At 35.1% G+C, this 72,089-nt stretch overlaps 1 protein-coding gene across 2 annotated transcripts; it reads left to right on the plus strand.

Annotated features, from left to right (window-relative positions):
• Positions 1–22,024: 22,024 nt before the first annotated feature.
• Ttk (TTK protein kinase) lies at positions 22,025–59,453 on the plus strand. 2 transcript variants are annotated; one of them, XM_015498939.2, is made up of 22 exons: positions 22,025–22,106; positions 23,169–23,316; positions 24,421–24,643; positions 25,095–25,201; positions 30,018–30,161; positions 30,640–30,754; positions 30,901–30,973; positions 31,060–31,154; positions 32,747–32,864; positions 33,844–33,964; positions 37,137–37,285; positions 38,415–38,551; positions 39,855–39,996; positions 43,217–43,309; positions 49,829–49,986; positions 50,121–50,272; positions 51,247–51,371; positions 53,106–53,186; positions 55,362–55,538; positions 55,868–55,952; positions 56,494–56,591; positions 59,060–59,453. In XM_015498939.2, the coding sequence occupies exons 2-22, from the start codon at positions 23,187–23,189 to the stop codon at positions 59,141–59,143; spliced, it is 2,607 nt and encodes an 868-aa protein (XP_015354425.1). In that variant the 5' UTR covers positions 22,025–22,106; positions 23,169–23,186; the 3' UTR covers positions 59,144–59,453. The 2 variants fall into 2 exon arrangements, with proteins under 2 accessions (XP_015354425.1, XP_048657418.1); XM_048801461.1 differs by having other exon boundaries at positions 38,418–38,551.
• The last annotated feature ends 12,636 nt before the right edge of the window (positions 59,454–72,089 follow it).

A 72,089-nucleotide genomic window follows, 5' to 3' on the forward strand; every position in this document is an offset into this window, starting at 1 on the left:
AGTTGTTGTATGGGTCAATGAGATAATGGATAGTTAATGCATGGTATTTTTATTACTGAAATAGTTCACTACCAATAAATCCTTAAAAGATATGATTTCTCTTTGTTTCAATTCAATTAAATAACAATATACTATTTTAAATTTACTTAGCACAAAAGGGAAATAGCTATTCGATAACTATTTCTTTTCATGGGGAAAAACAGTCATCTAGGTATTTTACAATACATTCTCATTTTTTAAAAACTTCCCCCAATACCAAGATAATATAAAGGTATTGTATACATTTGGCCACCACAAATCTAACTTAGATATCTAATTTAGAATTGTCTGTTGTTTTTATGGTTCTTCAAAAATCAAGTTGAGCTCTATTACTAATCTTTGATTAGATATTGGCTTAACATTTTTTCCCTTACATAGAGTTATCAAGGAGTACACTGGGAAAGGAGAATATAACTTTGGCTTAGAAATTTAGTCAGTCCCTTAACAACAAATGCTTCTCCCTCTTGTTCCTATATCATGTTTTCTATTCAGACATTTTGGAGCAGGTGAGGAAAATGTATAGTTCCTCCAAGTAGTCTTTTTTAATTTTTTATTTGTTCTTTTTAATTATACATGACAGTAAAATATATTTGGACACATCATACATACATGGAATATAACTTACCATTTTTTGTGGTTGAATATGATGTGGAGTTATACTGGTCATGTATTCATATAAGAACGTAGGAAATTATGTCTGATTCATTCTATTATCTTTCCGATTCCCATCCCCTGCCCTTCCTTTCATTCCCCTTTGTCTCATCCAGTGAATTTATATTCTTCCCTCCCCCAAATCCCTGTTTATTTTGAGATAGCATCGACATATCAGAGAGAAATTCAGCCCTTGGTTTTTTGGAATTGGCCTATTTCATTTGGCATGATAGTCTCCAGTTCTATCTATTTACTGGCAAATGCCATGATTTCATTTTTCTTTAAGGCTGAGTAATATTCCATGTGTATATGTACCACATTTTCTTTATCCATTCTTCTGTCAAAGGGCACCTAGGTTGGTCCATAGCTTAGCTTTGTGAATTGACCTGCTATAAACATTAAAGTGGCTGTTATCCACTATACTATTTTGATTTTAAGTCCTTTGGGTATAGACTGAGGAGTGGTACAAGTGGGTCAAATGGTAGTACCATTACAAGTTTTCTGAGGAATCTCTATACTGCTTTCCAGAGTGGTTGCACCAATTTGCAGTCCCACCAGCAATGTATGTGTCTATCTTTTTCCCCATAGCTTTGTTAACATTTATCATTACTTGTATTCTTGATAATTGCCATTCTGACTGGAGTGAGGTAGAATCTCAGTGTAGTTTTAATTTGCATTTCTCTTGTTGCTAAAGATGTTGAACATTTTTTTCATATATTTGTTGACCAATCATATTCTTTCTTCAGTGAAGTGTCTGTTTGGTTCCTTTGCCCATTTAATAATTGGGTTATTAGTTTTGGGGGGTTAAGGTTTTTGAGTTCTTTATATATCCTGTAGATTAATGTTCTATCTAAAGTGCAGGTGGTAAAGATTTTCTCCCATTCTGTGGGCTCTCGCTTCACATTATTGATTGTTTTCTTTGCTGTAAAGAAGCTTTTTAGTTTGATACCATCATTTATTGATTCTTGATTTTACTTCTTGCACTATAGGAGTCTTGTTGAGGAACACCATCCCTAAGCTAACATGATGGAGAATTGGGCCTACTTTTTCTTCTAGTAGGTGCAGGGTCTCTGGTCTAAAGCCTAGGTCCTTGATCCACATTGAATTGAGTATTGTGCATGTAAAAGCTAGGAGTCTAATTTCATTTTGCTACATATGTATTTCCAGTTTTACCAGCACCATTTGTTGAATAGGCTCTCTTTTCTCCTGTGTATGTTTTGGGTGCCTTTGTCTAGTATGAGAAAACTGTATTTATGTGGGTTTGTCTCTGTGTCTTCTATTCTGTACCATTGGTCTTCATGTCTGTTTTGGTGCCAATACCATGCCGGGTTTTTGTCCTAGAACTCTGTAATATAATTTAAGTTCTGGTATATTGAAATTCTGGCTTCACTTTTCTCACTAAGGATTACTTTGGCTATTCTGGGCCTCTTATTTTTCCAAATGAATTTCATGACTGCTTTTTATATTTATATGAAGAAGGCCATTGGAATTTTTATAGGAATTGCATTAAATCTGAATAGCACTTTTAGTCATATTGTCATTTTGACAATATCCGAGAACATGGGAGATCTTTCTGTCTTCTAAGGTCTTCTTCAATTTCTGTCTTTAGTGTTCTGTGGTTTTCATTGTAGAGGTACTTCACCTCTTTTGTTAGATTGATTCCCAAATATTTTTTTGAGGCTATTGTGAATGAGATAGTTTTCTTTAATTTCTCTTTGAGTTGATTCATCACTGATGTAGGAATGCAATTTGACTTATGGGTATTAATTTTTGCTGAATTCAATTATGAGTTCTAGAAGGTTTCTGGTATAGTTTTATGGGGCCTTCTAGATATCAAATCATGTCTGTGGCAAATAGGGCTAGTTTGAGTTCTTCTTTTCCTATTTGTATCCCTTTAATTTTCTTCTAACTGTTCTGGCTAGAGTTTTAAGTACTATATTAAATAGAAGTGGTGAGAGGGCATCCTTGTCTTGTTAAAATTTTTAGGGGAATGCTTTCAATTTTTCTCCATTTAAAATGATGTTGGCTTTAGATTTAGCATATATAGCTTTTACAATATTGAGATATGTTCCTACTATCCCTAGTTTTTGAGCATGAATGGATGCTGTATTTGAATCCTTTTTCTGCATCTGTTGAGATAACCATGTGATTCTTGTCTCTTAAGTCTATTGATGTGATGAATTATGGTTATTGATTTCCATCTATTGAACCAACCTTGCATCCCTGGGTGAACCCCACTTGCACTATCTTTTTAATATGTTTTTGTATGTGATTTGCCAGTATTTTGTTATGGATTTTTGCATCCATGTTCATTAGGGATATTGGTCTGAAGTTTTCTTTGCTTGATGTGTCTTTGGTTTTGGCATCAGATTGATACTAGCTTCATAGAATGAGTTTGGAAGGGTTTCCTCCTTTTGTATTCCATGGGAAAATTTGAGGAGGATTGGTGTTAGTTCTTCTTTGAAAGTCTGGTATAACTCTGTTGAGAATCCATTTGGTCCTGGGCTTTTCTTTGTTGGTAGGCTTTTGATGGTGTCTTCAATTTCATTGCTTGAATTTGATGTGTTTAAATTTCCTATGTCAGGGGCTGGGGCTGTGGCTCAGTGGTAGAACGCTCACCTAGCATGCACGAGGCACGATCCTCAGCACCACATAAATATAAAATAAGGATATTGTGTCCATCTAAAACTTCTTAAGAATAAATATTTTAAATAAATAAATTTTCTATGTCCTCCTGATTCAATTTGAGTAGGTCATATGTTTCTAGAAATTTGTCAATGTCTTCTAGATTTCCTATTTTATTAGAGTATAAGTTTTCAAAGTATTTTCTGATTATTGTCTGTATTCCAGTAGTGTCAGTTGGGATATTTCCTTTTGCATCACAAATTTTAGTAATTTGAGTTTTCTCTCCCTCTTTCTCTTTGTTACCTTGGCTAAGTGTTTATTGACTTTATTTATTTTTTCAAAGAATGACAAGAAGTAGTCTTAAAAGGAAAGCCCAAGAGGGCACAACAATTTTCAGCTCCCAGAAAAATTTGACATGGACAACACCTCCACAAAGGATCCGTCTGCACCATCATTAAGAATGACAACACAAACAGGTATTCACATTTTGGAGGAAATTACTAGGTAAGGAAGGAAAATAGGACTTAGAGGAGAATCAGTTCCTATGCAGTAGTAAGAGTTGTTGAAGGGTAGGGATTGTATCCTATTCCTCTTTATATCTGTGGTCCTAAGAACAGTGCCTGCTAATGGTAATGTTCAATATAGAAGACAGATGTTGAATGAATGGGTAGATGGGTGAACACGAGGACACAATAGACTTATGTAGAATCAGAGTTATCTCTGAAAGAATTTTTATCTTATAACTGGATATTTTAACTACTTTGAAAATATTAGGAGATTAGTATGCACTTTCCAAGTCATCAGTGTTTGTTAACTGTGCTGTTATATACTCATGGTCTTAGACCTAGCCTATCCATTTATTTCATTCTTTGTATGTTATTATTCCTCCTGAAGATTCACAGTCCAGCCCATCTATACTTATCCAGCATAATCCTGAGAGGCCTGCCCATCTTGAACCCTTCCTGTTCTAATGAGCTTCTAGAAAATCAGTCTAGACTTGGGTCTGCCCTTGGACCTCCCTCATACCTGGGAAAGTGCAGCCCCTTTTGTAGGCCCTGATTAACAGAAACATACTGACAAATAAATTGCAAACATATCGGCAGTTCTATTACTCATTATCTGGTGCTCAGTACTGCACCATAGTGTGGCCGAAAATTCTTAAATATACTCTATCATGGCTAACTCCATTCAGGCTCCATTGAAATACTTTTCCAAACATCTTTGTGTCCTTTGAAACAAAAACCACCTGCATCTGTGAAGGCTTATGAACTGTACCACTGCTAAATCTAGAGATGGATAGTGCGTCAGAAGATTAGAGTGGCAAGAGTACCAAGGTAAAAGAAAAGACAAATTAACAGGTCTAGCTCTTCCTCTCACTGTCATTCCCAGTAGTATGGAATGTTCATTTTCTTGTTTCTCTTCGTGTGTTAATTTATGGGTCTGAAGATCCTCACCAGTTAATGTGGTGTTTACATCAGTTGCACATGACAACTGAGGAATACTTGCCATATTAAATAATTCACATTGCTGTACAATATATTAACCTTAGCCACATGTGGTAATTGGGTATCTCAGTCCAACTGAGAGGTGTGATGGTGTAAAATACTCTTTTGTGTATTTATTAATTTTGAAGATAGTATAAAATATTATAAAAGCCGTTATTAATTGTTTGCATGTTGAAATAATATTTTAGTCATATTGGAATAAAACAAAAGATTAAAATTAACTTTACCAATATTTGAAATGTTTACTTTATAATTTTTCTAATAGGACTAAACATAGAAATTAAAAGTTATACATGTGGCTTTCACTATATTTGTATTGAACATCACTGATTTAGACATAACAATATATGATGCTGATTTTTATATTGATAGCTAATGGACATTCATTGCTAGAATTATGACAAGTTTTATTTTTATGAATAAACCTAATGATTTATTTAAATTTTTAAAAAATGAATTTAAAAGTTTATTTCAATAATTTTTCATTTTCATTAGAGTTTGTATTTTGATTTTTAATTTTAATAGATAATTTTTAATATTTTAAAAGAAAAAATCACTCAGGAAACATGCATGTAAAACTATTTTGTTTTAATTTTTGCTAAAAATGTGTTCAAATTTTGTGCTCTTTGTATATAATTGGAATTGATTTTTTTTGATTTATTCATTACTGCCAAGAGAGTGTAAATTGTGTTAAAATCTTAGAGCAACAAGTGATCTTTTTCTAATGAAAATGAGAACAGATTTATAGAATAAATCAATTTATAAATAACTTATAATTTATGTACTTTCATGTTTTTATTCATGCAAACATCACTGACTCATTAACAAAACCCAGAAGTGTAAAATAATAATTAATAATGTCTTTTATATTTCACCATATATCAGTAATATAAAACCATAGCTTTAAACGTGTATTTTAATTTTGTTATTTTGGATGCACTCTTGTTTCAGTAAGAGAGGAGAACATATTTTATTTTATCTTACAGCTTGTTAGTCTGACATTTAAACATTGAAACAAATGGTATGTGGGTCTCTATTTATAATCTCACCCTGGATCTCCACAAATATTAGCTCCTGATCATAAAGGAGACCCAGGATAACCAGAAAGTTCTAAGCTAAATAAGAAATTCTTCATGGAGTTGCATTACATTTGAAGCTTCCATGGCTTCTGGGGATACTTCAGAGCTGACAATGTTTGCATGGCCTTTCAAGGTCTATGCAAACCAAACCAGAGTCTCTAGCCTGGATCATCTGCATATTTACTCCTGGGCCTCAGTATAAAGGCATGAATCTAGGAAATAAGTGGGCAAGAGAATAAGCCTGACAATGTCTTTGCATGTTTCCCTCCTTCTGCCCTTTCTAGGATGAACTACATAATCTGTTGGGAAATTGCTGGGGCAGATTTAAAGCAAGCACAAAGCTTCTGCAATATGTGCAATATAACAGCAGTGATGCCAACTGTTGGTAGAAACTGGGTCAAAGGGTGGAGTAGGTGGAAATGATGCTTCTCAAAAGGTACATCTGGCAACTAAACTATGATTAGGGAGTAAGTATTTTGGAGAATCCAAAAGAAAATTGTGAGCTGAGTCATTTATTAGATTGATTCACATATTATTTTAACAGTACATAAAAAAAGGACTGCCATAAAATACATCAATCCAGCATGGATAGTTCTGTGAATGACATCTGTCTATGGACAAGCTTTATTCATCTCTGGAAATTAACAGCTATTTTCAGTGATAGCATCTGAAGAGCTATGGATGATCTTTTTGTCAGAAATAAAAATGGACTGAGAAGCAAAAGTCCGGAACTCTATTCCTCACTATACAATCCAAAGCAAGTCATTAAACTGGTCTAGGTTTCAGTCTCCTACCTGAAAAACGATGGGGGTGCGGGGAGAACTGTACTGCCTATCTCATAAACCTGTATGAGGATAGAATGAAACCATTTACGTGAAAACACTCTGAACACTGTCAAGTGGTTTGGAAATATAAAATATTGTCATTTTTGTTTCAATCTGTAGTATTTCTTTCAGAAATTACTATTATCATTTTGCATTGACATGGGTTTATTTGATGTGATTATATAATGTTAAATTTCTTTTTCAAATGACTACAATTCAGAATTCAGAATCACCAAAATCAAATATCAAAACAATTAAAGTACTATTCCAGAGAACTTACTTTTTAAAGAAATCTCATCAGTTTAACTCATTCATAGGGATGCTGTGTTTTTCTTTTGAAATCCTCTTAACCTTCTCTGTGGGTTGTTTTTTTTTTTTTTTTTTTTTTTTGCATCAGGAATTGAACCCAAGAGTGCTTACCCACTGCCACATATCTCTAACCCTTTTTTATGTTTCATTTAGAGACATAAACTGAATTACTTAAGGCCTCACTAAGTTGCTGAGGCTGGATTTGAACTGGTGATCCTCCTGCCTCAGCCCCCAAGACGCTGGGATTTGATGCATGCACTACTGACCTGGCCCTTCTCTTTTGCTTTTCAAAAATAATGGTTTATTTCTGTAAGAGAACTATGATGTCAAAATAAATGTTAGCATTTTACTGGTGCCTGCTTTTCTTCTGTACACCCCCATCCTGCACTCATCTATTATGTTGGTGGGGAAGGAGCCTCTTGGTTTTTAGAAGCATCTGTGGATTCTGACAGGACTAGTCAGGCTGCTGGACACTCCCTGCACAACCTTGCCCTATCAGATAAAGCAGGGAGTGAGCCTCTGACAGGTGCCTCACTCACTATCCTGGGTCTCTGTGGTGCAAGTGGAGCTCTAATCAGACCCTTGTTGTGCAAGAGGCTGTGTGTGGATAACTTCTGTCCTCCACCCTAGAGGAATGACTTCCTGTAGCTGTGTACTCATAGTGAAGTAAATCCATATGCAACTTTAAAATTAAAAAAAATATGAAAGCATTAGGACAGTTCTCCTATGATTAAAATCTGCATGTTTCAATATATAAAAAGGAAACTTCAGACTCCAATATGTTAGAATAAAAGAATGTAGTTTTTTAATAGCTAAGTGAGGAAAGGCTTTTGGGGCCTTATGTTTTCAAATATCAAGTTAGTTCAGGATGCTCATAGAAGACACAATGAAAGATAATTTTCTTTCTGGGGGCTTTTAGAAGGCCATACCCTCACTCCAGGTACTGATGATTTCAGTGCACTGAATGTAGACAGCAGTAGCAGAGCCCCTGGAGATGTTCTGGCACTTCAACTTAAACCACTGTGAGCAAAGAACTGGTGGCTGGGGCCCTCCCAAATCTTAGTGATCACAAAGTGAAGGAATAGCTTGCATGGGTGGAGTTACTGAATTTCCCAGCAACTTATTAGAATGGGGAGCTGGATTTCAAGTGATTTATAGGTTATAAACAAATGTAATTCTTGTACTTTTGAATTTGTGAACTGTTAATCTGCTATTTCTTTGTTTTTTTGAACAGAGTCTTGCTACATTGACCAGGCTGGCTCTGAACTCCTGGCCTCAAGTGATCCTCCTACTTCTGCCTCCCTCATAGCCACAACTACAGATGCATGCTATAGCACACAAACAAGCCTGCTATTTCTATGTAATGACTTTTAACACACAATTCACTGAGTGAGGTATTAGAATTAATTATTAATTTGTGGTTTGAAGCAGAGAATATTGCTATGCTGATGATCCTAGGACAATTATATCACAAATACTTAACAGCCATTTTCATTGCTTTCCCTTGTCCTTTAACTGTGAATTAAATATATAAATAAATTTTTATTTAGAAAAAGTAACAATCCTATCATCAAAACTTAGCAACTATTTTAATGATGTATATATTCTTCTCATCTATTATCTTTTACATTAATGATTAACCTGTGTTCCCAATTCAAGGAGTATCTTAAATTCAGCAGAATTGATGGAAGTCCAAATTTCTTCCTGATCTTAGTAGAATATCCTGGGGTGATTGGCTTCTGTGGCCTTTAAGTTGCACTTACTCCCACCTCATGGCCTCTGTTGCTACCGGTGTCTTTATTGCTAAGGATGTGGGGAGGCTTTATGTGATTTGAAGCTTGTCACTGCTGAGTTTATTTGAAGATTTTCTTGTGCATCAGGATAGCACAGTTTCAGTTTGAGTCTAGACTAAAGCTCCTGCAGGTAGAGGCCTGTCTCAGCATGTCTGGGGAATTTGTGAAACCAGCATGTTTTTCTGAGGCTTGAAGAGCCCATGGGAAAGAGCTTGAGCTTTGTCTCCTGCTTGGGCTACTAGGCATTTTGCATAAATTGTGAGATAATCTGACCCAAGTTGATTAAAGAGTGTGATGAGAGAGAGCTCATCAAAGACAAAAGGAGGGAGGCATAGGCTCCTCAGTAATACCCTCTAGCCATCAGAGGAAAAAAACAGCTTCTGAGTATAACTTTGTGATGGCCACTCCATCTGTTCCCAGCCTAGCCCATATATTCATGTCTGGGTACCAGGAAAAGTGAGGGCTGCAAGTAAAAATGGAAACAGCATTCACTGAGCACTCTAGAAAACATTAAGACACATGTACATGCATCCTGCATTGTTTTCAAGCCCTCAGATCTAAGATTGCAAAGGGGAGAGAGGTGTTAAAAGAAGAACTCAGACCAGTTCAACTTAACAAAGTATAATTAAGCAAGGAAAATGTTCTAGAACAGTACAACATTCTGGACCAAATATGGTTCAGAATGCCCCACCCTACCACATGTATAGGTCATATTTACACTCAGAGTAAAGGATATGATGTGGAGAAGCAACATAATTGGCTGCATATAATATTTTCCTCCTCTGGACACAGTATGATCTGTTGGCCTGTGATCAGTTGGTGCTCAGTTGACTGAGATTCAGTTATTTCATTTGTGTGCACATTAATCAACATTTCAGTTCCTTGCATGTGGAAGCTGCTATGGGGCAAATTTTATCACCCAAATATGGAGACATGTTTAAATCAAATTTAGTTTAACAGAGGTAACCTCCAATTTACCACAGATCACCAAACTTTGTTACTATGAACCTTTAAGACACACATGAAATGTGGCAAAGTTCTTCATAGACAGTGGAGTGGCAACAGGTTTTGCTAAAGAATGAGATGTTTGGAAGAACCAGACCTAAGGAGCGGTGGTGACCCTTGAGGAGAATGGGATGTCTACAAGGCAGTGGAGACATTAGTAAGGGTAACTCCCTAGGGACTCTCACATATGCCAAATGGGAACATCTCCGGGGCTCAGGGAAGAGAGGAAAAATAAGTCCTGAAACCTGGATAGACTTCACATGACCTTGAACACACCTACAGGTTGGTGAGATCTCAGACAACTTGCATTTTACTAGTGTTTCCTAGGTCCCTCAAAGTTAGATGCAGGTGGGGCTGGGATTCTCTCTCAGCGGTAGAGCGCTCACCTAGCACGTTCGAGGCCCTGGGTTAGATCCTCAGCACCACATTAAAAATAAATAAATAAATAACATAAAATAAAGATATTAAAAAAATGTTCATTAAAAAAAGTTAGATGCAGGCTTATTGAATCCACACATGAACAATGTTGCCATAATTAATTACTATCTGGTCAAAAGGGTCTGATCTTTTTAGTTTTTTACAGTGTCTCTTGCTTTGTAACTTGACTTATTTTTTCCTTAATTTTTACTCACATGTTCATTAAGTACATCCTCCATGTAGTAATGAGCAAATAGAACTTCAGCCAGTTCTTACAGAACTCAGAGCCTGGTGTACAGACATACAAACTAATTCATTCGTTCAACAATTTGTATTAACTACCTACAATATGCTAGGTGCCATTCCATGTCTTAGGCATAACAATGAACAAGTAAGCAAGGATCTCATGGTAAGGGGAGACAAATAACAAATACATAAATAAATAAGTGAACAAAATAACTACTGATAGATACTATGAAGGGAATAAAGCATGGCAATATGATGAAGAACAATAGAAGGAAACTGGAGATTACCTAGGTAAGGTAGTTATGCAAGGCCTCCTTGAAGAGGTGACATTCGAACAGGTTATTAAAAGTGGAAAAAGGACAACCGCTAAAGACTTGGCATTGAGTGTTCCAGGCAGAGATGACAAAATGAAGGGCCCTTAGGCAGGAAAAATTTCATTGTGTTCAAGGAACTGAGTGGAAGCCAGTGAGCTAGAGCTTAGTGAATAAAGAGAAAGTGGAATGAGATGGGCCTAGAGAATTTAAAAGTGCCTGAGTTATCAGGGCCTTAGAGACTTTGGTAGGGCACATGGCTTCCCATCTAAGTTACTAGGAAGGCAACATATGCTTTAAGCAGGGGTCCATGATGGTCTGAGAAATTACATCATGATCAGATTGTTCCTTCTTGTTTTCCAACCACTCTTTCCTCCCCATTCTCAAAAGAACTCAAAATAGTTGTCTTAGATCTGGTCTTGGGAAAAGGTCAAGTAGCACTACTCAGTGATCTACCACAAAGTTCACTTTACACACAGATGAATGACATCTCTGCATTGACTGCATTGTGTAGTTATATACACAATTAAATATCTCAATTCCTGCCTACTAAAGTAACATAAGATGGGACACTTCTAGTTACATTGGGGCTTTTGAGTCCTCCTTTCTCTGGAGGATTTCCTTACTAAGACTAGCAATCCAGCTATTGCCTCTCCCATGAGGTTCTTGGAGGTCAAACTTATGTTGCACTTTCTTTCACACTAGAGCCAACCCTATGTTTATAACTTTACATACCTACAATGTGTGATTTCATAGTCTTAAAAATAGTTATGCAATAGGAAAAATGACAGAGATGTCCTGCAAACCTAACAGAACCCAGAAAAGAACAGTTTAAGCTATGAAAAGAATTATCATACTATTTAGCAGCTGCACGTTCCTGTACAAAATACATCTGAAAAACTGTAAGAACTCCCAGAAATATTGGGGGAATGTGAATTTTTCAAAGAAATGGAAAACTGCATTAGCAGGTAAGATAGAAAGAGTCACAAACAGGCTAAAGTACAAATACCATTTCATCTTCAAAAATGTTTTCTGAATATGTTTGAAATATTTATGGCTTCACAATGGGCTTGCCCATTTGTGCATATTTCACTTTTGTTCATTCACCAACCACTGAAGAAATATATATGTGTGCATGTAATATATATATATATATTGATGTAGTTAGTTACATGTGTAGTTATATACAGAATATTTATATATCCACACACATATGTATGTATATCTGTTCAGGACTATGTCAGTCACACACACACACACACACACACGTATATACAATATAACCACTCGAGATTTTTTAATAGAACAAAGTTTGAGAACTAACATTACCTGATTTTTATAAAGCTACAGTAATCAAAAGATGATGGTCTTAATATAAAGACAGAACAAAAGAAAAAGTACATAAATAAATCCATATGAATCTGGAAGACATATTTAGCAAAGATGCAAAAGCAACGCCATAGGGAAAGAATTTTCAACAAATAGCATTTTATATATATATGTATATATATGTACACACATATACACATATATGTGTATATATATACATACATACACACATACATACATATGTATAGTAGCTTTGTATATATTATAGATATTATATATATATATATATATATATTATGGTGTATGTATGTTATAGTCTGAATATTTGTGTCTCCCTAAAATTCGTATGTTGAAATTAATCGCCAATGTGATGGTGTTAGGGTGGTTTTAGGAGGGGAGGCTTTAGGAAGTGATTGTCATAAGGGTACCACCCTCACAAATGAGATTATTACCCATGAAGGTGTCCCCAGAGATCTGCCTTGCCCCTTCCACCAAGTAAGGACAGAGAGAAGGAACCATCTATGAAGCAGGAAAGGAGTCCTCACCAGACATTGAATCTGCTGGTATCTTAATCTTGGATTTCTCAGTCTCCAGAATGGTGAGAAATAAACTTCTGTTATTTATAAGTCACCCATTTTATGGTATTTTGTTATAGCAGCCTGAATGGACTAAAATAACTATATATATATATACACATATATATGATATATAATTATAATATATGTATATAAATCCTCCTTAAATATTTCCCTTATTCTGCCTTATTCTGAAATCTACTTTAACATAAATATAACTATTTGAGGCTCTTTTTAATAGAACAAAGTTTGAGAACATTACTTGATTTTTATAAAGCTACAGTCATCAAAAGATGATGGTCTTAGTATAAAGATGGAAGAAAAAGAAAAAGTACATAAATAAATCCATATGAACCTGGAAAACATATTTAGCAAAGATGCAAAAGCAATGCCACTGGGAAAGAATTTTCAACAAACAGCATTAGAGAACTGTATTTTCAAATGCAAAAAATAAATTTGAATCCTTACATTATACACTATAAAAATCAGTTAAAATGTATAATCAACTTAATTGTAAATATTGAAACTCTCAACCTTATAGAAGAAAAATAGGAGGAAATTTTTGTAAAGTTGGATTAAGCAAACACTTCTAAGATCCATGAAAGAACCATTCAGACTTAATAAAGACAAAACAAAACAAACAAAAAAACTGCTACTCTTCAAATGATCCTGATAAGAGAATAAAAGCCAGGCACATGCCAGTGGTTCCAGTTATTGGGCAGCCTCAGACAGGAGTTCAGGGCCAAACTGGGGAACTTAGTGCGTCCCTGTCTCAAAATAATAAATTAAAAGAGGGGAGTGGGAATGTAGCTCAGTGACAGAGACCTTGCCTAGAATTGTGAGGTCCTTGGTTCAACCCCCAGCACCAAAAAACAAACAAAAAAATAAATAAATAGAGAATGAAAGACAACCACAGAATGGAGAAAATATTGTCAAATCACATATCTAATAAGTGCTTTGTATCCAGGACATATGAACTATCAAAACTTCACAGTAAAAAAGCAAACAACTCAGTATTTTCAAAGTGCAGAAGTTTTAAAAGATACTTCACCACACACAAAAATGCAGATGAAAAATAAGTACTTGAAAGATACTTAGTATCATTAATCATTAAAATTAATTAAAACTGAGTAAATTAGGATTAATTAAAGCCAAAATGATTTACTATACACATATTAGGATGGCTAAAATTAAAAAGATTTTGGCACACTGAGTATCTGAGAAGATGTAGAGGACTGTAACTCTTATTCAGTGCTGGTGGGTAGATGTTGAATGGTCACAACCACTTTGGAAAACACTGTGTCAACATGTACACCTACCATATGATGTAGCCCAGGCATTTTACTCAAGAGAAAACTAAGTACATTACATACAAAGACTTGTACATGAATTTTCTTAGTAGCTTTATTTGTACTAGCCCCAAACTGATAACAGTCCAAGTATGCCTCATCACAGAAATGAATGAACAGATTATGATATAACTATAAAGAGGAATGAAATACAATAAAAGACTATTGATACATGCAATACTATGAATAAATCTAAAAATAAATGTTCTAAGTTAAAAGGTCACAGAAAAAATGAATACATAGTGTATGATTACTTTATATCAAACTAGAGGAAATGCAAGCTAATGTATACTAAAAGCAGACAGGTGCCTCCCTGGAGGAACAGAGAGGAGAGATGTGCAGCAGGGTGGGAAAACACAAGGGCATAAGGAAACTTTTTTGGGAGCAGCAGATATGTTCACTATTTTATTGTGTTTTAGTTTCATGCCTTTATATTTATGTCAAAACATCAAATTATGTGATTTATGTATGTAAAGTTTATTGTATTTAGTGCCTGAATAAAACTTTTTAAAATCATGTATATTTTTATATTCACTTTTTTCCTCCAAGAAGCTATTACTGAATTTATATACATTCTTAAGGAGCGAGCAGCATTTAAGCAAAAACCTATGGTTTAGCTCAGTCAGTCCTTTATACTCTGCCCTTCTACTCTCCCCACCATGGTACATGTGCACCTCACAAAACTCTGCACTTTCAGCTGAAAATGCTGGAAAAATCTAAAACTCTGATGGTTTCTGGGGGTGACTCAATCCCTGCCCCTTGCATTTTCAGCTGTAGATTTTGTTGGTGTCACCTCTGAAAGTCTGAGGGAGTTAATCTACAAAATGCGTTTCTGGTCTAGTTCAATTTCTTCATACAGTTGATGATACACAGTCCAGGAAAGTAGTGACACGGCCAAAAATTAAGGCTAGAAACTAAGTATCTGACCTTTGGGCCAGAGATCTTTTTTCAAGATGGAGTCAAGTGTGCAAAGATTGTGTAACAAGGGGACCTAGCCTGGTGAAGCTTTGCTAAGGAAAAGACAATAAAGCAAAGACATGTTGAATAAATGAATAATCGGTGGGTGCTGGAGAATGAGAAGGATTATCCCGGGTGGACGGCACAGCATTTGGAAAGGATGCCTGTTGGGGGAAACAGAAATCCAGAAAGGCTAACGGCTGGTGATCGTGATGGGAAGTGGGTGTACGATATGGCTCAAGAGAGAGACAGGAACCAGATTTTATAGAATCTCATAGACTGAATGAAGGATGGCAGGCCGTATTTGAAAAACAATAAGGAAGCCATCAAAGATTGTAAGAATGTGAGTTAAATTTTTAAAGGATTATTTGAAGGACAGTAAGATTAAATGTAAAAAGATAAATTGAGAAAGCACTGTTATATTCCTTGTAAGGAAGAGATTACTGTTGCTTCAAGAAAGTGTGACAGAAGAAAAGGAGAAATGTATATGAAATTAAGAAATGTAAGAAAAGTAAATGAACTGAGCATAAACTTAGGAACAAAATGGGGAGAGAGGTAGGATTGTAGCTCAGTGGTAGAACACTTGCCTAGCATACTTGAGGCTCTGGTTTGATCCCTAGCACAAAAAGAAAAAGAGAAAGAGACATATAGAGAGAAAAGTTTTGAGGACGACATCAAAATCAGGACGAGAGGGTATTTTGCATTGTTTTTTCTGTAATTTGCATGGCTTCATAGCTTTCTGATATATTCTTACACCCTGCACTATAGTGGCACCTCCTTTCTCCATAGAAAAGTCTACACTGGGCTTCTCCAGAAATCTTCACCGTGGCTGATTTTAGGACTGTGAGCAAGAGTCTCTACAAAAGAGTTCAATGTAGATAAACTTCCTATTTTCCTGTTGCCCTGTTTTGCTTGGCCAATGGCCAGGAAGAAATCAACACTCCAGGTGCTGGACACCCCCTTACTAGTTTTTCACAAATATGTATCCGTGTAGTGGTTTGTAGAAATATGTAAATAAGACCTCTGGCCTTGAGCTGGAGATTCACAGAGATGTCTACATTTCTAAGATAAGAGAAGTTACCAATTGGGCTCCATGGTAACAGCTGGCAGGGGGAGGAAGAAAGGGGAGAAGAAGCTCTCCCCTTCTCAGGTGTTGTCCTTGAAGGGTTAACTTACCCAGAACAGTGAAAGAAAAAGTTGATTTTATGTGAACTTCTGCAGACTGTGAACTTCTGAGCCCCTCCCCATGATGCTGAGTATAAAATTCTGAAACTACCTGAACTCAGGGTTCAGGAGATTGAATGATAACAGCAAAAGCTGTGCCCTCTGAACCTGGCTGCAGCCATATACAATTGTTTCCTGCTATCTTCGGTGCCTTGCCTCGTCTGTCCCTACAACAGCACTATATCTGCACAGCATATATCCTCTAGCTAATAAAAAGTACTTAGGGCTAAGATGCAGTTCAGTGGTAGAGCACTTTCTAAGCATGCACCAAGCCCCAGCATCACAAAAAGTTTTTTAAATAAAAAAAAATATTACTTGAAAACTGTCAGCTCACAAACACTAGGCTGATTTCCATTTCTCTCCTTAGACATTTTGTTATAGGCCAAATCATGCACTCCTAAAACTAGGCAATTTACAATGTGAGCATATTTGGAAATAAGACTTTAAGAAAGTGATTAAATGAAGTCATAAGGATGTGGGGATGGGGTCCTTTCCTTATAAGAAGAGAAAGAAGCACCAGAGATTTCTCTTTCTGCCTTTGCAGAAATAAATAAATAGACCAAAATAAATAAATAAATAGATTAATTAATTTTAAAAAGTGGGAAGACAGGAAGCACCATATGCAAGATGAGGAAAGAGATCTCACCAGTAACAACTGTTGTAGAGCCTTGAACTTGGATTTCCAGCCGTCGGAATCAGGAGAAAAGAAATGTGTGCTGTTGAAGCCATATAGTTAATGGTATTATCTCTACACTGAAGACTTTCTTTTCCTCTCTGTTTGATTCATGTGAAATTTTGATCTCTTAAGGTAACAAAGAAGGGATATCATCTTACCTCTTCACAGTATATCATGAAGAGCATGCTATATATTATTTTCTCTTTCTCTTCCTTTTGCTGTTAGGTGGTGTGTGTGTTGCTGGGGATCAAACCCAGGGCCTCCTGCATTCTAGGCAAATGTTCTACCACTGAGCCATATCCTTAACCCTTCTCTTCCTTTTTTAAATTCAGTTCTCTCCAGATCAATGACCTGGAGTCATGTTGAATGTAGTAGAGTACAATGGTGGTACTGTGTGACTAGTACCTGTTTTGATACTGGGGCATATTATTCTAATTAATTCTGATTTTTCCATTCTGAAGTTTTTGGCACAGGAGGGCAAGGCAGAAGGCTCATTCAAGCCTAGGAGTTTGAGACCAGTTTAGGCAACATAGAGGGACGCCATCTCCACACAAAGCAAAACAGAACAAAGCAGAAACCATAAACTGGGTTTCTCATAGGTAGTGGCAGGCTTGCTTTTTATCTAGTCTGAAAATTTCTACCTATGTTCTCCTTAAACTTTTAGAAGAGATCTTTGAGAATAATGATGAGCTGCAGAATCATATTAGTGGTATTGAACGACATGCTCCTCTCTGTTCCAGACAAAAATGTAAGAAAGTTGTTTTTTTTTTTTTTTTTGGTCAAAGTTAAGGTATTCTATTCTTATGATCTTTCCATTTATAAATTTAGCAACAATTAAAATAAAAATTTAATATATCCTATATGACCTGTTCTTAACAAATCCATATTGGTATCTAGAGATCTTTGCTTCCAAACAATTCTTTAATTCATTCCAAAATTGGGTGAAAAAAAATCTATCTCAACATCATATAGACCTGAAGCTTCCAAATTTTCTTTTTAAAAAGTAGTGTTTGTTCATTTCTGGGTTTCTTTCAGTGCTAGAATTTATCATAACTTTTCAGAGATTACCATCAATGTTTCTGGGATTATATCAGTAATTTTTTTATTCTGTTTACTTTCTCCAAAATACAGTAGTCAACAAAGTAAGGTTCTCTTCTGTTCTTCTCTCTCTCTCTCTCTCTCTCTCTCTTTTATTGGAGATGGAACCCAGGGTCACTTAACCATTGAGCCTCATTCTCAACCCTTTTTCGTATTTTACTTAAGACGAGGTCTCACTGAGTTGCTTAAGGCCTGGCTAAGTCTATGAGCCTGGCTTTGAACTCATGATCCTCCTGCCTCGGACTCCTGAGCCACGGGGATTACAGATGTGCACCACCACATCCGACCTTAAGTGCCTTTCTTATACAATCTGTCCTAAGAAGAGTTTGAAACATATTTGTCTTTAAGATTGTCAGGTTCAATGCTAGTCTCCATGATGAAGAAAAAAGAAAAACAGAAGCTAAGAATCCTACTTTTTTTTCTGCTGTTTTTTAATATAATCTGTTGCCTTGAATAATAGTAACTAAGTCCAGGTAGGGGTCCCAACTTGTCAGTGCTGATTTTCTTGGCCAGACCATAATCCAAGCTGTCATTGTGTTTTGCTTTGTTTAATATATTTTTTTTTTTAGTTGTCAATGGACTTTTATTTATGTGCCGTGCTGAGAATGGAACCCCACTGGGTAGGCAAGCCTCTACCACTGAGCTACAGCCCCAGCCCCATCATTGCGTTTTTTCATAATCTGTGAAGTACTTTGTTAGCCTCCTTGGCACTTTTTTTTCCCTCTTTTTAGGTCTGGCTCAGTCCATTCTGTGATATCTGGCTTTCCTGATAATACATATTCATATATGCTCTCACTGTTCTTCATGCACCAGAATCATACACACTCATAACATTTTATGCCAGATTAAACCATCAAAACGTGGTATACAACTGATCATATTTGTAGTAAATGAATCTATTATTTATCAAATTTCACCCCTGTAGATGCACAAAGTAAATTCAAGCATAGGAAACAAATTTTAAGATCAGAGCTTGAGGCTTAGTGAACTCATGTAACAATGACTTCAAGAACTGAATTAAAAAGGCAGCTGTGCTTACAGAAGATAAAGATTAGCAAAAAAAGTGATACATTGACAATGGCAAAGTTATAGAGTCCAAATTTATATTTATGTGACAAAAATATGAAAATTTCCATCTTAAAATAGAAGCATAAAATCTGTTGGTGAATTGTTTTGTGAAGACTTGACTCTGGAAATAAACTAGTTTATTCACTTTCAGATGAAGGTGGCTTTAATTCAAATAACAAATTTTTGTACAACTACAAAAGCATATTAAAGGAAACAGAATTCTCAAATACTCCAGAAGTTGTAAATGTTAGATTTAACTAACATTTCTCAAGTGTCAACAATGTAGCATCACCAATCTAAGCACCACAGATGCTGTGATGAACAAAGTAGATAAAAATTCCTATACCCATAGAGTTTACATTCTAGTGGTGTGGAGAATTAGATAAATAGATCAGATAGATAAAACCATAGGATTTATTTTTTTTTAAAGAGAGAGAGAGAGAGGAGAGAGAATTTTAATATTTATTTTTTAGCTTTTGGCGGACACAACATCGTTGTTTTTTTTTTTTTGTATGTGGTGCTGAGGATCGAACCCAGGCCACATGTATGCCAGGCGAGCGTGCTACCGCTTGAGCCACATCCCCAGCCCAAACCACAGGATTTCTAGATCATCACAGTTCGATGGAAGTATAACATAAACCACACAAGTACTTTTCAATTTTTCCATTAGCCATATCAAAAAATCAAAAGCCATATTAATTTGCATTAAGATCTCACAAAAGTTACAAACCAAAAAGTAAATTTGAAAGTATGCTTAAAAGTTTTTCAATAACTAGGGTCTGGGGCCGTAGCTTGCCTAGCATATGTGAGGAACTGGGTTTCACCCTTAGCACCATATAAAAGTAAATAAAATAGAGACATGCTGTCTACCTATAACTACAAAAGATTTTTGAAAAGTTTTCCAATAACTATAATAAATATCAGTTTTTAATTAAGATTAATTTAAAAATTGATTTTCTCAATGGCAATAGATTCAAACACTCAATAACCATGGGTACCTTATAATAGCATATTGAACAAGCAACTCTAGACCATTATAGGGACTTTAGTTCTTTATTCTGAGCTAGACGGGGGAGTACTGGTTTTGAGCACAGAGGAAATGATCTGATTTAAGAGTGTTCTGTGAAGGATAATAAACTGAGGCAAGGCAAGGGCAGAGGCTGGGAGCTCGGCCATGAGGCCACTGGAGTAATATTGGTAAATGAAGAAGGTACTTTTTACTAGAGTGGTAGCAGTGGAGGTAGGAAGAATGGTAGCATTCCAGAAAATCTTGTGATAAGACTGTGACTAGTCTGCTTATGAATTGGATGTGGGCTAAGGGATGACACAAAGGTTCTGGGTCTTAAAAATTGGAATAATTAAGTTATTTTTTACAGAGGTTTTGTCAGAAGCAGATTTGAGTAAGAAGAATAGGGCCTCAGTTTTGGACATTTTGAGTTTAGGATAATTATGAGATATTTAAGAGAGGATGTTAAGTAGGCAATGAATATTTGAAGATGTAGTTCAGGAGACAGAACTCAGCTGGAGATAAAAATTTTGGAGGCAATATCAAGACGGCATTTTAAAGATATAAGACTGGAGATCACCAAATTAGTGACTAAACATAAGTGTTAGAATGAAGTTATTCACCAGCAGAGCAGTATTTTCAGAAAAAAAAATGTACACTTTGAGATTAGGTCCCAAAGAAAGAAATTAAGAACTGGTGGTATAATAAATTCCTTTCAAATACAGCAAGTGTTAGATGCAAAAAAGTAAAGGCAGTGATTAATGGTTAATGAACCATGCTACAGTAAAACATTTTGTTTTGCTGAAGCAAAAATGTATACCCAACAGATATGGAAAAATATGGTTGAGGGATGAAGACAGCTAGATGCAGTGGCCAGTAATTTGGGAGGCTGAAGCAGGAGGACGCCAATTTCAGTTAAATTGCCTGAACAATTTAACAAATGGATTTTAAAGACGTAGCATTAAAAAAAAGTAAATAAAAAATAAAAATGTTTATTTTAAAATAAAAATGTTTTTGTATTTAAAAATAAAAAGGCCCGGGGATGTAGCTCAGTGGTAGAGCGCCCTTGGGTTCAACTCCCAGTACAGGGGCTGGGGAGTGATGAAGAAAATTCAAGCTGGCTGGGATGGCAGTTAATAAATAACAGCTGCAGTTAAGTTTCCTACACCTACCCCAAATCAACGAACCAATCCTACCACAGAGCACTTGTCATGATTCTTGCACAAAAGAGGCATCTCTCCTTTCAAAGATAAAAGAGATAACCGTTGCCCTGAACCTCAAAGCCATTTAGCAGCAGAGCAGTGAGACCTTAAGTGGAACAGTCTAGAAGGCAGGGGAACTGATAAAGTGAATTTAAGTAGGGTAATTATGTCTGGCATGTAAGTTCCATGCAGAATTTTTACAGAGGGAAGGGTCTTGTCTTGAAGACAGGCAAGCAATAATTTAAGGATAGTGGGAGGGCACAAACGGAAGCTCAAGGATAAAAACGAAAGAGATTCTACAAAACTGTAGGTAGCGCCGTGAAAAATCCTTTGTCCTTACATGCTGTCTATCCGAAGAAAACGGAGGGATGTTGGGGTGAAAGGCAGACCCACCTCGCACCATTTAGATACAGGAGCGGGGACCAGTCGTCCCCGCCCCCGGCCAGCTCCGCCCAGGAGTGGCTACTCCTTGCCAGAAATCCGGCCCGTTTAAGCCAGAAAGTACAGAAAAGGCAGCCGACAGGGCTCCAGGGCACACCTGCCTGGGTAAAGCATTCCGCCACTACAAACGCTGCTCAAGCGGGTCAGCGTAGCAGCAGTTAGGTCCGGGCCAAGGTCCAAATCCCTCCCCGGCGCGGCTAAAGGACGCAGGGTAGAGGCGGGGCGGACGCTCAGGAACCAATCATGTCAGACGCTGCCACGTGAGTAGCCGTGACCAATACGAGGTTACGGCGGTAGCGGCGGGGAGATTCAAATGTGTTTGCGGGGAGCGACTTGGGTTCCATCTTTTCTTCTCTACAGCTTTGCTTCCAGGAGCGGTAAGTTCTGCCTCGCGGACGCACCAAAAAACGGTGGCGTCCTGGGTGGGAGCTCGTTAGCGGCGCAGGTCGATGAGAAGTGGGGGCGAGACCGGGGAGGCTCAGAACTGAGTAGACGACGTGCGGCGCAGCTAAAAGAGCAGGAGAAAAACAGAGGTTTCCCTGCGTCAGACGATCAAGAGGGTGGGGGTGATACAGAAGGGTTTATTGAGGAAGTGAAAAGTGGGTGTAGACCTCGCTGGAAAGAGGCCGAGGCGGGGCACCTACACGGGAGACTTTCCTCAAAATACAGTCCCTCTCGTCCGTTCTCGTTAGGAGATTGTGACAGTATTCTGACAGTTTCAAACCTGACTTCAGAGGTGGGTGATATCTTGCTGCCTACTTTGTCGCCCCTTTTTATCGAGGGCAGGGTGGCAGTACTGTTAGTGACCTGGATGACTGGATTAATATTTAAGATTCACAAAGATGAGATTGACAGGAAGAAAGACTTCACTGTGTTGTTCCAACACCATCATGCAGATTAGCAAATGCTCAATACTATAGTAGTAACTTCGATTGATTCTTGTATAGAATGATTAATGTAGCAAGTCGTACTGGTATACACAAGAACAAATCTGCTAAATCCCAGTTATTAATAAAGGGTCGTGATGTTCATATTCTGCTGTGAAAGCACATTAAGTATGAAGATTAATTCAAATAAAGCAAATTAAATAAAAGAACCATTATTCACATTACCCAAAGCGTTCTTTTTGTTACTGCCACAATCCAAGAAAACACTTGGTCGTATTTTTTTTGAAAAAGGATGGAATTTTCAGGTGGCCCAGAGAAAGTCATTCTAAAAAAAGGAAGGCATTCCGTGCATAGAAGAAAAATAGAAAGTTTAAAAGGAGGCATATGATTTTGTGTTGTGCTGTGACTTAAGAGTGTAACTTCACTAAGTAATATTAGGAAGAAAAGTGGTAACCTTTCTGTATAAATTACAAAGTCGGGTCCATTGTTTGAATAATAGCAGCATTAAATGTGTCCTCAAAACTAATGCTTTTTTCTTCTGCGTTCTAAAAGGCTAGTTGCAACTTAGAAATGGAGGCTGAAGATTTAAGTGGCAGAGAATTGACAATTGATTCCATAATGAGAGATATTAAAAATAAATTTAAAAATGAAGATCTTACTGATGAGCTAAGTTTGAGTAAAGTCTCTGCTGATACTACAGGTGAATTTTTTTTCTTTTTGAATAACCACTTATTGAGTGTTCTTTAAGGTAAAGAAATGAGATGTTAACCACCCACAATGTACTTTTCTCAGTAATTTTAACAATGTATTTTTCTCAGTAATTAGTGCTCACTCATTAGATCAGACCAAGTTAAATTTAAAGCGAAAAAAGCAAAGTTATGAATGTCCTATGTTCTTATTTATTTACTTATTTGTGACACTCAGGATTGAACACAGAGTTGCTCTACCAACTGAGTTACACCCCTAGCCTTTTTTGTTTTTTATTTTATTATTTTTTGCAGTGCTGTGGATATAACCCAGGGACTCAGGTATGATAGGCAAGTGCTCTAACACTGAAGAGTATCCCCAGTCCTTATTTTTTATTTTGAGATGGGCTCCCTAAGTTGCCCAGGCTGGCCTTGAAGGTGTGATCCTCCTGCCTCAGCCTCCAAATTTGCTGGCATTACAGGCATGCAGCACTAAGTCTGGAATACTATATTTTAGTAAAAAGCAGACACAGTAATTTTGTTTACAAAAGTGAGGATTTTATGCTGTTAAGGAATAGTGATTTCTCTGGGAAATCTAAATTTAATAATGCTTAGTAATGACTAAAATATCATAAACTGGAGACTGTAATTCAGGTTACCTTAACCAATCAATAAATTAAGTAAAAAATACATTACAGTGTGAAAATTATATCTGAAGATTGTATTTGCTGATTCTGTAGGTTTGGGTTCCACAGAATATGACAATCAAAGAAGTCCTATTAAGTTCTTAAGGTCTAGACCAGGGTAGTTGGTGAGAACAGAAAATTAATAGAACCCCTAGGAGAAATGTAAGTAACTTGGAGGAAGAAGAAAATGACCATATCAGTTTCATATCTTTTGTAAAGGTGGTTTCTTTGACTGTTTTACAAGTAAGTTTAAGGTATGTGGAAAAATTATTAAATGAGTAAGGTGGTAAAGAAAGTGTGTCAGGAACAGAACAATAAGCTTCTGAATTTTTAATAAATTATATCATTGATAGAGGACTTCCCATTATGAACTGTTAAAATCTTAAAATATTGCAAGAAGTTTATGTGATACATTTTGTTCTCCTTATTCAGATAACTCTGGAACTGTTAACCAAATTATGATGATGGCAAACAACCCAGAGGACTGGTTGAATTTCTTGCTCAAATTAGAGAAAAACAGTGTCCCCCTAAATGATGCTCTTTTAAATAAATTGATTGGTCGGTATAGTCAAGCCATTGAAGCACTTCCTCCAGATAAATATGGCCAAAATGAAAGTTTTGCTCGAATTCAAGTGAGATTTGCTGAATTAAAAGCGTAAGTATACACATTTTAGTTATTTTTATGTGTGTGCAGCACCCAGGGCTTCACATAGGCTAGGTAAGCATTCTATCACTGAGCTATATCTGCAGACCTCTTTTTGTTTTATTTTGAACCAAGATCTCATTTAGCTGCCCATGCTGGCCTTCAAGTTATACTCCTCCTGCCTCAACTTCACAAGTAGCTAGAATCACGGGTGGGTGGGCCACAACACCCAGCCTTTAACTACATTTAAGCGACTACATTACAAAATTTGAAACTACATTGTAAAGAGGGATAATGAACTCATATTTTAGGCTCTACCTAAAAAGATTTTTAAAAACTTAGTATTTAATTTTACATATAGAAAAAAGCAATATCCCATGGAAAACACAATGAAAAATTATCATGTTTAAGTAGCTGTGTCCTTTTGTTTTTGTTTTAATTTGACTCTGGTCTTTTATTATAGTATTCAAGAGCCAGATGATGCACGTGACTACTTTCAAATGGCCAGAGAAAACTGCAAGAAATTTGCTTTTGTGCATATATCGTTTGCACAATTTGAACTGTCTCAAGGTAATCTGAGAATGTCAAATCCAAATTCTAAGTAAAATATAATATCCCGTTGTAAGAAATCTTAAGATTTCTTAAGATTTTGCTCGAATTCAAGTGAGATTTGCTGAATTATATATATATAAAGTTGATCAGATGAGAATAAGTCAATGTGCTAATTAAGCATAAATACAGAGTATTCATTATACTGGTTCTTCTATTAATAAGGATTAGTCCAGAGAAGCAGGTATGAACATTGTATTTGTGCTGTTGAATTTAGAAAACATTTAAAGGAAATTAGCTTCTTCACTGTGGATTTATAGAATGAAGGACATAAAACATTTAACCAAGAACTTAGATCTAAGATTTTCTTAAACTATGATTTCATAGCATCAGAGTATATGTTAAAACAGCTGTAACATTTAATGGTAGTTCTTTAAAAAATAAACTGCTATAAAAATATCAGTTTTGCTTGCATGGTTCTTTATAGTCTAGACCTTTTAGATAGGACCAGGACTTCTGTTTTCTTCAAATATTTTTAGCTTGGCCATTCCTTAGTCTTTTCTCCCTTTTTTCATCTTTCTGGGGTCTTTGGATATATCCTCTGGTCAAGTCTTCCTGTTTTCCTTCTGCCTTGTTTAAGCTACAGCTCTGATCCCATTTACCAGCCTGTGATAAATATAAACATGAGCAGAATCCCCATGGTACTTAAATTAGGACTGCATAGTTTTCCAGGATTGAAGTTACAGAGAAGTTCTATACAACACAGAGATGGTTTGTGAATCCTGAACTTTCACCTATACAGATAACTTCTGAATCCTAGTAATCTGAATGTTTGGTCTATTGTGTATACTGTTGTGTTAATATTTTTTAAATTATCGTTTTCCTACAAAGAAAAATAGATTCCTCCTCCCTGTATGTTAGAATAAGTTTGGTCTGGTCTTTAGGATTTTCTGTCTCTCCATTCTAGTTCAAAATTTTTTGAGGTTATATGACTTCTCAACAGCAACTATAAATTTTGTGTCTTTAGAACACATTTTTGTTGATCTCTTAATTATTTATTTTTTATTTTTATTTATTTATTTTTTTTTTGTGGTGCTGGGGACTGAACGAGGGCCTTGTGCATGTGAGGCAAGCACTCTACCAACTGAGCTATATCCCCAGCCTGATCTCTTAATTATTATATTAAAAAAAGACTACACCACTGAAAATGATAGTAGCCTCAAGATAAAAATGGTGATTTGTTTTGAGCAGTGTTGAAGTTCTCAAATTACTTGTTTTTATTGAAACTTATCTTTCCTTTTGCTGTCCTAACATACCCAGTTACATAAAATTCTTCCACTACTCTCAATAAATGTGTATATTTAGCCAATACCAATTATGTTCATATTCTTTAAAATTCGTAGACTGTCAAAAAGTAGAGGGTATCTTTTTTTTCCCCACAAAGTCCAATTGTTTTTAAATTTTTTTTTCTGGTTGTATACAAAGTATATTCACACCATTTGTGTCTTCATACATGTTCTTAGGGTAATGATATTCATCTTATTCCACAGTCTTTCCTATGCCATGCCCTCTCCCTTCTCCTCCCACCCATGCTCCCCTTCCCAATCCCACTCTGAATCAGCCTCCTTATATCAGAGAAAACATTTGACATTTGTTTTTTGGGGATTGGCTAACTTCATTAGCATTATATTCTCCAACTCCATTCATTTACCTGTAAATGCCATGATTTTAGTCTCTCTTATTGGTGAGTAATATTACATTGTGTGTATATACCAAATTTTCTTTATCCATTCATCTACTGAAGGGCACCTAGGTTGGTTCCACAGTTTAGCTATTGTGAATTGTGCTGCTATAAACATGGATGTGGCTGTGTCCCTGTAGTATGCTGTTTTGAAGTCCTTTGGGTATAAACCGAGGAGTGGGATAGCTGGGTCAAAAGGTGGTTCCATTCCTAGTTTTCCAAGGAATCTCCATACTGCTTTCCATATTGGCTGCACCAGTTTGCAGTCCTACCAGCAATGTATGAGTGTGCCTTTTTCCCCACATCCTCGCCAACGCTTATTGTTGTTTGTATTCTTAATAGCTGCCATTATGATTGGAGTGAGATGAAATCTTAGAGTAGTTTTGATTTGCATTTCTCTAATTACTAGAGATGTTGAACATTTTTTCATATATTTTTTGATTGATTGTATGTCACCTTCTGAGAAGTGTCTGTTCAGTTCCTTGGCCCATTTATTGATTGGGTTATTTGGGTTTTTTTTTTTTTGGTGTTTAGCTTTTTGAGTTCTTTATATACTCTAGAGATTAGTGCTCTATCTGATGTGCACGTGGTAAAAATTTGCTCCCAAGCTATAGGCTCTCTATTCACCTTACTGATTGCTTTTTAGTTTGAATCCATCCCATTTATTGATTATTGATTTTAATTCTTATGCTATAAGAGTTTTATTAAAGAAGTTGGGGCCTAATCCAACATGATGGGAGATTTGGGCTTGCTTTTTCTTCTATAGGTGCAGAAGTCTCTGGTTTAATTCCTAGGTCCTTGATCCACTTTTAGTTGAGTTTTATGCATGGTGAGAGATAGGGATTTCATTTCATTTTGTTGCATATGGATTTCCAGTTTTCCCAGCACCATTTGTTATAGAGGCTGTCTTTCTCCAAAGTACATTTTTGGTGCCTTTGTCTAATCTAAGATAACTATAATTATGTGAGTTAGTCTCCGTGTTCTCTATTCTGTACCATTGGTCTACCAGTCTGTTTTGGTGCCAATACCATGCTGTTTTTGTTACTTTTGCTCTGTAGTACAGTTTAAGGTCTGGTATAGTGATACCTCCTGCTTCACTTTTCTTGCTAAAGATTGCTTTAGCTATTCTGGGTCTCTTATTTTTCCAGATGAATTTCATGACTGCTTTTTCTATTTCTATGGGGAATGTCATTGGGATTTTGATTGGGATTGCATTAAATCTGTATAATGCTTTTGGTAGTAGTATGGTCATTGACAATATTAATTCTGCCTATCCAAGAACAAAGGAGATCTTTCCATCTTCTCAGGTCTTCTTATTTTCTTTCTTTAGCATTCATCTTTCACCTCTTCTATTAGGTTGATTCCCAAGTATTTTATTTATTTATTTTTTTGAGGCTATTGTAAATGGGGTAGTTTGCCTTATTTCTCTTTCAGAGGATTTGCCACTGATATACAGAAATGTCTTTGATTTATGGATGTTGATTTTGTATCCTGCTACTTTCCTGAACTCATTTTCCTAGTTCTAGAAGTTTTCTGGTGGAATTGTTTGGGTCTTCTAGGTATAAAATCATATCATCGGCAAATAGTGCTAATTTGAGTTCTTCTTTCCCTATCTGTATCTCTTTAATTTCTTTGGTCTATTTGCTCTGTCCAGTGTTTCCAAAACTATGTTAAATAGAAGTGGTGAAATAGGGTATCCCTTTTGTGTTCCGGGAATGCTTTAATTTTTCTCCATTTAGAATGATGTTGGCCTGGGGTTTAGCATAGATAGCTTTTACAATGTTGAGATATATTCCTGGTATCCCTAGTTTTTCTAGCGTTTTGAACATGAAGGGGTGCTATATTTTGTCGAATGCTTTTTCGGTATCTATTGAGATGATCATATGGTTCTTAAGTCTATTGATGTGATGAATTACATTTATTGATTTCCATATGTTGAACCAACCTTGCATCCCTAGGATGAACCCTACTTGATCATGGTGAACTATGTTTTTGTATTTGATTTGCCAGAATTTTATTGAGAATTTTTGCATCTATATTCATTAGAGATATTGGGCCGAAGTTTTCTTTCTTTGATGTGTCTTTGCCTGGTTTTGGAATCAGAATGATATTGACCTCATAGAATGAGTTTGGAAGTGTTCCCTCTTTTTCTGTTTCCTGAAATAAATTGAAGAGTATTGGTATTAGTTATTTTTTAAAGGTCTGTGTGTCCATCCAGTCTTGGACTTTTCTTGGTTGGTAGGCTTCTGATGGAGTCTTTATTTCATTGCTTGAAATTATCTGTTTAAATTCTATATATCATTCTGATTCAATTTTGGCATATCATATGACTCTAGAAATTTGTCGATGCCTTTGATATTTTCTATTTTATTGGAGTAGAAGTTTTCAAAATGATTTCTAATTATTTTCTGTATTTCTGTAATGTCCGTCATAATATTTTCTTTTTCATCATGTATGTTTGTAATTTGAGTTTTCTCTCTCCTTCTCTTTGTTAGCATGGCTGAGAGTTTGTCAATTTTATTTTCTCAAAGAATCAACTTTTTGTTTTGTCAAAATTTATAAATCATATTCTAGGGATAAGTTTGATAGCTAAGTCTGGCAGCTACAGGTTAACCTTTACATTGTTTATACACAAATTGTTTTGATAGAAGAGTCCTTTTAGCAAAAGATATCAACCTTCCTTATTGACTAATGTTATTATGAATGATACTTATGGTGTGCTCTTAGGACTACTTGAGCAGCTTATCATTTCCTCACATTTCTAACTGCTGTAATTGGCCTATGGGTTATCTTTTTTTTCTACTACATTAAACTTAAGTTAATTCTGAAAATAACAATGATGATAAATTAATACAGTTACATCAATTGTACATTTCACAATAAAATCATTTTAACATGAATTCTTATCAGAAAAGTTAATTTTATTCATGAGAAATGAGAGATTGCTTATTTGCCTATGAAATAAAGTACATGAATCTTGGAAGAAATAGTTTTGGATGTCTTAAATTTTTATCCTAGGTCCTGATGAATAAATGAATACCTAGGGGTAGGGGTGAAGACCATTACATAAAATGATAATTATTTTTTATTTGTTAGGCAATTTAAAAAAAAGTAAACAACTTCTTCATAAAGCTGTAGAAAGTGGAGCAGTACCACTAGAAATGCTGGAAATTGCCATCCGTAATTTAAACCTCCAAAAAGTGCAGCTACTTTCAGAGGAGGAAAAGAAGAGTTTATCAGGTAACTATAGTATGCTAATACATTTCTGAGTAGGTAGCAGTTCAAATTAAGGGTTCCAGATGATATTTTATAGAAAAATATTTCTATAAAAGGATTAAAATATAAGATTAAATTGCAACTGTAAAGGAGGTAAAACTCTTAGAAGTAAAACAATGTTTAGTACTTGTTGAAATTTATCTTTTTATCCTAATCAAAATTTCATTGGTAACACATTAAAAATAACTTGATCTAAGCAAGAGACTGTATTTTTGTTTTAGAAATAGATAATTTTTTTTTTTTAACTTGAAAGACAGTTATATACTTAAGGAGAATTTCAAGAGGTACTTATAATTATCTTGATAATATCTTCATGTCTACATATCTTACATGTAGGATAGTGTGTATTATAAATTGACTTTTAAAATATTCTTATTTGTGAAATTACTTTTTTATGTATTCTACATGTTATAATTTACTTATAGTTTTGAAATTTTTACAGCATCTATAGTACTAACCGCTCGAGAATCATTCGCCAGTTCGCTTGGACATTTACAGAATAGGAACATTAGTTGTGATTCCAGAGGACAGGCTCCTAAAGCCAGGTTTTTGTATGGGTAAGAAAACTGAATCAGATTTACATGCTCATTTTATATAAATATGCCTACATACATGTTTCACGTAAGTATGATAACACTGTTTAGCAGTAAGTGGAAATACATATCCATATTTGAGAAATTGGGGATATTTTCTTTTCATCTAGAGAGAACATACCCCCACAAGATGCAGAAGTAGGTCATCGAAATCCCTTGAAACAATCTAACAAAACTAAACGGGTAAGTTATTTTTGATTTGCTTTGATCAAGGTGGTACTGAAGCCTCTATTTCCCAGTGGTTACTTTATTTTTCAAAACATTTTTAGTCGTGCCCATTTGGAAGAGTTCCAGTTAACCTTCTAAATAGCCCAGATTATCACATGAAGACAGATAATTCAGCTGTGCCAAGTTTTACAAAAAGGTATGTTTGAGTTTTAACTTTTTAAATTTGTTTATATTTAAAATATTGATGGTAGAATGGTCTTCAAGTTTTTTTTGTTAGCAATAGTAATTGAGTGTAAATTTTCTTCAGTATTAGGAGTTACTGAGTTTTTTATTGTAACCTTTTTGTTCTGTCAGGAACAAAACAATGAGTAGTAAAATTGATTTCTTTCTTTCTTTTTTCTTTTGCCTTTTCACTCATTAAAAATATTCACTCAAAGAATTATTTAAAAACATGTTTTATTAGGAAACATGTTATAAAAGAAGTATTAACATGAAGCTTAAATGGCTACATATACTGGTGGAATTAAAATTTCTATATTTGAGCATTTCTTGTTTATGGGTAGCTTCTCTGATAAGATTCTTTCTAGAGCATTTGAAGTCGTTATCGTGGTAGAAGGTGCGAACAAATGTCTTTTCCAGCTATTTCAAGGGGATGAATCAATGGGAGTTAATTAATGAGAGCTTCAAGAATTGGGGCTGATGATAGCTCTGGTAGAACATGTACTTAAAATGCACAAGGTCCTGGGTTCAAGTCCAGCATGGACAAAAGAGACAGAACAGGTTAATGAGCTGCCAGAAGGGTGCATTGGCACACACCCATAGTCCTAGCTACAGGGAAGGCTTAGCCAAGAGGATCCCTTGAACCCAGATGTTCAGGCCAGCCTGAGCAGCAGGGTAATACCCCTGTCTCTTTAATTAAGAACAACAATAACAAAAATATGGGACAAGTTAGATAGTGAAATATTATTCATCACATCCAATATGTTCCTCTTTCCTCAATTTGAGTGCTTATTTCCTTAGAAGAAATAGGAACATAATGTTTTGTCTCAACTAAAGTAGTGTTTCTGATTTATTCTTAACTGCAGCCACCATTTGTAATATTATTAGATGGAAAAGGCTCCTTGGATTCCAGAGAATCATTTTGCAAATAAACTTGGGAAACACAATTGATTGTCTTTAACCAATGTTTTCAATAATTAATTTAGGACTTGACTCAATACTAATATTAAAAAGGCATTTTGTTTGTCAAGGTTAAGCTTCATAATCTTTATTTCATCTTATTGCTCCATTTCAAATATATCATTGAAATATGAAGGACACTTTCTCTCACTCCTATTCAAAAACAAAACAAAATAAAAACAAAAGTCTCCCCAAACTCCAGCCATATTCTTCCTATTGTTGTGATAGCCTGCATGTTAGATACTGTGGAGGTGCCCACAAAAGTATTCATCCCTGGCTCTTATCTTTAAAGCTTTTTGCCATTTGAAATCTAGTTTTACCTACATACTTCTCCTTTCCCACATGCTTACCTTAACTCCAGCTGTTGCTTATATGTAATGAAGATGTTGGCAATCACCTATCTCTTTATCACATTTGTCATTGCTGAATATATAATTTTTAGCATAGTTACCTTTATGTTAGAATCAGTTATCTAATGACTTTTTAAGAGGGAATTTTTCCAATTAAAAAAATATATAATTTGTTTAAAAAACCAACTTTAAAGTGAATAAATACATTAAAATTAATTTCAAATTAAATATGGAAATTATTTTGTTTCATGGGAAATAGACAGATCTCTGGATCAGAATGCCGAGATTTGAATGTGCCTGGATCAGAATGCCGAGATTTGAATGTGGCTGTATCTAAACTAAGTGGAAAGGATTCCCATGAAAGGAGAAGTTTAAAGGTATTTTACTTTTTAAATCTTTATATGAAGTAAGAGTTCCTGATCTAGCAGGGAGATTTTTCTGGGGAAAGGATACAAAGTTTATATGTCTCCAATAGTTTCTCCTCAAACAAGAGATGTGGGACCACTCATGGGAAGTGGTACAGAAGTCCTAGACTCTGTTTCTTGAAGATTAAGGTGATAGAGTGAGGATCAGCTATCTCTTAGGAAAACCATCAAGTAACATTTATTAGGCATGTATTTAATCAGATTAATGGGCCTGTATTTGGGGATATTGGGGAAACTATTATTTCCGGTTTTCCTTTAATTATGTGATTCTCGTAAAGTATCTTAAACAAAAACCAAAGTATGTGAGGGCCAAGGTGAGGGCAAAAATGGTCAAAACTTCTAATATGGCAGAGCAACTCTGTATGAACTTCAAAGGCAGGAAATAAATTTATTTTCCTGGTACAGTATGATTTTTTATTATACTGTAAGTCCCTGGCATTGTAATGTGAGTCTTTTCAGTATTATAATTTTTATAATGCCACTCTTTCATGACCTATGCTTTAAAATATTATTATGTTTCGAATCCCAACAATCTCAGAGCATAGTGTGTAATTGTGTCCCAAAATTTACTCTCTGGATTTAGAACTTCTGTCTTAAGAGTTATGCACATGTTAATTTTTATGAATGGTGTTATTTTTGGTGAGGCTTATTGTATTTGGATCGAAACTTTCTAACCCTTTTCTTTTTATGTGAAATATATTTTAGCAATTGATCAATATGTCCCTTGGAAGAAAATTGGCCTAATTTATGGTTATGATCCTTCCTATTGCTCTAATAAATAATTCAGGCAATCAATAGTTTATTAATAGAAGTTTATGTAGTGGGAGTTTGTGAATCTTTTCACATAAAGAAGATTCTAGTATATTTAACAATAAGTCAAATTACTACTACTACTCATGGGACTTTATTCGAAAATTTTTTTCCCATGTAGTCTGTTAAAAATACCCTTTCCAAGGAACCTGTGGAGTCAGATGAAAAGAGTTCTGAACTTATTACTGATTCAATAACCCTGAAGAATAAAACTGAATCAAGTCTTCTAAATAAATTAGAAGGTAAGAGTGACAGAATCCAAACATTTTATTTCTTTAAGAAGGCCACTTTGTACCTGGAAAAAGCAGATTATAATTGAATGTGAGAATTGCAATATGAAATAGCGTCTGTCTTCCTTTACCTTGTATTTCAGTTTACGTATATAAAGTGCATGGAAAGTATTGCATCTTGTAGCAAAGGAAGTTTATTTAAAAGGAAAAGAAGAAGGAAAATAAAATGGAACTAAGTTATGTTTTCAGTTGGCTTGCCAGATGATTTCTGGAAAGGACATAGAAGCTGTTTCTGTCTGATAGCCCTCCCTCTCATTTTAGATTTGACAGTTGATTTTTCACTCCATGGATACTGTGATAAATGTTCTAGGGGTATGTAAATGAGTAAGACAAGGTCCCAAGCAGGTTGCATAGAATGAAAGATAGTCTGTTCTCTTGTGTCTGCTTCATTCATCACCCATTGTTTATGGAACTCATCCATACTTTTATGGCATCTGATATTTTTATTGTTTTTTATCATTGAGCTAGATGTATCTCTAGTCCTTTTCTTTTCCTCTTATTCTTTTCTTTTCTTTAGACCGGTTCTTGCTAAGTTGCTGAGGCTGGCCTTAAACTTGAGATCCTCCTGCCTTAGCCTCCTGAGTTGCTAGAATTACAGGTGTGGGCCACCATGCCCAGCTTCATTATATTGAATATACTTTGTGTTAGCTTCTTACTGATGTGACCAAAATACCTGTCAAGAACAACTTATAGGAGGAAAAATTCATTTTGGCTTGTGGTTTCAGAGGATCAGTCATGGGCCACTGACTCATTTGCTCTGGCCCAAGGTAAGGTAGAGCATCATGGCAGAAGGGCCTGAAGGAGGAATGCTGCTTTAATGGTGTTGGCCAGGAAACAGAAAGCAAGGGGGGGAGCTGCAGCGAAGATGGACCCTTTCAGGCATGCCCTGCTTTACTTACCTCCTCTAGCCATGCCCCACCTGCTTATAGTTACCATCCTGTTTGTTCTATCAAAGTTGGAGGGACTGATGAGGTTACAGCTCTCATAATTTAACACAGGTGCTTTCAGGGGACACATCATAGCCAAACCATAATATACTATAATTTATCCAAATATTTATGGAAAACAACTTTTTATCTAATAAGTAATGATGATTTAGATATTTTTGGTTTGTCTTTGATTCCCATATGCACATATTTCTATTGAGTGTATTCTAAGAGTGGGATTGTTGGGACACAGAGATGATATGCTCAGGTTTTGTAAATGGTGCCAAAATTACCAAAATGGTTGTACTGACCCTTGACTGGTAATTAGTATTTCTTTACTGTCTGCTATTGAACATCTTTATGTTAATTGTCTACTTTAATATTCTCTTGTGAAATACTTGAGTTTTGATAATTTTTCTATTGATTTTTGTTTCTTTTTCTCATTTACTTTTGTTTTTATTTATTTGGGTTTTTTTTGTCGGTGCTGGAGATGGAACCCAGGTCTTTGTGCATGCTGAGCAGGCATTCCACTAGTAAGCTATGTCTCCAGCCCTCATTGATTTTTAAAGAAGTATTATATGATATAAATATACTTTGTTGGATATATATTGCAAGTAACTTCTCCCATCTGTGGTGAAGACCTGATAAAATGAAATTCTTAATTTTTTTTCTTTTTATATATTTTTTAGTTGTAGATAAATGCAACCCCAGCCCAAATTTCTTAATTTTGCTGCACTTAATTTATTAACCTTTGACTTTGTGGTGAGTTCTTTCTGTGTTTTAATCAAATCTTTCTCTGTCAAGGTCATAAAGATAATTTCATATTTTTTAGACAGTGTTTTTTTACCTTTCATATTTAGCATTATATTTAACTTGGAAATATTTATATAACTGTAAGATCAAGTGCCAAGTTTTATTTTTTTCTCATACGGACATCACAGCATTTCTTGAGAAGATCCTCTTAGAACTTTCTGAATTGTTGTAAATTAGGTAGTTCTAGGTGTCTGGTTTGGAGTCTGTTCCATTCCGTAGTTTTCTTTTGTCTTTATGTAAATACTTTCTTCATTACTGATCTTCATGTCTGTCAGTATAAATCTTCCAGCTTTGTTATTCAAGGATATTTTGGCTTAAAGCCTTTTGGAGTTTTATATAAATACCAGAATCTCTGTGTCAGTTTCTATTTTTTTAAAACTGGAAATTTAACTGAAATCTAATTGAACCTATAAGGAAATCTGGGAGAAATTGACATCTTAAGTGTCCTCCTTTCCAGCCCACTAACCTAACACATCCTTTCATTTAAAATAGTGAGAATCCTTTTCTGTGTAGAGATCTTGCATACCTTTTGCTGGATTTATTTTAGGATATCTGATATTTTTCAATGCTTTGATAATGAATGAGAACTTAAAAAAAAAAAAACTCTTCTACCCTTTTGCTAATGTTTAAAAATACAATTGATTTTTTACTTATTGATTTTATTTAGACACTTTGACATTGCTAACTTAACTGAACTTTCATTTAGGGATAAAGCCAATTTGTATACAACTTATTTTCTTTTTTGGATATAAATTGCTAGTATTTTGTTTAGGATTTTTGCATCTATGATCATGAAAGAAATAAAATTTTATTATTTATATTAAATATATTATTGAGGTATTTTTGTATACGGGCATTTAAGAGAGTAAATTCTTGGCTAGTATAAAGTAAAATTTTTATGTTAAACCATGAAAAGTGATGAATTCTTTTCTCTTTACTAATAAGATTTTTATAATGTGTGTGTTTTAAATTTTTTATTTATGTTTACTGGTAAACAACAGAAGCATTTAAGTCTGGAATGGTCTGAAAAAACAGTTTAGTTAGGTGGCAGTGTTGCAGCTTTGTAAAATTGACTTGCTAAAAGCATATTGTCAGTGGCTAGCTTAAAGCTTTTAATTTATCTTTTTTCTGTTTTTAAAAACTAAAATCAAATAGTTTTGTAACATGTTCTATTTTCTTAGGCCTAGTTTTTATTCTCTAGTTTATTTGAAACAGGGGGTCTTGCTATGGTGCCCAGGTTGATCACACACTCAGGGGTTCATATGAGCCTCCACCTTAGCCTTCTAAGTACCTGGGACTACAGCCGGGTGCCACCATACCTTGATTTAGTATTGTTATCGTCATATATTCTTGATTTTTAATGACAACAACAAATACAATTTCAGAAATGAAAGACCACCAAGAACCAAAGGTTCCAGAAAGTAATCAGAAACAATGGCAATCTAAGAGGAAGTCAGAATGTGTGAACCCGAATCCTGTTACCTTTTCAAATCAGTGGCATATTCCGAATGTAACCCCAAAGACTGATATAGAGGTAACTTTCTTTTGCCTTAAAGTACAATGTTGCTATTACTCATAATGTATTTCTGAACTTTGATGATATGTGAAGTATTTTCTTTTGTTAAATAGTTATGTGGCATTTTTTGTTGTTTTTTAAGCCTTCTTCAAAACATAAATGGACTATAGTGTGGAGTTGACAGTAGAATAGATTTATCTGTTGTGGTTCTCAAGAGCTTAAAGTGGAATCATGGGTTGAAATTCACTTTAATCGAAGTAACTATAAATATTTTATAAAACTAAAACTGTCCACATCATGAAGTGAACCTTCGTAGAGAGTTTAGTTACTAAGAGTTTTCGAGCAAAATAGGGTTCCCCATTTGGCTAAGATGCATTAGCACAGGGGTTCGTAAACTTTCTATAGAGGGTTAGTAGTCTTTGCAGGCTACATGGTCTTTGTTGCAGCTTTTCAACTCCGACATTAGAACATGAAAATGGCTATAGATCATATGTAAACAAATGGGCATAGACATATTCCAATAAAACTTTTTTGCAAAATTAGTTGGCAGGCCAGATTTAGTCTGTAAGCTGTAACTTGATGATCCCTCCTGTAGAGGATGTTCATCTCCTTTGAGATTTGTATGAGATGAATTCTGCAGGCTTTGTCTCTTATGAGAGATAGGAACACAAGCATTTTCCCAATTTTTACTAAATCATTAATATTTGGCTACATTTGGGGGTGTGATGTATTCTTATTGATTAAAGAACTTTTTTTTTTTTAATACTTGGGATTGAACCAAAAGCCCCATGTATGCTAAGCACCTGCTCTACTATTGAGCTATATTACCAGTTCCTGCTGTTCTAGAGTACAAAAGTTTAATACCTGGTATAATAGGTCTGATCAGGGAAGGATCTTAGGTCCTTATTTGTTAAACAATTTTGTATACCATACTTATAATGAATTTGGGCAGAATATGTTAGGTTTAAGAGTTTGGAGTAAAAGCTATACTATAAAGTTATCGAAAGTCTAAAATATATGTGCCTACCTGTTTTAGTATGCTTTTGTTTTTTATATTCTTATTTTCTTTAAAAAGTTATAATGTTTCTAAAACTATTGAACAGAAGACTAAAAACTCTGAATCATTGTCTTTGAAATTTTCTTTTAGCAGAAACATGCCACTGTTGAGCAGCCTGTCGTTTCATTTTCAAAGCAGTCACCTCCAATGTCAGCACCTAAATGGATTGATCCAAAATCTATTTGTCAGACGCCCAGTAGCAATACCTTGGATGATTACATGAGCTGGTAATTACTTTTAATACTTCACTCAGAATTCAGGGTGAAAGATAGAAATAAGAAGCTTTGGGGCCAAAAGGTTGATTCCTGCTCTGTTAATTTTTCTGTTCCTTCATCTGTAAAATGTGAAGAGGAAGATCATTATAATAATATATATTTTTAACTATTGCTATGCACGTAATCTTTGCAATATTATAACCTGTATTTACAAACTGTAAAGCGTCGAAGGACGTAAACCTTCTTGATAACCGTGTGTTTCAACATGGCTGCCTCTCTAACTGAGAGATATTTTAAAGGGAGATTAGAGTAGATAAAGGTGGATAAATGTTTTAGCACAGTAAGTGTTAATTGGAATGTGATAATTTCTGGAAGAGATCGATGGAATCGTTCACATAGTTCAGCTATTCAAAAGTGTAAGCCTTGAGTGGATAGGAATGAGGGATGAGTGAAGAAATAGTGTGGTCAGTGCTGATTAACAGGAAGCATGAGGGATATTGCAAAAACAAGTGATTGACATTTCAAAGAAAAAATATATATCATAACCTTCAGCCAGTAGATGTACTTTTACAGTATTTATAATGTTTTAGGGGACAATTTATATCCTTGGTGCCTTTGGCTTTTCATTTCCATCATATTATCTTTGATCATAATTAGAACTGGCCTTTTATAAACCAGAATCTTACTATTTAATATAAATTTGCTATATTGCTTAATTTTACTACATGTAGAATATCTTATCTTTGATTGCTAGCTAAAATAATTAGGTAGGTATTTCTTATGATACTAGATCATTTATTGTTAATAGATATTTGTAGACCTCCTTGGTGCCTGATACTGTTCTAGATATTGAAAATATAATAGCAAACAGGAGAAAATGCCAAGGTATACTGAACAGATACAAAGTCAAGGACCAAACTCCTCTGATGATATAATTGGCTCTCAGATATTTCTAGAGAACCATTATATAACATTGTACCATTTAAAAACACTCATAAAATTTATCATGAGTCATAAATGATCTTGTGCTTTGACTAAATTCTTACAAAATAGTCCTAACCACATCTGTTAGCTGCCATCTTATTTATTTTACTGACAAGGATTTCTTATTGGAACAAAAAATTTATTTCAGGAAGAATTCCCAAAATAATATATCTGGTGGTGGTAGTGTAACTTAAAATAAAAATCAATTATATTTTGAAAACTAACTTGGGTTCTGTTTGTAGCAGTTTTAAGTATAAATAAACCTTTCAAAATACATGAAAGCTTAATCAGAGTTTTGTATTTTAAAGTAAGAAAAAAAATGCTTTCCTAGTTTTAGAACTCCAGTTGTAAAGAATGATTTTCCACCTGTGTGTCCATCATCAACACCATACAGCCGGCTTGCCTGTTTCCAACAGCAGCAGCAGCAGCAGCAGCAGCAGCAAGTGCTCGCTACTCCTCTTCAAAACTTACAGGTTCATTAAACTTTGTTTATGATAGTATATGTTAATCACTTTCATAGAGTTTATTTTTTTACAGTATTGAAATAGTTTTCACAAAAAGTCTTCAAGATTTTGTCCATTTTTATTCCCAATAAGCCAAACCTTTTTGATATTCCAATAAGTATGGGCCCCGTGTTATTGAGAGGTTAGTTATTAAAGAAGCTAATGAAGCTTTTATCATTAATTCAGCTCCAGTTTGACTAGCTGAATAAAATTTCTCTGATAATTGATGTTAAGCTAACAAAAAATTTTGCTGGTGAGTCAATTGCATTGTCATTTGAAAAAATAATTAGACACCCTTGACACCAGTAACTAAAATTTGTTTATTAGTGACTCTAATTTGTTTATTAGTGATTCTAATACTGGTAGAAAACATGGGCCTTGTACACTGACTGGGCATGAGTCTTGGCTTCCCTGCTTGCTAGCTGTGTGATTTTTTGCAAGTTATGTAAATTTTCTGTGTTCATTTTTTCATCTATAAAATGGGAAAATTAAGCTACTACCTCATAATATGGTTGTGAAGATTATATTTGTTAATATATTTGTAACTGTTTTTTTGGTACTGGGGATTGAACCCAGGGATGCTTTATCACTGAGCTGTATTCGCAGTCCTTTTTACTTTTTATTTTGAGATGGGGTATTGCTGAGTTGCTGATAGTCTTGTTAAATTTCTACGGCAGGCTTTGAATTTGCTGTTTTCCTGCTTCAGCCTCCTGAGTTGCTGGGATTATAGTCTACACTTAGCCATAATTGTTATTTAAGCAAAACACAAAAAAGAGATTAATACCTATAAACGCCACTTGAAAAAAATTGACAGAGGTTATCAGCATGGGGTGGTAGGAATGGGCAGTTATTACCTATGAGTATAGAGTTTCAGTGTGCAATGATGAAAAAATTCTGGAGATCATGGAGATGTTTACATAATAATGTGAATGTACTCAATGCCACTGAATTGTATTTAAAAATGATTAGAAAGGTAAAGTTTAGGTTATGTATATTTTGACACCATTTAAAAAAGTTGTGAACAAAAAAATCAACTGGCAAGAGATTATATAAACTAGCTGAACATGGCGATACACATCTCTAATCCCAGTGACTCAGAAGGCTGAGGTAGGGGATACTGAATTTGAGGCTGGCCTCACCATCTTTTTTTTTTTAATATTTATTTTTTAGTTTTAGGTGAACACAATATCTTTATTTTATTTTTATGTGATGCTGAGAATCAAACCCAGTGCCTCACGCATGCTAGGTGAGCGTGTTACCACTTGAGCCACATCCCCAGCCTCACCATCTTAATGAGATCCTGCCTTAAAATTTAAAAACAAATAAAGGGTTGGGGATGTAGCTCAGTGGTAGGTCATCCCCTGGGCCAATTGCCAGTGTTGCAAAAATAAATACATAAATAAAATGATGTTTACCAAAAAAAGTATATAAACTGTGGAAAGAGATGATAGTATTTTGAGGATTCAAAAATAAAATAAATTTTATCTGGGCATGGCGGTGCTCTCCTGTAATTTCAGCAGCTTGGGAGTTAGAGGCAGGAGGATTGTGAGTTCAAAGCCAGCCTTAGCAACTTAGTGAGATTCTGTCTCAAAATAAAAATATAAGAAGCGGCGAGAGATGTAGCTTAGTGATTAAGTGCCCCTGGGTTCAATCCCCAGTACCAAAATAAATAATGAAAAAGAAAAATGATCAGGTTTACTGTACATTGATTCAGAATATATTTATTGAGTGATTACTACTATCAGACCCTGTTTAAGATAAATCTATTTAGAAAGTGAGTGAGAGATGACGAGAGAGATGATTGTGGAGCCTATTAGAGGAGGCTGAGTGTCAGGAGAGAACTGCAGGGAGGCAAGAGTGTGGTGAGAGCTCAGGAAGGGCAAGGGGTGAGCTCCATAGTTCTGCTGGGACTTTTAGGTTTTATCCTAATGGGGATAAGAAATTGTACAAGAAAAGGAAGCAGGGGAGTAAAATGTTCTGATTTGCATTTTGAAAATTTGGACCTTAGTGAAGAGGGTAGACTATGTGGGAGGAGGATGTCCTGGGCTAGAAACTGAACCTTACAATGGTATTGAATTAGAAAAATTTAGAGTTCATTATTCTAAAAGCTGGCAGCAGTTAGGAGGCAAGGATAGGGAATAGTTTTCTTTCCTAAGAAATGTATAGAGGACATAAAAGGGAAGAGGGAGTGTCCTTTATGAAATTACAGCACATACATATTTCAAAGTCTAATATTTTCTTACAGGAAACATTTCTATTTCTTTTTTTTAAATTTTTTTTTAGTTGTTGATAGGCCTTTATTTAATTTATTTATATGTGGTGCTGAGAATTGAACCCAGTGCTTCATACATGCCAGGCAAGTGCGCTACCGCTGAGCCACAGCCCCAGCCCTCAATTTCTTTTTTAATCCTAGAGGTTAGAAAAATTAGAATTCTTGTTATTTATATAGGAGATTACGTGAGAAAGATTGTGTCATTTGGAATAAAAAACTGAACTCAGTTGAGTATTATGCAGCCTCTGCTCCAGTTTGTTGATCAGCTAATTGAAAGCTTTTTGTTTCAGCTTCTTTCAGTTAGTCCTCTCACCACGCCATCTGTTAAAAGCATATATAGGTACACAGAGAGGTTCTTTCACATGAGGGAAGGAAGAAAGGGATGATAGGACATGGTTTGAAAGTTTGCTGGGTAAGATGTTGAAGTTCAGAGAAATCAAGTAACTTGTTGAACGTCACTCAAGGCGTAGCTGGGAAGCAGGCCTTATTGAAATTTGCATTTCTTTGATGGACTAGGGCTCTCAGTACCTTAGCGCATTCTTTCCTTTGTAAATAATGTTAAATGAGAAAGAATATAGGTGTAATTGTATTTGTATATATGGAAATAAAGAGGTATGAGGAAAAAGAAAGGTAAAAAATGATAGTGTATGAGTTTGTTGAATATTAACTGATATTTTCCTCTTAAATTTTCTATTTATGTTAAGTAAAAACCAGTTAAAGGGAAGACCTTAGAAGTTTATGTATTAAGAAGTATATTGCTTTGATTAAAGTATGCAGAGCAAGTTCCCTTTATAAAATATTCTAATATGTCTCATTACTTCAGATAATTTCAAAATTGGGAGTATTTCACTGTACCAAATGCAAACTAGTTTCTTAAGCATACACTTTGAACCATTATTGGTATTTTTAATTATTTAGATTTCGGGATCCTCTTCAGCAAACGAATGCATTTCAGTCAGAGGAAGAATTTATTCCATATTAAAACAGATAGGCAGTGGAGGTTCAAGTAAGGTAAGTATCTTAAATATTTAAGAAATGAATAAAAATATTTTAAACTTTGTCTTTTTAGCCAAAGAGACTTTTTTTTTTTCTAAACTTCTGAGAGCCCATGTTGCCCTTGAGCCAAAAAGCCTCATTTTCTGCCTTTCTCCTTCCCCTAAAAACTATATATCCTCTTTAGACTTGCACCTTAGTTCCAATTGCAAGCCTTTCCAACCAATATCTTGTGCTCCCAAATGTCTTATAGCACAAACAATGACTTAAAGTGGCAAGGGACCGCTATGTATTACCTCAGAAGTATCTTGCTAAATGTAGCTCAGAACATGATGTGAATTACTAGTACTTTAGGATTATTCAGCAAGGATTTTTACTAATGGATTTTTTCATTTCAAAAACTTTAAAAAAAAAAATTGTTGTTTTTGTTGTTGGAGATACCTTTATTTTATTTATTTATTTTTATGTGGTGCTGAGTATCAAATCCAGTGCCTCACACATGCTAGGCAAGTGCTCTACCACTAAGCTACAACCCCAGCTCTCAAAAACATTTTAATAATGAGTTTCTGGAATTAGATTATTTCCTAAATTCATCTGGGTTCTTTTTGTTTGTTTGTTTGTTTATTTTTATTGGTTCTTTTTCATTATACATGACAGTAGAATTCATTTTGGTATAGTTATACAAGCATGGAATGTATCTTATTCTAGTTAGTACCCCTTTCTTATGGATGTACATGATGGTGGGATTCACTGGTATATTCATATCAGTACACAGGAAAATTATTTTGGATTCATTCCATTGTTTTCCCTTTTTCTTTCTCCCGTCACTTTCCTTCATTCCCCTTTGTCTAATCCACTGAACTTGTATTCTTCTCCCCGCTTATTGTGGGTTAGCTTCTACACATTGGTGAAAACACTGGACCTTTGGCTTTTTGGAACTGGCTTATTTCACTTAGCATTAGAGTCTCCACATCCATCCATTTATTTGCAAATGTCATACTTTCATTCTTCTTTGTGGCTTAGTAATACTCCATTGTGTTTACAAACAACAGTTTCTATATCTATTTGTTTGTTCAAAGGTACCTAGTTTGGTTCTATAGCTTAGCTATTGTGAATTGAGCTGCTATAAACATTGATGTGGCTGCATCACTGTAGTATGCTGATTTTAAGTCCTTTGGGTATATATTGAGGAGTGGTATAACTGGGTCAAATGGTGGTTCCATTCCAAGTTTTCTGAGGAATCTCCATAGTGGTTGCAATAATTTGTAGTCTCACCAGCAATGTATGAGTGTATCTTTTTCCCCACATCCTTGCCAACATTTATTGTTACTTGTAGTCTTGATAACTGCCTTTCTGACTAGAGTGAGGTGGAATTTCAGTGTAGTTTTAAATTACATTTTTCTAATTGTTAGAGATGTTGAACATTTTTTTATGTATATGTTGACCATTCGTATTTCTTTGAAAAATGTCTGTTCAGTTCCTTTGCCCATTTACTGATTAGATTAGGACTTCTGCAATGTAAACTTTAAAACACTAAAGAATGAAATTGAGGAAGACCTTGGAAGATGAAAAGACCTCCTTAGATAGGCAGAATTAATATTGTTAAAATGGCCTTACTGCCAAATGTGATATACAGATTCAATGCAATTCCTATCAAAATTCCAATGATGTTCTTCAAAGAAATAGAAAAAGTACTCATGAAATTTGTCTGGAAAAAATTAGAGCCCCAGAATAGCCAAAGCAATCCTTAGTAAGAAAAGCAAATTAGGAGGCATCATAATACTAGACCTTAAATTACACAACAGAGCTATAGTAACAAAACAGCATGGTATTGGCACCAAAATAGGCAAGAAGACCAATGGAACAGAAAAATCAAATGAAATTTAACCTGTGTCTCTCACTGAACAAAACTCATTTCAAAATGGATCAAATACCTAGAAATTAGGCCAGAAACTCTGCACATAATTATTAGAAGAAAATGTAGGTCTAACATATCAGCTCAGAAACTAACTTCCTTAACAATACTCATAAAGTGCAAGAAGTAAAATCAATAATCAATAAATGGGATGGCTTCAAACTAAAAAGCTTCTTCACAGCAAAGAAAACAATTAAGAACAAGAAGAGGGAGAAAATCTTTGTCACCTGCACCTCAGAGAGACTGTTAATTTCCAGGATTTACAAAGAACTTAAAAATTCATCCATCCTGGCTGGGGCTGGGGCTCAGAGGTAGAGTGCTTGCCTAGCATGTGTGAGGCACTGGGTTTGATCCTCAGCACCATATAAAAATAAAACAAAGGTATTGTGTCTACTCACAACAACAACAACAAAATAAATGTTTAAAAAAAACTCATTTACCCAAGTTCTAAGTTTATGATTTTTATTCTTTATGGATGAAAGTTATTTTAAGCTCTATATATACCATACTTAATTTTCATTCTATTAAATCTACTGTAATAATTTTTTTCTTTATCTTGCACCAGAATATCTATAATCAAGGTCACCAGTGACCTCAATATTTTTGCCAAATCTTATTCTTACCTTTTATTTTTAGGTTACTTTGTAGTTCTGAGGTATTTTTTGTTTTTGTTTTTGTTTTCTCTTCTGAAAACTGAAATGTCTTACCACCCACTTACTTGGCTCCTCTGTTTTCATTTTTCAAACTGATCATTCCCTTTCAATCTTCCTCAACTTCCCTGATCCCAATAGTTGCAGTGCCCCAAGTCTCAGTTCCTTGACCTTTTTTCTCCTCTCTCGAGACTCCCTTGTTGGTTTCTTTTAGTCTCCTGGTTTTAAATGCCATGTATATGCTCAAAATTTCCAAATTGATGTCTTAGGTCAGACCTTTCCTTTGAATTCTAGACTTCTGTATCTCATTTGACTGCTCACCAATGTTTTCTTAATTACCAGGCAACATGTCCAAACACAACTATTGTTCCATAGTCTTCCATTTCAGCAAATGGAAACTCCATCTTTTAACTGCTTGGCTGAAAACAAGTTGACTTCTTTTATTCTCATATACACATTCAGCCAATCTGCAAATTTTATTTGTTCTACCTGAAGGTGTCTCCAGAATCTAGTTTCACCTATATTATCACTTTGGTTGAAGCCTTTTTGCTTGGTTTATTTATTATAGTGACCTCTGAATGAGTCTCATTGATTCAGTTCTTGCCGCTGATCTAATTTAACAACAGTCGATTTTCCTCCAGACATCCTCGTGTCCTCGCCAGGTGTCTTCTCAGTCAGGGCTTCACTCACCACACACTCTAAAACTGTAACTCCTGTGTTGCAGTCACTGGTGTTCTCCATTCCCCTTTCTGCTTTTTCTCTTCTAACTCATCTTCTAACATGCTATTGTTTGTTTATTTGATTTGTTGTTTTGTGTTCCCCTGCAACTGAATGTGAGCTCTAAGAAGAAAGGAATGTTTGATTTGCACAGTGACATTATCCCTGATTTCTACAACAGTACCTAGAACAGAATGGGGACTAAATTAATTTGTCAAGTGAACTATTTCTCCTTAGCTATTTTACTGTTGCTATGTGACAAATGAAACAAAGGCTGTTGGACTTGTTTTACTGTGATTTTCTAAGAGTGCTAACAATAACTAGACTTCTTAAGGCTATCTGATTATTAAGGCATATAGACTAGAGGTGTGGTTCAGTGGTAGAAAGCATGCTCAGCATGTGTGAGGCCCTGGGTTTAATCCCCAGTGCCCCAAACAAAATGAAAAAAAAAACAAAAATAATAAGGTATGTGTGTTACCATGTATAGCAAGTCTTCAGTAAATATTAGATTACTTTATACATTTCCTTTCTCCATACTTACATAAAATTTCAGTCATGAGAATAAAGGAATAATCACATTTGTTTTTATCAGTTTATATTTTTTGATTTAATTGCTTTGGTTAAAATTCTTTGGCTAATATTTATTACATTGTCATTTTACTATAATAGTGTTAAGCTATTGACACTTGAGTGTTTATTTCACAGCATGCTATCAGAGGATGAGGAGTAGTAGTCTTAATGGTATTTTAAACATTTTTTCCCTTGGAGTATAATGAAGCTATTAGCTTATTTAAGTTAGTGGTCATGTGATGAAACTATGGTGCATATTTTATGAATTCAACTATATTATTCAATTTAATTATTAAGATGGAGTGAAAACAATCAACATGCCTCAAAGAAGGTGAGTTTTAGGAAGATTACCAGCCATACTGTATTAAGAACATCTAGAATGGTCATGGAACTATTAAGAATGGTCAAGACACTGGTCTACCTAATGTAGTTCTACATTCATTATCTTCCCATGAAACTGATAAACCATAACTCAGACACTGCTAGATGCTCTGTTTATTTATTTGATTTATTGTTTTGTGTCCCCCTGCAATAAGATGTGAGCTCTGAGAAGATTGGGATGTTTGATTTGCTCAGTGATGTTAGCCTCTGTATCTGGAGCACCTGTAGTCCAAGCTGCTGGGGAAACTGAGGCAGAGGCTCACTTGAGCTGAGCCCATAACTTCAAGGCCTGCCTGGGCAATAGAGTGAGACTATCCCCCAAACAAACCCAGAATCCTAGATCTGAGACTATCTCTGTGAAGTGAAAATAGGGCACACCTAGTCCAGTAGGTTATTTTAAGAGTTTTGCCCAAACCAGGGACATTGGGGGAGTAATAGGGGGCGTATTTGCGCACGCACGCATACACACACGCGCGCGCACACACACACACACACACATTTTTTTTTTTAAATTTTTCATTTGCTCCAAAAGTTTTGGATCTTAAGATAGTCATAATATCCTGCAGGTCTTTTTTTCTGATCTGACAACTGTAACATATTTCAAAATATTCGCTTTATTCTGTCCTGAATGTCTTTAAGAGTGGTAATTTGCTCAATTCAGACACACTACACAATATTGTGCATCTCAGTCATCTTTCCAGCCCTGCATAGTAAGTTCTAACAGCTTTAATTTGTGAGATTGAGAACCTGGCCCAAGGTTAGATTGTTGATCCAGTGAAACTAGAATTCAAATGAAGGTATTTCCTTCTAGTCTTGCTTAATTTCTGTATTTATATAGGGATGTGTGTGTGTATATATATAATATTTTCTATGATCTTTAACTTTTATTATGGTACAAAACTATTTCATTGTATGAATATATCACTGTGTGCCTTATTAAATAGAGTATACAAATAAGATGTGCCTATTAGATTCACGGTCAGGGCATCAGTGTTGCATGCAGGACACAACAGAATGCTCTCTCAACTCATTGAGATTTGCAAGGCTCATTGCCGTCTACAAAATGGCTTTATGGTACTGTTTTTAAATTTGTTTACTCTATTTCATTGTTTTCTGCTACCTTTTACTTTATCACAGTTTTATGTCCCATCTCTTTAATTTGCTATGTATCTAAGTAAAGCCAATAATACTTTTTCAGAGTTTTGTACCTAAAGATTAAAAATAAGTTGTGCTTGAAGGTTTGATAGATCTTTTTTATTAGTGCAGTTTTTGTACATTGACCTCATACGTAGTACTTGGACTCTTCTTATTCCTTCCTGGTATCTCCTGGGTAGTCACGGTTAAATGACTGTTTTACTTCAATGTGTCAGAAAGAATAGACGAATATAATTTTTTTGTTGTTGTTGTTTATTTTTGCAATGCTTGGGATTGAACCTAGGCCCTTGTACATGTTGGGTAAATGCTCTATCACTGAGGTATATATCCCTGGCCCTGATGCTTAATATAATGGCATTATACATTGGCATTTTTTAAATTTTTGAAAGTTAGATACAGTAGCATGTTCTATCAATACTACTTGGAAATTGTCCTTTATAGCCACAGCAATTTCACCTTGACTATAAAGATCCTAAAAATATACTTGTGAGAATACCTCTTTTATGTTAACCTAACTCTGAAAATTGGATCTACTCTACTTTCACAACAGAATATTCTGATAGTTTGCAATTTCTATGTATGTTTTTAATATTTTCCATCACACAGGGTGTGGTGGCACATACCTATAATCCCAGTTCCTCAGGAGGCTGAGACTGGAAGATCACAAGTTTGAGACCAGCCTCATCAACTTTTCTCATCAAGCTGTGGGGTAAAGTTCTCCTGGATTTGATCCCCATTATCGTGTGCATGCACACACTCACACATGCACAGTATATTTTTCCTCCAGCACATAAGGAATTAGCTATGCCACACACAGTAGACAAAAACACATCTAAGAAATGATATTTCCCTGATTAAAGTATCCACAAAAAGTTGTTTTAATCATATATGTGATAAGATATAGAAACTTTTAAGCTTATGACTTTGAACTATTGAATGTCCATTCTCAGAGGTGGTTGGAAATGGTTTCTTACTCTCATGATTAATTTTTTCCTTCTATATTAAAAGAAAAAACTGAGAAACTTTTAATTGTTTATGTCAGTATTTCCTTCAGAATTTTCTCAAAATTCTGTCTAATAAATTTAAAAGCTTTGTGATAGTATATAAATGGCATATTCTAAACTTTTATTATTTTATTGTATTATATAGGTATATCAGGTGTTGAATGAAAAGAAGCAGATATATGCTATTAAATATGTGAATGTAGAAGAAGCAGATAATCAAACTATTGATAGTTATCGGAATGAAATAGCTTATTTGAATAAACTACAACAACACAGTGATAAGATCATCCGACTTTATGATTAGTAAGAATTCTTTTTTAATTTAAAAACTTATTTTGCTATAATACTTAAGGTAGATACTTATTAAATCTTCATTAATATAACCTAGCCATTTATTTATTGTGTTGTTGCTTTTATTCATTTGTTTTTAATTGCAGTGAAATCACAGACCAGTATATCTACATGGTAATGGAATGTGGAAATATTGATCTTAATAGTTGGCTTAAAAAGAAAAAATCTATCAATCCATGGGAACGCAAGAGTTACTGGAAAAATATGTTGGAAGCAGTACACACTATCCATCAACATGGTATTTAAAATCTCTTCATACATGTAAAGTTTATTTCTTAGTGGTGTTATCTTAGAGAAATACACCTATAATTTTACTGGTACCTTTAACTAGATGAACCAGGAACAAACTTATTTCTTAAAACACTGTCTTCTCAAAGGATTTGGGCATAGATTCAAATTTCTACATCCATGATGCAAATTGTGTGTTTCTGAGTACTGATGTAATCTGTGATCCTTATCGCTAAAAATTTAAATTGTACATCTTATACTTTAGTATTCAGGCCTCCTAAAAATATGATATGATTGCGCTCTCATTCTCCTAATGATTTTGTATTGTGTACTGTCTATGAGAGCTAGCTTTTGTTTTTTTACTGTTACCCCATGGTTTCTACTTAAACTTGTTCATGTTTCTTTTTCTCTTCCTTTGCCCTATCTTTAAAAACAAACAGTTAAATAACTGATTTGTCTTCTCCTATTCCTGTAAGTTAAAGGGTAACTAACCAGTGATGAAGAACATGGCTGTGGGCATGGAGATGTCAGTAGGATTCGGTTCTTACCTTCTGGCAGTACCAGTTATGATACATTCAGCTGGGCAGCTAACCATAGTGGTCAAGAGAGACTTTGAAGCCAAACTGGCTGGCTTAAACCCATGGCATTGTCACTTAGTCCTTGTGACCTTGAGCAAGTTGCTCAAACGCTCATTGCTTTAATTTCCTCATCTTAAAATGAGGATAATGATACTTACCTCAGCATCATTATAAGGATTAAGTGATTCATTATAAGCAAAAAACTTGGAAGAGTGTCTGGCACATAACACGTATTTTGAAAATACAGAATATTTTAAAAATGTGAAAAATCAATTGGGCTGACTGTTGAATGAACCAAGTTTATTGTAGGTTGTGACTTATAGTAACAATAAGTAACAGTGATATCTGCCTTAAAAATCTGCAGAATGTTTTATTTTGTCTAATAAGATGGATTTTTCTTTTGAAGGCATTGTTCATAGTGATCTGAAGCCTGCCAACTTCCTGATAGTTGATGGAATGCTAAAGCTAATTGATTTTGGAATTGCAAACCAAATGCAACCAGATACAACAAGTATTGTTAAAGATTCTCAGGTAGGACTTTTAATGGTTGGTTACCATGCATTTGAGTGTAGTTCCCTTGCTCCTGTGAAATATTTTTATCTACCTCAGTCTTCAAAGGATTTGCATCTTTTTTTTTACAAGAATATAACTATTTTATAAGAATATAACTATTGAGAGATTTGAAGTAATGGTCAAAATAATTTAGAATAGAAAGTCAAGATCATATAGAAATATACCTACAATTTTGAAGGATTTTTCTATAGCCAGAAATCATCTTGATCCTGATTCAAAATTGATTTGAAAGTCTGGTTCATAGTTTCCTCACAGCAACCAAAGAGGGAATGGCAGTTATATGGTTTTTATTGTCCATGGGACAAGATTATTTCTGTACTTTCAGAGAAGCAAACTTTTTCTATGACTTATATTGAAAAAAATATTTAAGAGGGACTTCATATTGAAAATGTTAAAATCAGTATTGTATTTAACAACACTTTTGTAATAGGATATGCATAGCAAATATAATGGAGTTGTCCCATAATGACTAAAGCAAAACCAACAAAGTTTATAATTAAATGATAATTTGGCTTGGAGCTAAAATGAAGTTCCATGTATGTAGATTTCAAATGGTTCCTAATCAGCAAAGTCAGACTTTGTAGAAGAATAGATGGCCTTAAAACAATTTATTTGCAACATTCTTTATATCAAAAGTATGACCAAACACTGAATTATAAGATGAGTTTGAAGATGTCTTCTGTACCAAGGCCGTAAAATACAGGATTCTGTGTTACAAGCAGAACCATTTATTTTAGAATAAGAGGAACACATTGTGAGTTTGGCATTATCCTACTGTAGAAACTCTTATGTGACTTAGATTGGATGCCAATCCCATCTCAGCACAAGGGGCCAAGGAGTCCTAGGAGACAAAGCTGGAAGGCTTCTTTTGTTTGTTGGTTTGTTGGTTGGTTTAATAAAGGAGGAAAAATGTTTAGTCTGTTCTAGCACAGAAATGACTGATGATCAAGTCCCTCAAAGTTTATGGCGACGAGTAAAATTTCAAACCTGAACAATTTTTTAAGGCAGATATTACTAGTTAGCCACTGTAATTACATAAAAAACCCACAACATTCTGAAAATGAATCAGTTTTCTGATTCTGACCCTAATCTTTTGAGAAATAATTTGATATTTTGTTGGTGGTTATTTGAATTTTTCAAGCATATCATGAAATCAATAATTATCCAAGTTTCCAAAAATCTTGGAATACAATTTACTTTCCCTTCCCCTTTCCCTAGTACTTCCCCTTTCCCTTTCCTCCTCCCTCTCCCTGTCTCCTTCCTCTGCTCTACTGCAATTCTTTTAATTTGTGCATATATATATGAAATTCACTGTGGTATAGTCATATATGTACACAATGGAATTTTATTCAGCCTTAAAGAAAAATGAAATTATGACATTTACTAGTTAATGGATAGAACTGGAGAACTTTATGCTAAGTGAAATAAGTCATACTCAAAGTCAAAAGTCAAATGCTTTCTCTCATATGCAAAAGCTAGAATAAAATAAGGTGGGGTGCGGAGTAAGAGCAGCAGGATCCCATGAACATAGTAGGGAGGTCAGTGGAGGAAAGGCAGGAGATTGAGAGCAAGGGAAGAGATATGGGAGAAGGGAGAAATGTTGGAATAAAAATTGATATTTGTGTTTTTTAAAAATGTAAAGCAGAATGAACTATGTTCATTGATTTATATCTTCTGTGACTTGGCAAATAGGTTGGCACCATTAATTACATGCCACCAGAAGCAATCAAAGATATGTCATCCTCAAGAGAGAAAGGGAAATCCAAGTCAAAGGTACTGTAATATATCCCATTCACCTGACATCTGTCAACTTGTCAGAAAACTCTAAGTTCTAAAACTTAATGGGTATTATAGAGACCTTAACCTTCTTAAGCAGATTGTCATAGATTTAATTTTACCCTTCTAATGACTTGACCTGATCTTTTTAATATAGTGACCCTTCCTATGTGTTCCTATAAGAAATGCACCGTGGGTATATATTTTTCTTAAGTTTTAAAATTAAATGAAAAAAAAATTAGCCCTAATTTGGACACCGAAAATAGCACTGAGTTGATATCATTCACAGTCTCTTTGTTTCTTCTCTGATTCTTACATTTTGTTTTCACCATTTAATCTTTTCTGAATTTTACATTTCAAAGTATACCTGCAGTATGTAATTTTTCCTGAACTGCCACTGGCTCTTTTCCTTCCTTCTTTCCTTTCTCCCTTCTTTCCTCCCTTCCTGCAGTGCTGGGGATTGAACCCAGGGGCACTCTACCTCTTAGCTAGATTCCCAACTCTTTTTATTTTTTAATTGGCTGAGTTGCCCACATTGGCCTCTAACATGGTAATCCCCCTGCTTCAGTGTCCCAAGTTGCTGGGATTACAATAGTGTATCACCACTCCCAGCTAACAAATATGCTATTTTATAAATTTGTTTTTATGTCTGTTTAGCTTCTACTCTTCTTCTAAAACTTAGATTTTTGTCTCTTGATTGGATTTACCATGGTTTTGTTGCTCTTAACTGGGCTTTAACTTCATTTGTGGATTCTATTTTCATTTGCTTTCCAGTTTGTGCCTTTGTTTCAGTTGCTTTTTTTGTTTTCTCTTTAGTTTTATTTTTCCCCCTAACTTCTGGATATAAATAATAACGTTTGATTATAGAGCTCATCCTCATAATTAAAACTATGCATTTTACTCTGAGTTTTACTTTGGCTGCTACATTTACTGTTTTACTGTGGTATTTCTTATTTTCATTAATTTCTAAGGTTTGTAATTTCAGTTTTAAAATTGTTTCATTTTTACTTTAAGATATTTTAAATTCCACCTAGAGTTCAGATGTTTTTCAATTGTCAACTCTGTGATTTAATATGTAATGGTAAATCTCAGATGGATTGAATAACCTCCTTTTTACAGTGGCCTCAGGGATTCTAGAAGACAGAAGTTTTATTTCAACATGAATCTCAACTGGTGAAGGGCACAAAAACCCTCCCCGTTCAGCTGCATTGTCAGCTTGGTCTGCCACACTTACCAGTGAATACCTCTTGGCTCCTTTGAGTTTCTTCTCAGGTCCTTAGGTGCCTTCATTGCTTCCTCTGCTTTCTGTTTAAAAATGTTTCTATTGTGTAGGGCTCATGACTTTTGATGGTTTGCACCTACCCACTTGCTATCCAGAGTTCATGGGTGTACCTTTTCACCTCGCTTTGTTCTAAATATTTTCCAAGTGTTGGCTTTGCTGTCATACTGCTCTATGTGTCTTATATGGGGATTAGGAGAAGTTATTGAGTACTTACTATAACCAGAAAGTATTCTCTGGTCAACCATATTCATGGTTATGTTATTTAATTTCCATTACATTGTGTTCCTCTGCACCTGGCAATGCTGCATGTTGAGCCTTACACATGCTAGGCAAGCTCTCTAGCACTGAGCCATACCCCAGTCCTACGACAGTGTAATTTTATTTGTGTTTTAGAGGTAAGGAGACAGAGACATAGAATTACCAGCTAATGATAAGACCAGTACACAGGCCCTGCCCAGCCTAATTTCTGCAATTTATATTCTTAAATTTAGGGTTGCTCAATATAAGCAACCATTTAATGTATACATACTTTGCATTTTTACAAAAATGTATTGTAATCCAGTAATTCTGGGGAAAACAAATAAAATTGATAGTTATATTTTTTATTTTCTTATTTTCATAAGCTGACAATTATTTAATATTGTGTCTCAATTGAAGTGATTATGAGTTTGTTGAAAGGTTTAAAGTGAAAAGCTCATCTCTTGATGAAATAATCAAAAGTCATGAAAATCAGAAAAAGATACTCTGTCATGTAAATATAATCTGGTACTTTCACATTTATTGAGATTTTATTATGATTTTATGATAATTATGATTTTAAACATATAACTTTGTATTAAAATAAAGCAACTTGCTTTTCCTTTTTTTTTCGCCCCCTCTGTCCTCCTTAGATAAGCCCCAAAAGTGATGTTTGGTCCTTAGGATGCATTTTGTACAATATGACTTATGGGAAAACACCATTTCAGCATATAATTAATCAGATTTCTAAGTTACATGCCATAATTGACCCTAATCATGACATTGAATTTCCTGATATTCCAGAGAAAGATCTTCAAGATGTGTTAAAGGTAATATTACTAGTATATGGATATAGACAGATATTTCATATGATTTGTTTGAAAGAATAGCTGAAATGATCAGAATTATGGCTTAAATAACTGGTCTACTAAAAAAATGACTAACTGAAGTAGCTCTTAAAGCATGATTAGTTTTCTTCAAAGGTGTTTGAAAGCTTAATGAATACTTGAGAATTTTGCAAAAGTGACTTGGGGTAAAGAATATTATTTGAGTGGGATATTTGGAAAGCAGCTTCTGTAATGTGTAATGTGATGCAGTCTGGAAATATTTTATCAATTCACTTTTTAAAAACTGTCCCCCCCAATCTTTATTTATGTAGTGTTGTTTAATAAGGGACCCTAAACAGAGGATATCCATTCCTGAGCTCCTGGCACATCCATATGTTCAAATTCAAACTCATCCAGGTACTATTTCTTTATTGTTTATCGCCAGATTTCTAATACAGGCAACCTATTAACTATGATAAAAACGAGAATCTACATTGGCTACTCTTTTGCAGCCTACCTCCTTCCCTAAGGAAATTGCTATTTTGCCAAATAATAAAGTAAATAAAATTGCCTTTCTTTACTTGATGGCATTTAGTTTTTTACCTATCCTAGATAAGGGACTGTGATCAGAGGTAAATTATGAGAATGCCAGCTACAAGTGGTGCATGCCTGTAATCTCTGCTACTTAGGAGTCTGAGGCAGGAGGCTCACAAGTTCAAAGCCAGCCTCAGCAACTTAGTGAGACCCTGTTTCAACATAAAAAGGACTGGGGATATAACTCAGTGGTAAGGGCTTGCCTAGCATGCATGAGGCCCTAGGTTTAATCCCCATACTGAGGGAAGAGTGGTAGTGATGAAAAAGAATGTCAGTTATTGTTGTATGAAATAGAATGTGTATTTTTAATGGACTTAAGTTTTTCTTATTGGTTACCAGTGTGTTAATTATATTTATTTTATAGGTAACCAAATGGCTAAAGGAGCCACTGATGAAATGAAATATGTTCTGGGCCAACTTGTTGGTCTGAATTCTCCTAACTCCATTTTGAAAGCTGCTAAAGTAAGTATGTGTATTTTCTACATTGGTTTGAACTGTTTTGTATATAGTTTAGTGAGTTAGGCACTCAAAAAACAGGCAACACAAATAAAAGTTGGTCTAATCATCATGTCATTTATGAAGTATACATCTATAGTTAGACACTTAACGTGATTTTTGATAAATACAGATTTATATAATTTATAGTCTTATTATGTATATAAAGTACATTTAAAAGAGTTCTCTGTCAAGTCTTAACTAGAATAAATTTAATAGAGAAATTCTTTTAAATCATTCTATTTCAACACCTTTGTGTGTGTGTGTGTGTGTATGTGTATGGTACCGGGGATTGAACTCAGGGGCACTCGATCATTGAGCCTCATCCCCATCTCTATTTTGCATTTTGATTTAGAGACAGGGTCTTGCTGAGTTGCTTAGTGTCTCACTTTTACTGAAGCTGTCTTTGAACTCGTGATCCTCCTGCCTCAGCCTCCTGAGTAGCTGGGATTATAGGCATGTTCCAGCTCATCCAGCTCAACACTGTTTTTAACACAGCTTTTGAATTAATTCCTTCTGGCCAAATTTTACTAAGCCTTAGAGAAATTACACTTTTTGTCAGATGAAATGGCTCCTATAAAATATACATAGCAATCAATGTATTTACTGAAGCCTATATCAGACTTTTTAGCCTCCTGATACCTGTTTATATCTATTTCATGATTTTTGGATTTCAGTGTCATCAGTCATGTTTAGTGCCTGTGAATGTTTACAGACTAATTGGTTTAGCTATTTAACAATTACTAATTGTCTATTTCATTATAGCATTATCAGATGAAAGGGTGAACTAAATAGCACTCTAGCTCTCTGTATAGGGGTAAATCAATCTAAGTTGTTAAGATCTTAGTCTTATTTCTTAAGAAATTTATTATATGTTCACTATTATATTAGCATTCAAATAAGGTTAATTTTCTCAAATGCTGATGGCTAAATCAGTGGCTTTAGGAGTCAAAATCAGACAATCTGTTTTGTAATTCCTCTTTATTTCATCTCTCCATGCTTTTAGTTTTTACCAATGTATTGCTCAAAATTTTATAAATAAGGTGTATTAGTCACCTTTAACACTGATGTTATATTCCTTGAAGGCAAAGGTATCTGCAGTCTTCATAAATTAGATGTTCACTAAGCTTTTTCAATCAGTTTTTTTTTTTTGTTTTTTTTTTTTTCAATATCTATCTAATATACTGTCAGCACTCTATCTGTGGGTTCCACATCTGTGGATTTGGTCAACTGCAGATTAAAACTATCTCAGATTTAAAATTTTGTGTGTGACAGTACATACTTGTAATCCAAGCTTGATACTCAGGAAGCTGAGATTAGAGGATCACAAGATCCAGTGTGGGCAATTTAGAGAAACCCTGAATCAACAAAACAACAACCAGAAAAGAATTGCATCTAGGGCTGGGGATAGAGCTCAGTTGGTAGAGTGCTTGCCTTGCATGCACAAAGCCCTGGGTTCAATTCCCAGCACCATAAAAAGAAGAAAAAAAAAAAAATACATCTATACTGAACATTGTCTCTGCAGTGAAAAGTTTGAGCATATACACTTTTTTCTTATTATTCCCTACAAAATAAAGTATAACAACAATTCACATCACATTTACAATGTTTTCAGTATTGTAAGTGATCTGGAGATGGTTTTAAATAGATAGGAAGCTATGTGTGTATATGCAAATACTATGGCACTTAATATAAGGGACTGGAACATCTGTAGTTTTTCGGTCTCTGGTGTAGGATCCTGGACTCAGTCCCTACGAATGCCAAGGAACAATTTATCTAATTATAATTTCTTACATAATAATTTTTAATGTCCTCTGATTAATTTATATAGATCTGAAAATACTTCCTATTAAGTTTCACATTTATTTAAGTGACTTTATGAAAAAATAAGGGAGATCAAGAAAGTCTTGATCTGAGTTGCTTAGTGTCATATATATTACATATATGCTTAATAGCTATGTTATATTTCTCTTATGGGAAGATGGAAATGCATTTCATGATAGCTAATTTTTAAGGTCAAATTAGCTGTTTAAAATTTTTATTTCTTGGGCTGGGGATGTGGCTCAAGCGGTAGCATGCTCGCCTGGCATGCATGCGGCCCGGGTTCGATCCTCAGCACCACATACAAACAAAGATGTTGTGTCCGCCAAAAACTAAAAAAAAAAAAAAAAATTTAAAAAAATTCTCTATCTCTCTCTCTCTCTTTAAAAAACAAAACAAAAAAAACCCCTTAATTTCTAAAAAAAAAAAAAAAAATAAATAAATTTTTTATTTCCAAAGTTTTATAAGATAACTTCCCAATTATAAGAATAAGATAAATAATTTATTACATTTAGGATATGTCAATTTATTACACTTAGAATATGTTATCTTTAATAATTTGATAATACATTGAATTTTAAAAATTACAGAACAGATTTGTGTTTTAATTTCAGACTTTATATGAGCGCTATAGTAGTGGAGAAAGTCATGATGTTTCATCATCCAAGACTTCTGAAAAAAAATGGGAAAAAAAATGATATACAACTACGTATAAACTGTCAACACTATAAAGTACATTGGACTGTTGGAAATCTACTCTTGAAAACCACTTCACTCTGAAATGCTATCAGCAAAAACATTCAGTAAATTATTTTTAAAAAGAAACTGTAAAAATAACAACTAATGGCACTGTATATATTAAATTGTAAAATTGTTTTCTCTGTTTTATGTTTTTCTATAAATCAAATCTATTTGATAGCATTTCATACTTGGAATACTGGGTAGACAACTGAAATACATTTTGAAGAACTTTGTAAATAAAGCTTTATAGCATTAAGTAACATAAGATTTCAAAATTGTAAAATTATTTTCTTCATTTTTTTTTTTTTTTTTGTGGTGTTGGGGATTGAATCCAGGGCCNTTTTTTTGTACTGGGGATTGAACCTGGGGGTATTTTACCACTGAGCTATAGCTGCAGGTTTTTTTTTTTTTTTTTTTTTTTAATTTTTATTTTGAAACAGAGTCTTGCTAAGTTGCTGAGAGTCTTACTAAATTGCTGGGGCTGACCTTGAACTTTTGATCATCCTGCCTCAGCCTCCCGAGTCACTGGGATTATAGGCATGTGCCACTGTGCCCAACAGTAAAATTATTTTCTTAAAGCAAATATATCATCTTCATGGTTGTGAAACTCTTAATAAAAATTGAGTTAATGGAACACTTGGGTAGGAGTAGATCATAGTAAATGAAATTTCAAAGAGAAATTCCAAAAGGATTTGAATGCCTAAATAAATTTCCAAATTATTTATGCCACTGATTAGTTCATAGTTAAGGGCTGCACATGGCTCTTTCATTTCTCCCTTAGATTCTTCCTAGCATATATTGCTTCTGGTGTTTAGAGTGTCTTGCTAGATTTTGTATTGTAAATTGTATGAATGTCCCCAATGCTTGGTGATGGCCAAGTGGCCCCAGAGTCTCTTACATGCTTTTTTTGTATTGTTGTTGATTGGACTCAGTACCTTATGCATGCTAGTCAAGCACTCTCTCAACTGAATCTAATAGCTAATAGTTAAAGGTTCGTATTGAGTATCAAGAAATAAAATTTTTACAAATGGCCCATATGACAGGTACAGTCAAAATGCAGGCATGCTATAAAAATTATTGTATAAAATTATCTTTAAGCTAAGTAAGTGTATAAGGTATATAAAACACAAATGAAGTTTGTTTTTAGCCTAGAGTTTCATCCCCAAGAATATCATTGTGTACATGTAAATATTTCAAAATCAGAAAAAATCTGAAACACTTTTAGTTTCAAGCATTTCTCATAAGGGATACTCAACCTGTATTATCACATAGTCTTTTTTAAATTAATTTTTAAGAAACATTTTAATAGATTTTGTTTTGTAGAGCAGACTTTTTTATTTTTTCAATTTATGTTTTTTTTTTTTTTGTACCAGGGATTGAACTCAGGGGCACTCAACCACTGAGCCACATCCCCAGCTCTATTTTGTATCAAAAGTAAAGAAACAGGGTCTTACTGAGTTGCTTTACCAGCTTCGCTTTTGCTGAAACTGGCTGGCTTTGAACTCACAATCCTCCTGCCTTAGTTTCCGAAGCTGCTGGGATTACAGGTGTGCGCCACTGCACTCAGCTTCAGCCTTTTTTATTTTGAGATTAGGTCTTGCTAAGTTTCTGAGGCTGACCTTGAACTTGTGATCCTCTTGCCTCAGCTTCCCAAGTTGCTCGAATTATAGGCATACACCACCATGCCTGACTTTTACGTGTTTAATGACATGTTTTTATCATTATATCACATAGAATAATCTCACTGTCCTGAAAATCTTCTGTGCTTTGTCTGTTTCCCTTCTTTACCCACCATCCCCTGGTAATCACTGGTCTTTTTACTTCTCCATATTTTTTTTTCCTTTTCCAGAAATTTATGTATGTAAATCATACAATATGTATGCATTTAAGTTTTCTTAATGTCTTTTATGGCTTGGTAGCCCCCTCCCTTTTTTTTTTAGCAAGGAGTAGTAATCCATTGTATGGGTGGCCACAGTTTACCTACCCATTCACCTACTGAAAGGCATCTTGGCTTGTTTTCAACTTTGGGCAATTGCAAATAAGACTCTCTAAAGATCTGTGTGTAGGTTTTGTATGGACATAAAGTTTCAACTCTGGTAAATACTAAGGAGCTTGATTGATGGATTGTTGGTAAGTTAAGTGACAGTTCTATTTTACCTTACACTGGCAATGAGAATTTGTATTACTCCACAGCCTCACAAGGATTTGAGGTTGTCTATATTTTGGATTTTGGCCTTTTTAAGAAATGTGAACTGGTATCTTGTCTAAATTTGCATTGCATTAATGACATGTGATTCTGAGCATCTTCATTTTTTGTATGCCTTATTTGCTATTTGTGTATCTTCTTTGGGTAGTGTCTGTTCAGGGGTCTTTTGCCCATTTTTAAATTGGGGTTGCTCATTTTCTTATGATTGAGGCTTAAGAGTTCTGTATATTTTGAATAACAATTTTTTAAATTTTTTATTTGTTCTTTTTATTTATACATGACAGTAGAATGTATTTTGACATACATACATACATGGAGTGTAACTTCCTGCTTTTATGGCTGTACGTGATGTGCAGTTATACTGGTTGTATATTCATATAGAAAAGTTATATCCAATTCATCCTACTGTCTTTCCCATCCCCAGCGATTCTTTATTATATGTGTCTTTTGCAAATATTTTCTCCCATTATGTGGCCTATCTTCTCATTCTCTTGATTCTCACATATTTAATCATGGTTATTAGTTTTCAGGGTTACTAGTTTCTAAGGTAACGTAATAGATAATTTGTAAGCTTAAACCTGAGTTCTACAAATCACCCTGGAATGGTAGTAATTCACACGGAAGCAGGAATGTATTCTACATCTGCCCCTACAAAATATGCCAATATTTTCTTTTTAAAATTATCTTGAAATTACTGTATATGTAACCAATGTTTTAAATTAACACTTGTGATGTTAAGAGTTATAACAAAAAATCCCATTTGGGAAAAGGTATTATTTGTCACTTCTTAATAGTACCTGAAGATCTAGAATAAACATCTCAATAAATAAATAGATAAATAAACAAACTCAATCTGTGAACCTTACTATTGAAAGGCAACTGTTCCCTTTGAAATTAAGCAACAGATAATTCTTACTTGGTTTCACACATTTCTCAAACATGCTTTACATCTTAACTGGACTGAATTATCTCTATCTTAGCATTGTATTAGTCCTAAAAGCCAACTTAGTTATCAAAGTTAAATGTGCAATTAGTACTTTACTAGTTTGATAATCTTTCCTAGTAAATAATCTTTCACACACTAAATTTCAGGAGTTGGGATATGCTGGTATTTGGTTAGAAAAATTAATTTTATGTCCCCTTTTATTTGCCTGGACTAAATAAAGGAATGTTCTTTGATAGGGTTTTCTTGAATGTTAATCTTTTTCCTCTGAATCTGGTTGGTGTTTAATAAATGTACTTTTTTATTTAGTGGTCCTACAGTGTGGCCAGGTGGAAGGAGTCCTGGAAAGGACTCTGCTTTGAGCATTCTCTGACAAGCTTTGTGGGTCTCGGCAAGTCACTGAATATCCTTGAAACATGGTGTTCTTATTAGTAAAATTAGAAGAATGAACAATATGTCTCCTAGGTTCTCCTCTCAGTCAGACTAAGTATGAAATCTTACATAAAAATAAATTGGGATGAGGAGTAGTTACAAAATGTAGAAAGAGGTAAAAAAAAAATCCTATCTATGAAATCACAATTTTCCTACAGGAATCCAAAACTAGAAGCTAGATTAGGGATTCTTAAGTGCCCTTGTTTGGGAAATCCTGAGTGCACAGAAAGAGGCCTTTTTCCTCTTAGCTTTTGAAATCTTCCTTGTGCCCAGCTCAGTCCCCACCACTCCTGTATGGACTGTTGTTCTCTACCTCTTAGAAGAAAGGCTACAGGAAAACTCAGGAGCTCTGGCCTCTTCCTCTTCCATTCTGTCTGCTGATTGAATGGGACTGTGGCCAGAAAGGGAGAAAGGGTAATGCAGGACTTAGTGAGAACATGCTGCTCTGGGCTAGGTTGACTATTTAATTTTGTCTTAAATTTTTGGTTTTCTATTTTCCATCCCTATTTAGTAGGATGAGATTGTGGGTGAGATATCCTGACACTGAGTGCCTACTAAAACTTGGGCCAAGTACTTAGAACACTGAACAATAAACTCAGTGTGTGTTTTCTAGGATCTTTCTGACTAATAGATTCCATGATATGCATTCCCTAGGGCTCTCCCTAACTCATGATTTTAAAGACAATATGCTTATGGATACAATGACCCTATTTGTATCTTCAACCCAGACTCTCCTCCAGACATACATTCAGTTGATTGTTCAATGTTAAGTTGGATGTCATACACATCCCTAACTCCACATATACAAAATAAAATTGACCTGTCGAAACCTGTTCCCTTTAAATTCCCATTTAAACTGATGGCAGTTCCATCCTTTCAGTTACAATGGTCTAAAACTTTGGACTCATCCCTAATCCCTCATTGTCTTTGCCCTCATCCAGTCCATCAGGAGACATTTGCTTTATTTTGTAAATATAGCTACATCCTACCGCTTCTTGCTGCCTTGTTCTCACTGTTTCTGTAACAGCCTCCTCAATTGGTCTCCCTGAATCAACTTTTTAGTGCTTATAGTTTATTTTAATCGCCAGAGTAATCATTTTAAAACATGCAGTCAGATCATGTCATTCCTTATTCCAAAACCCTACAATGGCTTTCAATTTTACTGACTACAAATTAACACCCTCAGATCTGACCTTATCACCTGTGGGCAGCATAGGTCCCCTGGCAATGCAGTGTTAGTCTGATGGGTCCAGGGTAAGAGTCTGCATGGTACATGAATGAGAACCACCAAAGATCCACTTTTGCTTCTTCAGCTGACTGTTAACGACTATAGTCAGAACTAAATTTTCCCACCAGGACCATCCTAGTGGCAAGTCAGTGCACTGTGCTATAATTGGAAGTTAGGGGAGGAAAATTTCTTTATTTATATAGGAGCTGTTTTTAACCTTTTACTGCCTTTTCTAATGATCAAATACTATTGGATATATGCATACACCTAGTAAACTAATATGAAACTCTCCAAATCTAATAAATACTGCAAGCAACTAATTTTTCAACCTCACATTGGTTCCAGGCATTATCACTTATTTATTTTTTATTGACAAGAGATCTTCATTTCTTAGATAAATCTATACAATAATCTAGAATAAAGTAATGATTTGTCTTGCTGTTTCATGAGTCTCACTTCATTATTGCCAAATTTGTTTTTAAAATCTGAAGTAATTTTTATTGCCAAAATAATCAACCATATTCCCATTTTACATAACATAGGTTTTCACTTAAGGTAATGTATATTCCACACCTAGGAAATGTGTTCATTCCCAGTTGATAGCCAGGCCTAAGGTCTTCTATAGTTATGAGTCTTCTACAGGCCTTGGCATTTCTTAAACAGCCTTCAATGACTTATGTATGGGAGAAATTTTCTGAGTGAGAGCATACATAAAGTAGAAAAAGCATTTCTTCTTTTTTTTATGGTAGTGGGAATTAAATCCAGGGGGCACTTTACTACTGAGCTACATCCTCAGCCCTTTTTATTTTTTTCCTTGAGACAGATTCTCATTAATTTGCTGAGGCTGGCCTCAAACTTGAGATCCTTCTGCCTCAGCCTCCAAGTCACTGGGATTGCAGGTGGCTGCTCCTGAGCCCAGAGGAAATAATTTCTGTGATGAAATGGTGATCACTGGATGTCTACAGATTTATAAGCTTTGAATAAAGGGAAGTGTGGATAAGATCAACCAGAAATTAAGATTTCCCAGAGGCCCAGAATTCATGTTGATGTTTAATCAACCACTAAGCATCTTCACCTTTGCACAGGCTTGTCTTAAGTGTTAGATCCAGGACATTCTAAGTGCTAGGTTTGCCAGCTTAGAACTTCCACCTTCCCCACCCTGCAACCCCTTCCCCGCCTTGAAAAAGCTAACTGGACATTTGCCTTCATAGTAGAGACACCTGGGAGCTTTTTAAAACTACTCATGCCAGTTCAGGTTCAAGTCAATTAAAAAGAAAACAGCCCCCTCTCTTGGCCATCCCTTGGATAATGGGTGAGCATCTTCAGGGTGTATTTTGACTTGGGAAGGACTATCTGGGGGAAAATCCTATGTAGGTCTTGAAAATGAGCTGGCAGGGAATTCTGGGGTCTCAGGCATCTGGAATGCAATGTGGACAGGGGGCAACCAGAGCACTGCTTCCCAATGGGTACATGCTTTGGTCCTGTGGATTCCTGGTCTTATAGGAAATAAGCCAGAGGAGGACAGACAGGGATATGGGACATATTTGGCTCTAAGAATAGTTCAGCCTTTAATTCATAGACTTATTCAAAGGAAGAAATCAAATTCAAATTTGATATAAAAGAAAAAAAATCTTATTTTTCTAAAAACAGAATTTGATAATTTGACACTCAAAAGCACATTTAAAAAATCTTTGGAATTCAATAAACAGATATTTGTAAAACCCAATGCAATTAGGAAGATTTAATAGCAATTTCAGCCGCTTTTGCTGAAACACCAATAGAAAGACTAAAAAAAGATTAGAAAAGGTCAATAAAAGTATAAAACTATATATCCACTTGGGGGCACTACAAAGCTATTTCTTACTTTAGGGGAAAATAAGATTATTAGTTCATGAGGACTGCAAAGATTACACTTGACTCTTCTAGTCCATAATTGTTGGGCCCCTGAGGAAATCAATATGGATTATGATATGGCAGGAATTTAACCTGAAAAATGAAAGTTGCCTCTAGAGGAGTGCGACTTTGTCCAGTAGCACATGTGCTATTACATTTAAATGGGTTGAAATTAAACCATTTGCATGAGTCATATTTCAAGTGTTCAGTAGCAAGGTGTGACTAATAGCTACAGCATTGGAGAACATAGGTATAGAACATACACATCTCACAACACTTCCACTGGACAGTGTGTTCTAGAGTAACTGCAGTTACCATACTAGCTACCAAACTGATCACTACCAGTGCCATATCATATCCAGTTTAATCTGGATCTAATTGATCTTTAGATTGTCTAATGGAAAATGACAGTTTTAGCTTAATTTGATTCAATTTTTATCGTTAACAGCAGGATGGTCATGAACATCCTTAATGAAATCTTTTACTCATTTCTTTTTAAATATTTTTTAGTTATACATGGACACAATATCTTTATTTTTATGTGGTGCTGAGGATTGAACCCAGTGCCTCACATGTGCGAGGCAAGCACTTTACCACTGAGGCACAACTCCAGCCCTTTTATTCATTTCTTTATAGGTTTGCTAGAAGTAGAATTTTTGGTCAAAGTTGGGGGTTTGTTTTTAAGACTCTTATACCCAGAGCTCCATTGTTTTTCAGAGAGGTTTTAACAATTTATGTCACCAACAGCTATGAAAGAATACATGTTTTTCTTCATAATTTGCCAATATGTTGTTATTTTAAAAAATCACGGCCAATCTGATTATACAAAATGTCCTATTATTTTTGTCACAATATTTAAGATATTCTTTTCAGCATCTTGGTGTAAAATATTGTATAAATTTCTCATGCCTTGATAAGATTTTTTTTCTAATTTCCCCCTGTTTTCTTTCTGTTGTTGACTCTTTTGTGAATGTTTTTGTGTTTTATCTCATTGTGTTCCCTAAATGATCATTGCAGGCATTTAAGAAAGCCATTTTATGTTTTGAGGTTTTTGTTTGTTTTGTTTTGTTTTTGCAGTGATGGGGATGGAAACCGGGTCCTCTAGCATGCAAGGCAAGAGCTCTATCACTGAGCTACACTCGTACACTCTATGTTTTTTTTTTTTTTTTTTAATTAAAAACAAAATCAAATTGCAATTTAAAAAAAAGATTAAAAGCTATAAAATGAAAAGTAAGCTTCCCTGTCAACATAAGTTTCTTTCCTCAGAGACAACTGCTATTAGAGGTTTATGTGTTCATTTGGAAATTACTTATGCATAAATAAGCATGTACAGGTTTTATTTGTACCTGTGTATGCATATAGCTATATATGAAATGAATTGGGGCTTACTATAAATAATCTGAATTTTTAAAATTTACTATCTTTTAAGATACTTCCTTAGATCTACCTCATTTTTTAAAATGTGGTATCCTCTGATATTGATATATCGAATTTCCTACTTTACAAGCTTTGAGATGGTTTCATGGTGGTCTTTGTTATTATCAGCAGTGTTACTGAAAAATTCTTTGGTTTGAATGTGTGTACAAATTTAAGCATACCTCTAGAAGGGGGCCAGGGATAAGGCTCAGTGGTAGAGTGCTTGCCTAGCTTGCATAAGGTCCTGAATTCTATCCACAGCATGGGGCCTGGGTGGAGGTGGGGGGGCACTATAGAAGATATAAATAGTACTCAGATATGTGCCACAAAGTTTATGCACATTTTAGATTTTGCCCATTTCTTTTGTTACCTCTTGATCTTTCCTTGTGCCAGGTGGTCTTTGTCTTGATGCTAGTCATATTATTTGTGGGGTTGGGGGTGGGAAGATAAAACAAAGTAAAGGGGGTCTTATCTGGGAGCATCTACCTTTAGAGAGCAGTTTGCTTTGCTTATACCAGATCCGAGGCTTATCCATGACCACAGTATTCCAGGTTCAAAGTTTGAGGCTCCCAAGACCATTCAGGTGATTAAAAAAAAAAAAAAACAGTCAGATTAAAATCTACAGAATTTATTTCTAGATACGTTTCCTGGAAGTCAGCCCTTCTGGTTCCAGGTTAAAGTGAATAAAGATGTAAGACTCCTTATGGTGGGCATGGTCACATATGCATGTGATTCCAGCTCCTTGGGAGAGGGAGGCAGGAGTTTTGAAAGTTCAAGGCCAGCCTGAGCAACTTAGCAAGACCACGTCTCAATGATATTGATTAAATAAATTGTTGTATCATGTACATGAATGAACCATAACTACAAATCCCACTGTTGTGTACAATTACAATGCACTAATAAAAAATGGTGGTAGACAGGGGTATACCCTGTCTCAAACTATAAAAAGGGTTGGGTACGTAGCTCAGTGGTAGAATACCCCTGGGTTCAATCCTCAGAAATGAAAAGAATACTCATTGTGTTACCAGACCGAGGTCTGTGGATGCTCCTCCTAAAGGCAGTGGGACCTCAACTTAACTGCTGAAAAGAATTTCAGGACTCGTCAAAAGCAAGGTACAAGCAAAGATTTATCAAAGGACAAAAAAGGTATCCCTTCACCTCAGAGAAGACCAGTGACGTAACCAGGATCAAATTCTCTGACTATATATATGATTTTTTTGGAAAGAAATGTGCGGGTTCTCAAGCAAGCTTTTGTGAACATCAAATCCCATGTCAATTATTTGCTTTTGGGGGTTCTGAATGTTTCTTCTTGGTTAGGTGGTCTAGCTATAAATAAGTTGTGGGCACACTGTGTAAGTCTTTGAATCTGGTGATACTTAAATTGGTTGTTTTTTTTTTTTTTTTTCTATCTGATCTGGTACAAGCATACACTGGAGATTTTGTTCATCTAACGTAAAAGACAAGCATGGTCGGTCATGCCTCTAGATCTAGATCTCCATTTGTAAAGGTCTCTCTCTCTCCCTGAGAGCTCACCTATCTCAGCTGGGCCATTCCTGGACTTGGAGTCGTGTTTATCATACTCCACCAAGTTGCCAAATGTATATTTCACAGATGTTTCTCCCAGATTAGCAAATAAATGCTCATCTGTGCTTACCTCTCTAGGCTTTTATTATCATTAATATTTTTTCATCATTAATATTTTGATCTCATAATCTTTACTAATTAATTTTTAGGGTTTTTTTGGTTATGTAACAAATATCTTTAAGACTGTTTTCAAACTACGGACACTTAATATCTCATAGTTTTTGCAAGTCGGGAACATAGATGGGCACCGTTGGACCTAGGACCCTAGTGTAGTTCCTGACTCTCACCAGAGTGTGGTCTCCTGGAGCTCAAAGTTCTCTCCTATGGTTGGGAGGATGTAGCTCCTTGGCAAATGTGCTGAGAGCCTCAGCTCCTCACTGGCTGTTGGGAAAAGGCCACCTTGCGTGACCTCTCCATAGTAATGTGCTGTTTGCTTCTGGCTTCACTTGGAGCAAGTGAGCAAACAACAGTGACAAGATGGAAGCCATGGTGTTTTTGTAACTTAATCTTGGAATTAACAAAATTTCAACTTTGGCCATTTTCTCTTTGTTAGAAATGAGTTACTAGGTCTAATCCACACACCAGAGGAAGGGATAATATCTGGTGTGAATATCAGGAGGCACAGGTCATTGTGGGCCATTGTTGAGGCTTCTTACCACAAATCATTACCTCTTTGTTTTATGATTTGTTTTGCTACATTTATACAAAGTTTTAAGTTTGTCCTCAGGAGTGTTGGTGCAAATTGCCTTTTCTGCTGCTTTTTAAAAATAGTTTTACCACTATACATTCTTAAATAATGCCGGAGTCTGGCTGGACACAAATAACCGGGAGGTCACGAGCGACTTGTAGATTCAAGCAGGAACGAACTTTATTTCAGAACCCACGCGAACACCACCCATGAGAACTCTCCAGGAACTCCGCGAGAGCTCAACCGGAACTTAACTGGAACTCCGGGAGAACTCAACCATCACCATCCTAATGGCTCGCTGGCACCACCTCTCAACCACTCCCCCTGGCAAAATGCCAGGTGCCATCCTGACTCGGCTGCGGCTCTCAATATCTCCCCCCTTCTGTTTAATTAAACAACAAGCATGTGGCTTAGGGACTGTGCCTGTCTTAGGTTGTCCAATACCACAAATGGTCCTTACCCTTCATCAGATGAGCTGACCTCAAGGAGTCAGCCTCCTGTCTTAGGTTGGTACCATTGCAATTGGATCTTACCCATCATTGACTACCGGCCCAGCATTTAGCCACACTTGTGGATAGTGGTTTTTACACAAATACCATAAACAACCTGCTACAAGCAGAAAGGGGAGGATACAAAATGCCACGACACCAAGCCAATTGACGGCCCCTTTTGGAAAAATTGTATCACCGATGACATCATCAGCAAAGATACCCCGGCACTACCACAATTCACTGTACCAACAGACAGTTCACAATGCATGCAAGTGATACATAGTCCAGGCAAGTTCTGCAAGCAGTTCAAAGCAGAGGAATCCATTAATATGTCCATTTCCTCCCAAAGTAAATCGACTCCTTGATTGAGTATCACTTGTTGAGTTACATTATTCATTGATGCATCAGTTTATACAGTTTGTTGTGATAGCTATCGCAGAAGCTGTAGTTTGGTTTTATCTTTGTCTTTACTGGCACTGGGATTAAGATAGGAATTCTGGCAGTGATGGCTAAAAAAAAAAAAGAAATTATGTAACATTCCAGCAGGCACTAAAAAAAAAAAGCAATTTTCTAAACAATTTAGTATCCTGAATAGAATTAGATATAATGAAAAGGAAAGGTGAAAGTAAACAAACAGATCTGTTAACCACCTTTTAAAACAATCCTCAACAGCTGTTTACCTAATTTAAATTAAACCGTTTAAATCATGTGAATAAAAAAAAAATATTTGGATCCATTTTTTCATGAGCACTCCTCATATATGATATATGGACATACGCACATACAGACATACAACACATAACACAAGTGTGCACACATAACACAATACATACAACACATAGCATAATAGTAAAGGCCTTGTAGCTTTTCACAGGTGAAATCTCCATTGCAATGCTCAAAAACTCCACAGTCAAAAAATAGAACTGATCAGAAAAACATTAACCTAGGTCTGTATGAGCTCAAAAACCAAAATAGAACTTCATGATGTGGGAAAGGGCAATAATAAAATAGATATTGAAAAAAGCATCCTGGTTACCACCTGGGTTTGACTCTTCTTTTGATATCCCATCCTTTTTCCTGTAACTTGCATATGGGTCTGAAGGTATTCCCACAAGCAAGCCCCAAGGTTTCTTACATTTGAAATAGGCCTTAATGTTGTTCATTATTCATTAGCCTCCNAGATTTGCACATGATTATTGCCCAAGTATTTAACTCATTAGCTAACTCATCAATTTGATCCATAGTATATGGAGTAATAATTTTATAGGGAGAAATTCCAAACACTCCTTTTGCTGCTTTTATTCCTTTGAGTATTAATTGTCCTACAGCCTCAGGATACCTAGTAAGAATAGTGGTAGGAGAATAAGATAAATGTATCCATAATAATGAACCTTCTTGCCAAAATACTCCTGTAGGAATATTTTTTGTTGGTAGTACAATAAATAATAAAGGCAAACTTATATCAATTCTATCCAAATGCATATTTTCCATATATGTTTCAATGATTTTTAATGTCTTTCTTGCTTCAGGCGTTAACATGCGGGGTGAATTTGGATCTGATGGACCTTTTAGGATATCAATTAAAGGTCCCAACTCTCCTGTTGGTATGTCTAGATAAGGCCTTATCCAATTTATGTCTCCTAATAACTTTTGAAAGTCGTTAAGTGATTTGAGTTGATCTACTCATATTTGAATTTTTGGTGGATGGACCATGGTCAAGGATAATAGAACTCCTAAATAATTAATTGGAAAATTTAATTGTACTTTATCTATTGCTATCTCTAGATTATATATTTTTTAATAAATTTGTAAGTGTGGCATAACATTTTAGCAATATGTTTTTATCTTTGTGTGCTAATAATGCATTGTCCATATAGTGAAATATTTGTAGTTCAGGATTTTGATTTCTAAGTGGCTGGATTGCTTTGTTAACATAAATTTGACACATAGTTGGTCTGTTAGCCATCCCTTGAGAGGGTACTTTCCATTCATATGTCTGATCGGGTCCTTCATGATTCAGCG

The sequence above is a fragment of the Marmota marmota genome, unplaced genomic scaffold, assembly GCF_001458135.2.
Source record: "Marmota marmota marmota unplaced genomic scaffold, marMar, whole genome shotgun sequence".
In the NCBI taxonomy this organism is placed as follows: domain Eukaryota; kingdom Metazoa; phylum Chordata; class Mammalia; order Rodentia; family Sciuridae; genus Marmota; species Marmota marmota.

Excerpts from the sequence above, each read along its gene's own strand:
- Ttk (XM_015498939.2), top strand. The coding sequence starts at position 23,187 with ATGGAGGCTGAAGATTTAAGTGGCAGAGAATTGACAATTGATTCCATA. Across the intron at positions 25,202-30,017 it reads ACAATTTGAACTGTCTCAAG|GCAATTTAAAAAAAAGTAAA; the intron begins GTAATCTGAGAA and ends TTTATTTGTTAG. Across the intron at positions 38,552-39,854 it reads TTGGATGATTACATGAGCTG|TTTTAGAACTCCAGTTGTAA; the intron begins GTAATTACTTTT and ends ATGCTTTCCTAG.